This window comes from Lycium ferocissimum, chromosome 5 (assembly GCF_029784015.1).
Source record: "Lycium ferocissimum isolate CSIRO_LF1 chromosome 5, AGI_CSIRO_Lferr_CH_V1, whole genome shotgun sequence".
NCBI classification, from domain to species: Eukaryota; Viridiplantae; Streptophyta; class Magnoliopsida; order Solanales; family Solanaceae; genus Lycium; species Lycium ferocissimum.
The window spans coordinates 22,950,450-23,022,538 of NC_081346.1; the positions used below are offsets into that span (position 1 = coordinate 22,950,450).

Sequence of the window (72,089 nt, forward strand, 5' to 3'; positions counted from 1 at the left end):
ATGATTTTCTTTACTAAAAGTTTGCAAGTGTTTTCCAAAATATACATTTTTCTTTAAAAACTAAGTTTTACAATATTGCCAATTTTTATGACCTAAACAACGACTATAATTCTACGAAAACTATGAATCTATGATGCCTATGATCCTACGACGACTATGATCCTATGATGACTATGATGACTATGAATCTATGATGCCTATGATCCTATGATGACTATGATCCTATGGGGACTATGATTCTATGATGACTATGGTTCTATGATGCCTATGATTCTATGATGACTATGATCCTATGATGACAACTATGATTCTATGACAACTATGATGTCGTATATATACTATGTCTATGACCCGATATGCTATGACATGTTCTATGTTGATAGTCTCGCCTTATGATTATCGTTCCTTCAAGGTGAGACAAAGCGACCATGGTTATTTCATAATGCTATCGGAGGTTTCCGACCTTACGTCACTCCGATAAGTACATGATTTCCTTGGGCTCTCTTGCATGCTAAATATGAACATGGGTTCGGGGGATGGGATACTTGAATACTTGGAAATTGGGAAGGAAACTATGTTTCATTGCCACCGGTTGTCAGCCGGCTTTTATCATCCGGACGCGGGATTTATGGGATTTATGGTCAGGGCCGGAGTATTCCGGCGCTATGTGGGCGAGCCGCCCGTGCGGTACTATGACCGATATGACCAAGTAAGCATGCATGGCATCCGCCCCCAGGGGCACTCATATGCACAGGTTACTCTGCTATCCTATGATATATTCTATGTTTTCCATGCAGTTATTACTCATATGCTCGGGATACAGCTTTACCTGATATATTCCATATGTACAGGATACTCTCTCTCTCACATGATATGCTTTACATCTCTATACTGTTGTTGTACATGATCACATCTCTTCCTATGTTACGTCCCCTATGCCTTACGTACTCGACATTGCTCGTCGACGCCCCCTTCTATGTAGTGCGTTTCATGCGCGCGGTACACCAGATGAGTAGAAGTCATTATAGAAGATGTTCCAGCAATATTGGCAAGCTCCACTCGCCCTGGAGAGTTGCTGAGTCAGCATACACGTGCTATGGTCCATGATTACAGTTAGAGACTTTGCAGACAGAGTCGTGGGTATAAGGTGTCAGCCTTAAAAAGAGTTCCTCTGGTTGATGTGTTTTATTTTATACGGAGCCCTCTTATTTACAAACTGTGGTTACTTTGAGAAACGACGAAAAGATTTTAAGAAAAATTTTTACTATGTACTTTACTTTATCTTGTCTTAAGAATCCAAAGAGATCACATGTGTACTAAGAGTTAGCGGGTTCGCTCGGCTCCGAATATGGAGTCGGGTGCCCATCACACCCTAGTAAAGTCGGGGTGTGACAGCACCGATGTTGAAATTGTGATCTGCCAGCTTTGAGGGTCCGGTTCCCCTTAATATTATTTCTTCAGAACGCGGGAGGCCCCTCCCGATGAGGCTCCGATTGCTTCTATCACCACCCCGGTTCATGCTTTGGCTGGGGAATCCACAAGCTTTGTGCGGATCAAATCGCCGTCTATAGTTCATAGTAGTTACACCGAATCCCGAATCTGCCCTCTTAGCGAGGTGACTACCCCTTTCCATTGGCTTCGTTGTCCGCTGGTCTTCTTCTATTCGCATTTTGGCCGTGTACTTGAGGTTTATTTCACTCCAAGTTTTGGCAAGAAACTCCCTTAAGCTTTCCTTTGACTTTTTAGATGCATCTGAACTGTTTGGGTTCAGACCATCCGTGAAGGCGGCCGCGGCCCAATCCTCCGGGATAGCAGGAAACAACATTCTCTCCCTCTAGAACCTGTCTACGAATCCCCTCAGCAGTTCATCTCCCCTATGCTTTATGGCGAACATGTCTTGCTTATGCGTTTCGACCCTCTAGGCCCTCGCGTGAGCTTTGACAAAAGCATATGTAAGAGAGGCAAACGAATCAATAGAATTTTCGAGTAAATAAGTGTACCAGGAAAGTGCTCCTTTAACAAGCGTGTGCTGGAATATTTTCAGCATGACTGATTCGATTTCTTGTTGTTTGAGGTCATGCCTAGTGATGGCCACTTCAAAAGTCGTTATGTTCTTTTTTGGGTCTGTGGTTCCATCGTATTTGGGCATGTCGGGCATTTTAAACCTCCTCAGAATAGGAGTCGAGGCCGCACTCTCTGGGTATGGTGATATCCCATATTTTCGAGCCCCTACGCCCTTTACAATAGATGGCGCTCCCAGTAACTGGTTCATTCGCTCATGTATTTCTTTTTCAACCTTGACAAGCTCCTCATTAAACGCGTCCAGTCGTTCTCTCGCACTGTCAGTTTCCCCTTTCTTAGTCTATAGCGTCGCGGGGGCTTTTTTCACATTTTGGTTGGATGCCGGAGTCCCAGCCCTATAATGATTGACCACTGTGGCCACGGCCGTCTCCATGCGCTGCATCATCTCATTTTGCGATTTAAGCGTGGCCATGACTACGTCGTTTGTCAGGGAGCCCCCCTTTTGAGGACCTCCCCTTCATGCGGGTTTTTGTTTTCTCGTCTGAGGTCTAGGTCGATCCCTTTCTTCGAACATGCACCTCCGGGGCCCCTCTATACTTGAAACGCCTCTGCTCCGCTCTTCACTAGGTTGTTTTCGTGGTATCCTTCCTCTGTTGTTTATCTGCTCTCGAACAGACTCATTGTTATGTACAGACACCAGCACTTCCACCAGGTTTGTCACACCTCGTGCATTTTCAAGTTCATGAGACTCATGGGAGCTATTGCTTACCTTTGACATGGTTAGGTGTTTTCTTTTGACAGAATAACTCCAGTCCCAAGCGAGTTTTTTAAGATTTTCTATTCTGGGTCAGGACGACACCACAGTTGTCTATCCCACAGATGGCGCCAAACTGTTTTTTGGTGAAATCTGATTCAATCAGAAAACCAGTTAGAGATTTGTTTTTATAGAGTTTGAAGACAAGTGGGTTGTATCCAACCCCGAGAACTCTTTTGTGGGACCGATCCAGAGTAATGGTGATCGTGGTTGGTGCAAAAACAAGCAATAAAGACAATATTAACTCATTTTAGAAGCTAAAAAATAAGAAAGTAACGCTTCCGGGTGTATTGCTTGTTGAGAGAAAAAATGATGATTACAAGGGTTTCAAGATGAAGAAGATGCCTTCCTTCTACCCTAAGCTAAGTTTATATAAGCCGATCCTTAACTGTTCAAACCCTACAGTACAAACGATGTGACGTTACTGTCGCCTCAGCGTTCATACGTACAATGGCACTCTGATCGAGGTTGTTTGATTTGACCCGAGTGGGTGGGAGTGGAAGCCAGCTGGATGACATCTCCGATTCTTCTGACTACCCGGTCATAGATCCTTACCCCGGATGCATCTTTCCACCAATTCAAGTATGCTAGTTGGGTGGTGAGTAGCGGTGATCATGGAAGGATTCTTTCGACTGGTGAATTGTGTCAATCACACAGTTTTCTTGAGGGATCTCTTCATTTAATGATGTTGACTTGCCTTATGTCCATATATTTCAAATGATTGACTTGCCCAATGTTCATATATTTCAAATGATGTTACTTGAGTAGGTTTCAGAATTTAGACGTCACGAATTCTGAGTTAAGGGAGTAAATTCTGAAATATATATATATATATTTAATTTTATGTTGACTGTAGTGTTCAACTTGGAATATAATTTTGTTGAACCTGCAAACTCGTGATTAAATGAAAATTGATGTTTGAATATGCTTGCTTCCTTATCTTGAATTTCCCTCCCTTCAAATCTTGTTATGAGTTATACCATCCATTTTCGAACAGTGATTTCTTCGATTTGGACATCTCATATCTATCTAACCAATGATTTTATATAAATTAAGACATAAGAAACAATTGCACAAACTAAAGAAAAAAGATTAGCAACTCTCATAGGTCTTATTATCTAATACTTCCACCCTCTCAAATTATTTGTTGTGGTTACTAAAAATAGTTGTCTCAAATTATTTGTCGTTTTAGAAGTTCAAAGCATAACTAATTCATTTTTCTCCATTTTACCCTTTGTCATTAATGGAGATGACACATAAATAGAGTAAATATTTAATGGAGAGAGATTATAACTTAAACATAAATAAGGGTAAAGTAGGTCAAATATCCCTCCTAATTAATACTTCCGGATCCGTTCACTTTTATTTGTCCACTATACTAAAAATAAATTTTCACTTTTACTTGTCCACTTTAGTATATCAGGAGAAAGACCAATCTTTTTTTTCTTGTTTTATCCTTAACATTAATTACTAATTTCAAGTCATCTTCCAAGTCTATTGAGACTATACACCAATTAACCATTTAAGATGGGTGTTATGACAAAATAGATACTTCATTTATTAGCTTTTAAGGGGTGTGTAAATATTTCTTAAGCGGCGTGTAAATAAAAAAAAATGACAAATAATTTGAAACGAAGAAAATATTAATTAAGAAGGCTAAGCGTCACATAAATAAAGACTGGAAGAGGACACATACAAGTGGCATTTCTCCGTTATTAGAAAACAGTATAAATTAGAAAGAAAACATGTATAAGCACGGTTGAAATCGACAAATAATTTCTTTGACAAAAAATATTACTATTTATATATATCGTCATGCAATATAATTAATTAAGAGATAAAGAACCGTCAAAAAACAATTTTTTTTTTCCTTATTACAATATCCCATGAAAGAATCCTGGTTATTAGATGCCTCCAGATAATTCTTTTGGTTTTATTGTTCAATATATGACTTATGAGAGTCCGGCATTTTTGTAACCCAAAAAAAAAAAATTTGGAACCAAACTAACCCATTAAAAAAAAAAAAAATCAAACTAGGCTTCACGTACAGAATCTGTGCGTGAAACCCTTGCCTAAAACCCCCGACCCCAACACATGCATTCTCTTCTTCACACTTTTGCACTTCCAATAACATGTCTCAAAGTTTTGAAACTTCAATGTTTGTTATACAACCCGATATTTGTGAATGCAGTTATTACTGTAAACTAAAAACATCAAAGACCCAAGATAATCCGGGTCGCCGTTTTTGGCATTGTAAAGTGCCCGAAGTAAGTGTTTTTACATTTTTTAGTGTTTTTTTTTTTCACGTTATCTATGGATTTTACTTTAAAAAATTGATTTTATTATAATGTTTATAGGATATGGGCGGTTGCAAACACTTTCGGTGGGAAGATAGCATTCACGTGGATAAAACGGTGGCGGCGAAGTTTAAAAATTCACTTTTGGATAGAGATACCGCGACTTCACGTATCTCTAGAGATCTTTGCTAAGTTGGACTCGCAATTTAAGCTTGTGGAAGCTGAAGAAAAAATTGAACGTTTGGAGGTGTTGCTCACTGATCTGAAAAAAACGAATTTTGCTGAAGGCTAAACTTAGAGTGGCTCAACACGAGAAAATAGCTTTGAAAAAAAACTTAAATTGTGGAAGATTATTTGTACTATCTTGTTGTTGTTCATTATTTATATGTATTTTGTTTATTAAGTTTAATATTTCTATGGATTATGTTTTTTACTAGTTGTACCTTTTCCCCTATAATGTAACCCGCACCTTTTATGTACTAATTTATTTGTGTTTCTTTGTGAAATTGTCAATTAATAATAGACTTTAATAATAAACTTTGAAGAATTAAAAACACGCCAAACTAATTCAAATTTATGACTTCATCATAAAACAAAAATACAAATTAACAGCCTTAGTCCGAAACTTAAATGACCAATAATCTAAGACAGTGAGCCTAAATAGACCCTAATCGTTATCAGAATAGAAGTCCTCAATATCGTCCTCAGAACGATATTGGCGGTCTCTTAACACACATTTTTCGGGAGATGTTAGTTCTCTACCCGGTTGATGATGCTTGTTCTTCGGTCAACTTTAGCATGTAAAATCTACAACGTCTTGCCGACGTACATTTGTTTTCTTTTCTAATCCTTTGTATGGCCATCTCGCAAGTTCTTTGGACCTACTCGAGGCATGGTTATTGAGTACCTTGTTGGGGTTGGAGCGTTAAGTTTTTTCAAGTCACGAACAAGACGTTCTGATTTGGCAATCCGATGTGACTATTCTCTGCGTAAACCGCAATAATATTCTCGCAAATCTGAATATTTGACACTGAAGAAATCATCATTACGCTCTATAAGAAAGTGCGGATTTAGCTCGTCTAGTTTGAAATCACTGGTATTCAAGTACCCTCGGGGGGGGGGGGTCTTTATGACCCTACCTACTTACCTTATTATAAGAAAAATATTAATCTTCATCGGACATTTCACAGTCCGAATCTCACTTGGATCTAAATCTTGTGCTACCATGTATACCATATTCTACCCTATGGTAACGTATTTGCATCCGATTGTTCTCTTCGCGAAAACGATTAAGAGCAAAATTAAACTCTCTTGTGGAGTTTCGCGAGGCATTGACATAGCACGTTTTTTGGGTGTTTAAGCCTATTGAAGATAACTTTTGCTCCAGTGCTTCAGCCTCCCTAACACGCCAATTCACTCCTCTCTCATTATTTTATTGTATTCTTGATTGAATCTTTTGTTAGGGTTATTTGAATAATGAAAATCATCATCATCTAGTTCCCATGTCCTACTGATTGCTTCAAATATTTTTGATGGGGTAAAACATGTAATAGAATCAAGATTACCAAATTGGTTGTAGAATGTCATGATAACTCGTTTTAAAGTGAATACTAGTTGTTTGTCAATCATGTTATATATAGTACTGCATTTTTTGACCGTTTATTTGAATTTAATTCATATTACGCAATGTTCTTGTGCACAATAGAACATGATTTGACAACACATCATGCATGCCAATTTCAGCTTTTTTATGACACCTAAAGGATCGATTTGACAATACAATGATGCATTTTTTACTATTTATTTGAATTTAATTCATATTACGTAATGTTCTTGTGCGCAATAGAATATGATTTGACAACACATCATGCATGCCAATTTCAGCTTTTTTATGACACGTAAAGGACCGATTTGACAACACAATGGTGCATTTTTGACTGTTTATTTGAATTTAATTCATATTACGCAATGTTCTTGTGCGCAATAGAACATGTATGAATCTATTTAAGAAGAATATTGGACGAGGTAAAAACTCATCCATTTCATAAGTTTAAGTCTCTTAAGTCATTCAAAAAAACCTATCTTAAGTCATACAAAAAATGGCTCAAGATATTCCACCAGTTAAGGTTTCAATACATTGGGATAGTATTATCCTTGATGACAATAGTGCAATTCGTTACAATAAAAGACCAAACATTCATGTTAAATGTCCACTTGAAATGTCTTATGAATCACTAGTCACTTACATATATGAAAAAATGAAGGTTAGTACATATGAGTATGAAATCTCTATAACAGGCAGATATCCACAATCAATTTTCAATGGTATAGTGCTTTATGGTAGGCATTATATCAATGATGACGATGATTCTTTGAGGGATTATTTGAATACGCCAGAAGAATTAAAACATTTAATTGCCCTTAATGTTCTTGAGATGTATGTTGAAAAGATACCCCGAGAGGTCCTGCAAGAACAGCCCAGTCAAGCTAACACGTATGGAGATTTTAGTTCTTACGGGGGTATTTTGAGTGGCTAGGTACCGCTGGAAAATCTAACCCAACAATTAAATCAAACTTGGTAAATATGCATTCTTATATTATTATTTTGTGCAGTAGCACGTGTTTATTGTATGTATTGGTAAATAACCATTTTTAAATCTTTGTAGGGGCTATAGACCTGATACGAGTAATATTGGACAATCATCTCAATTTAGTAGAGCAACTCATTATTATCAGAACTCTCAATTCAGTGGAGCTGCTTATTATAATAATTCTCAGTTCAGTGGAGCTGATTATTATAATAATTCTCAGTTCGGTGCAGCTGGTTATTATCAAAACTCGCCAGTGGTACCAACTGTGGATGAAAGGCAGTCCTCTCAGTTTGGTGGAGTTGATCATTCTCCACGCCATGCTCATTATCAGTATGTGTAGGTTCATCACCTTGATGTTTATATATATATATATATATATATATATATATATTTGAATTTGAATTTGAAATTTAACATATGCTTTTTATCGTGTAGGAGGAGGCCTTTCTTAGATGGCGCTGATTGTCCAAGTTATGTGGATACATCAGAGAGTGATGGCGATGAACCGACTAATAATGCGAGAGGTAACCGATGATGAAGATAGTGAAGGGGATGAAGAAGATACGCATTGTAGTCCCCAGAAGCAACCAGAACCAACTCACCATCACGTACCACCTTCAATGGTGGAAAACTCAATTCCTGACAGCCCAATGCAGTGGCATTCTGACTATATTCCATATCTTGACAATCTCCAAGGTCGTGAGGATGCATTTGTCTTCACAAGAGATGATTATCAAAGTCGCCAAAAAACGTGGATTGAACCAAAAAATCCCATGACTGATGAATGCGTCCTTGCAAAGGGATTGCAGTTCACATAAAAAAAGATGGTGCAACGGGTTGTCAGAATGTATTGTATAAAGGATATGAGGGAGTTTAAGGTTGATGACTCAAACAAATCGGTATGGAGGCAAAAACCCTATAAAATATGGCACTTAAACCTAAATATAACAAGTTTTCAAACGTATTTCGGAACACTTTACAACCCCTAAAACGACAATCCAAATGTATATGTATACTTAATGTAATGAGCCGATATTATTATACACTAAAAAAAATATTTAGTTCTATATAAAATATTTATATTCCGCTATTTTGAAACGTGACTAATCTTCTATCAAAGTACGAAAAAAACCTTAATTTTGAGTTTGATTTCCAAAGAATAAGGTTGGTTGGGGGGGGGGGGGTTAGGCAAGGGTTTCAAGCACGGATTGTGCGTGAAAAACCGTAAAACTACACTTTGCCCTTTCACGCACGGAGAATCTGTGCGTGAAGCTTAGTTTTTTTTTTTTTTAATGGGTTAATTTGATTCCAAATTTTTTTTTTGGGGTTACAAAAGTGCCGGGTCCGACTTATGATAGCGACTTTCTGCATTTTCTTTTGAAGACTAGATTCTAATTCTTGACAGGTGTCTCATTTTTTAGGCTTAAATTGATAGGTAGTTGTTTTCACTAATTTTTAAAAGTAATAATTACTTTCATTATTCAAATTTTAAATTTAACAGGTATGCTATTACAATGATAAACCTTGATATGACGTTCACAATGTTGGGAGTTGGGACCATAAAAATCTGTTAGTTTATTGACATACTACATCATTTTTCTATATAATTGTACCAACAGCTTCATGAATTGTACCCGCATTAAATTTTTGTATCATGAGCTATATAATTTATACACTTTATCCAACTATTTTTATATCCCATGTAGACATGTGTCATAGTACTTAATATTTATTCTCTTCTCATGTATAGACGTATGCACTTTAAATTTAATTCTCCGTGCACTTTTACTTGTTCACTTTTGACTTTTCGTGTTCTAGCTGAATATTTATTCTATTCTCATGTATAAGCGGCTTGTGGGGGACGAACATGGCTCCCCAAGCATGTACCAACAGCTTCACGAATTGTACCCGCATTAGATTCTTGTATCATGAGCTATATAATTTGTACACTTTATCCAACTATTTTTATATCCCATGTGACATGTGTCATAGTACTTAATATTTATTCTCTTCTCATGTATAGACATATGCACTTTAAATTTAATTCTCCGACACATTTATTTTCTCCGTGCACTTTTACTTGTTCACTTTTGACTTTTCACATTCTTTGAGAATTAATAAATCTCATGTAGATATATGTCACAGTACTGAATATTTTTATCTTCTCATGTATACACGTATGCATTTCTATTTTAATTCTTCGACACATATTTATTTCCTCCGTGCACTTTTACTTGTTCACTTTTGACTTTCCACGTTATTTAAGAATTAATAAATGAAGTACTCCATCTGTCCCATATTACTTTGCCACATTACTATACTTGACTTTTCACGTTCTTTAAGAATTAATAAAAATGAAGTACTCCCTTCGTCCATATTACTTGGCCACATTACTAAAAATATATGTCTATTTTTCTATTCGATATTTATCTTCTTTTCTATTTCTATTATTCCCGTTTTCCTTCTTTGTCAATACTTTAAACATGAAGAGAGGACGAACAATAGCAATGCAAATTTGTACCAAAAGTTATTTTAATACTCCTACACATAACTTGTTCACTTTTGACTTTCACGTTCTTTGAAAATTAATAAATAAAGTATATATTTTATCATAATATCCATATTTAGTGGTATATAGTCTCAATAGCCTTAGAAAATGATTTGAAAATGAATAATTAATGTGAAGGGTAAAATAAGAAGAAGATTTTTTTCCCCTTGATATGTTAACGTCGACAAGTAAAAGTAAAGGGAGGGAGTGACATTTATCCCCGTTTTCCTTCATCGTCAATACTTTACTTATTTACTCTCATTTGCAGTCTCTGATTATTATTTCTTTACATTTATAAAATGTATTACTTTATATTTTTATTTCAGAATTAAAATTTGGTGATTAATGATATAACATATATCTTTCTAATTTGGATTTCTTTGTAACAATTAATATAAAAAATTATAATATATTTTTTAATTAATTTAATAAAATATTTTAATCCAATATATACAACAAAATGGTTCTTATGTTTGGATCTAAACAGTTACTTAATTGAAATCGATATCAACCTGTCGGTATACACATAAAATATTTAAAAGAAATTTTTTAGAATCAAAATATTAATTTTCCCTTATATTCTTATTAATTTTCTTTTACATCAATGAACAACTTTTATTGTCATGATAATGATAAAAAAAAGTTTGACTCTTTCCATCTCAAAAACTTTTAATTACAACTAAAGTGATGGTATATAAAATACATTTTGTATATATAATAATAATTAGAATATTTTTAAAAGTTATTTTCAAAATACAAACCTTGAATATTGGCTAATTAAAGTGAATAGGCATGCTCAGCCCGTGCATCGCACGTGCATGTATTGCTAGTTTAACTTATATAGAAGCATGGGTTTATAAGGATCGTCGTCCATCATGGCATTTTCGCAAATAAAATGAAATGTGAGGGTAACTAATGAATCATTCTTCAACTCTTATTTTGACTCTCAACACGTGTCCATTGTGGCAGGCCCTATGTCCCCTTCTTCACATTTTAGGTGTCCTTATTTTCAATAGAAGCTCATATTGCTGAATTCTTGCTTGCACTGTAGGCTGAGCTTATATCATTTCACGGACCCCACTTTTCCCAAACCCCCAAATACATAATTATAATTCAAACATGGATTTGTTGGGCTAAAACGGTCCAAAGATACTCTTAACATGATGTGATATTGTCCGCTTTGGGCCAAGCCCGCACGGTTTTCCCCAAAAACCGCGTCACATTAAGAGAATCCAACTCCTTATAAATAGCTCCTTTTTATTTTTCAGCTACCAATGTGGTACTTTGTTCGCACACCCAACAATCTCCCCCCTCGAACTAAGTTCCACATAGCTCATTATCATACCACGGATCGAGATTCACACATGTACGTGCCACCCACACTTGTCGAGTATTACGATCACCGAAGCCCTGTGTGTATGCGTCTTCAAAGCTACGGGTAAGGTTGTAAACCGGCCCATAGACAGCAAAGGCACTAAGCCGGGCCTCACGCCACACTCCGCCATCTTCATACTCGTCCCGCCAAACCATTGGCTCGATACCGCTTGTTGGACTAAAACTACCAAAGATACTCTTAACATGATGTGATATTGTCCGCTTTGGGCCAAGCCCGCATGGTTTTCCCCAAAATGCCTCACATCATTAAGAGTATCCAACTCCTTATAAATAGCTCCTTTTTCTTTCCAGCTACCAATGTGGTACTTTGTTCGCACACCCAACAAGATTGTTACTTTAATTAAAGAAAAAATCAGTTCTGCGGCTTCTATTTGTCTGCTTTATAATTAGGTGAACAAGTAATTGTTCTATTTTTAAATAAATTATTTAGAAATTGAATTTAAAATCTTTTCTACTTTAACTATAAATTTGGATATAAAATCTTTACGTTTTTTGAATTAAGTTTACATATTTAAAAATTAAATAAAAAATATTATAAATCACAATAATGGACAATAAAGTGATATGAGAAACATTGCAACTTATAATACCTTTCTTATAGTTTTCAAAGATCTAAACTTTAATTAATCTGATTTAGTTCCGATTTCTTGAGAACTGAAACATGACAAGATAGAGAGAAAGAGAGAGAGTAGTAAATCACCACCATATTTAAATTATGTGACTATTTTTTGAAAATTGTGCAAATTAATTAAAAAAAAAATCTGTTGGACTTAACCATAATAATTTATAGTTAACTTGCTTACTCTTAATTTGTGATAGACAAATTCCTTAACCATATAAAAGACAAGAGACAATTACAGATAGTTTCGGACATTAATTTATGATAGTAAGTTCATAATTTTTTCATTTCAACTATATATGAGAGGGTTGTACTTGGAATTTAGGACTATAAGAATGCTATTTGAATTATAATTGTTTTCATTACTCACTCCATCTCAATTTATATGACATCATTTGACTAGGCACAGAATTTTGAAATGTAAAGTCCAAAGCAAATCTTAAATATTTGTGTGGACTGTAAATCATTTAATAAAGTTAAGTTGCTTCTGCAAATAAAATTAAAGATTATATTTTTTTTTGTCGCGACAGACTAAAAAAGAAAGTGTGTCACGTAAATTATGACACATGAAATACTAAATTGTCTTATTTTTCATGTTGGGCCCGTGCTTGCACGGGCTCGCCATTATCTAGTATTATATATAGTAAAACTTACATAAATACCTATCTTTTAGTAGCTTGTAACAAGAAATAGCTATAAAATTGTTATTTACTAAGCGTAACTGATTTTTGTCATAAAATGCGTGTATTTCATTTTGATGAAATATAGTGAAATACATGAAACGGGCGACACTTGTGAGTAAAATTAGGCCCTATTTATGGAAAAGATATTTTTTAAAAAAAATTCAGGGATTCAGTTTAAATCTTCCCCATTAATCACGCGTAACAAATGTTCTTCCATAACAGCTTACGTATCTCTCTCCACTTTTATCACAATCAAAACTTTTTGAATTCAAAAAATACTAAAGATCTAAAAATCTTTTTGAGCTCTGTTTCTGCATTCGAATTATTCAAAAGCAAGTTGAAATACACTCAATATGATACGAACGAGTTTTTATATGGAATTTTAGTGAAGATCAGATTTGTATTTCAGATTCTTCAAAAGGTATGTTTCAAATTTTCAATGATTTGTGTGAGATTGTTTTTTATTCAATTTTCTGTGATTGGAACGATGAATTTTTTTTCCAATGCAGTCACTGTTCTTCTAGTTTTGTTGAATTATCAAAACGAAACAGGTCAAGTATAACAACACTGATCAGACACTCCGATTTTTGGAATGAACAGAATTGCTTTGTTAATTACAAACTAGACGCAGTTGTCTTCAAAGATTATTGTTCATACGGTGATTTGGTTGAAACTATAGCAATTCAGTTAGGTGTTGATATTAGCAGGAAAGCGATATCAATAAAGTATCTTTGTTGAAGGAGACAATATGCCAATGGAAATACGCAACGATATGGGAGTAAGGGTGTATGTTGAGCTTAAGAGAGAAAACAGGGGATTTGAAGCATATCCGTTGTGCGTTAGCATAACTGATAATGATCTTGAGAATTTTGTGTCTAGCGAATCTGCAGTTGGAGACGATATATTTCAACTTGAATTTAATGATTATATGCATGCTATGGACATAGTTGATTCAAATAATTTGGATGCGTCGGATTGTGCTAAGGCTGTTGTTTTATTTGAAAACAACGATAACTTGATAATTTCGAACAAGGAACATAAGGATGTTTTTGTTGATCAAATCTACAAAGATAAGGACACTCCGAAGAATGTTATGGCGAATTATGCAATTTAATAGATTCAATTTCAGGACAGAGAGGTCGAATGCCATAAGGTATGTTAGTCCGGAAAACTATGAAATACATTGAAATATACTATGAAATACATTGAAATATAGTGACATAAACTGTTGTAGTGACATTATATTTCGGTTGGATTTAATTAAATACATTGAAATATGAGCTGTTTGTATGATTTAATTCCATTATGTAACCATTTCGGTATATAAAAAGGAATGTATTTAGGAATGTGTATGTGTTTGAAACTTCAATCTGACTTTTTTTTTTTTTTCGTTCCCTTTTTGTATTGGTTTATGTAGTTACACTCTGGTATGCTGTTCAACTGATTGTCATTGGAAATTTAGAGCTTCAAGTATTGCGAACTCTGAATTGTTCAGAGTGAGATCTTTTAATGACGAACATACGTGTCCATTGAAGGACAAAGTGTATTGCCAAAGGCAAGCAACAAGTTGGTTGATTGGGGCGTCAGTTGTTAACACAAAAATAGCAAATCACAAGAGGAAATATACACCTGGTGATATAGTAGACGACGTAAAAAATGAGTATGGCGTTGATGTTTCTTATATGACGGCCTGGAGGGCTAGAGAAAAGGCAATGAATGAATTAAGAGGGGAACCAACAGAGTCATACAAGAAGTTACCGGGATATGTGTGTACATATTGGATAAAACATACCCGGATCACATGTGATAATGCACAAATCACAACAAAATGAGTTCTTGTATTTGTTTATAGCACTTAAAGCGTTCATAAAAGGCTTCGAGTGTTGTAGACCAATAGTTGTAGTAGACGGTTCCCACCTTAAAACTACATATAACGGTACTTTTGTATCAGCCAGCACGTTGGATGGTGCAGGTAGGTGCCAACATGTTTAAATACATTTTTTCTACTTTTTGATATATTTCGGTATATTTCATTCTAGTTCCAGTGTATTTCCAATGTGATTTATGCTATATTTCACTGTAAATACACAAAACATGTTCGTGCGAGTAATATTCTACCATTGGCATATGGTGTGATAGATTGAGTAGAACGATAAGTCTTGGACACGGTTCTTTGAGCAATTCAAACAAGCTTATGGGAATAGGGATAACATGTGTGTTGTATCGAACAGACATGAGAGCATCATTAAGGCGGTGTCTAGAGTATATCCAACTGTGCCACATTTGGCGTGCATATGGCATTTATGGAAAAATATGACCGCGAAATACAAGTCGAATGGTGAAGTATTGAGTCCTGTATTCTATGCACTTGCAAAAGCATACACACAGCCGAGTTTGATAAGTGATGGAGAAGATTGAGAAGGTTGATTTTCGGGTAAAAGAGTACTTGGAGGATCTTTGGAAGGGAAAAGTGGGCTCGACTGTATTCACCCGTTAACAAAGGATGGACAATGACCTCAAATATAGCCGAATGTATTAATGGAAAATTGGTAGCAGCAAGGGAGTTGCCTGTTTTCGATTTTCTTGAAGAAGTGAGGAAGATGTTTGGGAGATGGAATTGCACTAATAGGAGGAACGGTACATACACATTCACAACACTTGGAAAAGCATTCCAACAATTATTATCAATGAACGAATGTAAATCTCTACGTATGACAGTATGTTATTTCAATATATTTCGTATATTCAACATTTTTTTTTATTTTGTTGAATTCTCGCCTAAATATATTTCAATATATTTCAGTATATTTTAGAAGGCATTTAAGTATTCTGTTTGGATTGTATATTTCCATGTATTTCATATTACTTATCGTTGTTAATATTCAATGTATTCTGGTCTGACACATTTCTTCTTGATTAGGTTGAACCATCAACTGAATATGTGTATACCGTAAATGATGAGGCAAGGCGTTTCATAATTGATCTTAAAAAGAAAACATGCAGTTGCCGGATGTTCCAAATGGACGAGATACCATGTCCACGTACGGGGTCGTATTGAAGAGTAAAAGTCTTATGCACGATGAATATTGCTCGGACCTATTCAAACCAAAGACGTGTGATTAAGACGTATGATGTGCCGGTGGATCCTCTCGCCTCGACGAGCGTGATTGGAATATTCCCAAACACATATGCGATGAAGTTGTTTTGCCACCAAGATACAAGAGACCCTGGAAGGCCAAAGAAGAAGCGAGATAAACCATTAATGGAGACGATGATTGGTAAACGTAGGAATGCTTGTAGTACTTGTGGACGTCTTGGTCACAATAGGCGTTCTTGTTGTAATGAGCCGCGTAAGAAGTAGATGTTTAGTTTGTAATTGTTTTTAAAAAAAAAAAAAAAACACTTATCCCCAAAATATATTAAATAAAGAAATTTTTGGTTCATCTTGTATTCTGCATTTTTTGACCTTTATTTTCATAATAATGTTGCATACAATTCGGTGTTAACGGATGTTAAAATGAATAAATACGTATTAACTTAGTACAATACAATGAGTGAAATGTTTAAGAAATATTAAGTTGCATTAGGCCTATATACACAGGAATACAATGAAATATATCAGAAAACTGTGTCATAAAAAATGCAGAGTGGGTATATACATTGGAATACGTTGAAAATACACCATAAAGCTGTTTTCATTAAACAATAAATATAAAAATGGGAGGCTTAATCAAAAAATAGTCGTGATAGGAATTAGTTAAGTCATTGATGAAAAAACACTGCAATTTGTGAACTAGAATACATTGAAATACACTTAAGTATTAAAAGTTCACCTGACGTAATTTGTCAAATTGTAGAGTGGGTATATACATTGGAATATATTGAGATACAGCAGAATCTGTTTTCATTAAACGATAAATATAAAATATGGGAGGCTTAAGCAAAAAATAGTCATGCAAGAAATTAGTTAAGTCATTGATGAAAAAACACTGCAATTTGTCAATTCTTAACAAAACAACACAACAAAATGTACAAAATTGGTCAGCAAAACAATACTGTGAAAACGATTCAACATTAAACCCTAGTGGACTAATTAACAACTACTGTGTCGACCGCGTTGTAATCTATTGCAGGCCTAACTGGTCTTGGCGGCAGTTCATTGTCACTGAAGGCATTCAAATCAGCCTTTTGCCATCCGTATTCCCATAGTAATGCCCCGTATCTATTACGTAGTAATTCTGCCTCAATTTCAGATGGAACGCCTCGTCCAGAACAAAAGTATTCAGCAAATGTGGCAACATACACACCACAATCCCACGAAAATGAAAAAAAAATGATTATTGGTTGAGAATTCTGGAAAAAAAAAATGGAACTATGATGTTGAAATACATACATGCTGCCAGAGGCTTGTTGTGGCAAGTCGTTCACATACATGACATCAAAGTCATCAGTCTGTTGTTTGCCCTTGTATGATGGGTGGTTAATCCAATCGATGCCTTTTTTTTTTTCTCGTAAAACCCAGAAAAATGTAGATGATGTGGCAATAGGGTAGCTATCTTGCGTATTTCTCTTCTAACAACATCATGACCAGCAGCTCGGTATGAGTTGTAGATGTACAGACGCCTGCACGTAAAAGAATAGTACATCAGCTCGGTTAACTGGTTGTTTAATGAATTTAAAAAAAAAAAGTAGGAATACCTGTCTGTGAATGGCACTACAATCAAGATCCAATGATTTTCCTCTTTGATGTTGACAGGGATGAGTACACAATCAACTGTATGCCATGGCACATTAGCCAGCATCCTATACCCATTAATGTACTCGCATATTTCGTTCTCCGAACTGGCAACACTACTGGTCCCCTCCGGATTAGCATATGCACGATGAATTTCGTCAATTTTGGAGAAGAACATACAGTTAACGGTTGTGAATTTGAAACTGTTATCCTTGTCGTACTTGCCTTTCTTCCGCAAGTAGTAAAAAATGACATCAATATGCTGGTAAAAAAAATGAAATAAGTTTAATGCATATTGGTAAAATTAAATTTCATACGGACCTTGTGTGTTAGAAAAACTAAAAACTGTTACTGAGAAATATGCTGGTTGAATGAAGAAATACATAGAAATACGGGGAAATACAGAGAAATACATAGAAGGAATATAGAGAAATATGCTTTAAAAAATAGATAGATAGACAACTGTAAAATTAAGGAATAAAAAGGAAATGGGAAATATAGCACCTCATCATTCCAAGACTGGCCATTCATCGATAAGAGATAGAACCAGTTTTTGTCATCAACATGTAACACACCAAAATTGAAGCGAAAGTTGATGTCATCTGGATCCAAAGCGTGCTTATTCTTTTTGTAACGGCTTTCCTTGCCCTTTCTAAATATCAACAATCAGTTATTTTCAACATAAACAGTTCACTTTCTTTGGATGAATATATATATTAAAAAGGTAAATACGTTCAAACTTACTTTTTATCATGCCTTAGAAGCAGATCTTGTTCAAGCCAAATCCGGTATTGTTGAATAAGCGAAGTATTTCGCGGGCCATTAATTGGATCTTCAACAAATGGATGCTTCTTTTTAAAAATGGAAGGTGTGTGGTCTTGAACAGAAGCTTCTGCAGAGCCGTAATTGGTCATGTAAGGTGAACTGAAGTATTTACTAGGTTTGACTATCCTAGTTGGAATAACATCTGGTTGAGCAATTACAACTTCAGCATTAATCACTGCCTCTTGTATTCCTTTGTCAGCGGACATTACTGGCATAACAAATCCTTTGTTACCCGTTTGATGAAACACAGAGAATCCTGACGAACCTATTTGGCTTGGTAACATTTCGTCAGGGATCAACCATTGTGACTTAGTAATGTTGTCATCGAACCTGGGTGGGGTCTCTAAAATTGAATGATCAGTGATGTCCCCAGCTTGTAATCCCGCACCTGTTTCTGGTACACGAGTTTCTAGAGGCAACTCAACGAGCATCTCTGCGACCATTCCCTAAAAAAAAAAAAAAAGAGATTTAATATATGTTAAATATAGCAGTATCTTGAAAGATCTATAAGATTGAATGTAAAATTTACCTCTGTTGAGTTGAAAGATCCTTCATCCGCCCGATTAATCTCTTCAGTTGAAGCTTTACCTGTATATGCTCTTAAATTTCCACCGGTCACTACAATATCCTGAACTTCCTCATGTAACATTGGTGCAACACCCTTTGGAATAAGGAATAATCAAAATTTAAACACAAAATCATAACATAAAAATATAAGGGTGAAAAATTACTAAATACACAGAAATACAGTCAGGAGTAGACTGAGTTTGTGGGGGTTGAAATACAAAGAAATACAGTGAAATACAAAAAAACAGAGAAGTTATCAGTGAAATACAAACGAAACGCCATAAAATAAAAAAGTTTGTAAAATATAAAATACCGAGGAAAACATAACTTTAAAATTATAGACTGGAACATGGCAACCATTTGTGCATGCAATGCACAACAACATAACTTTAAAAGATGGGTTTCACGTCACAAACTCATTTTACCTTATTTGAGTCATCGTCATGTTTCGGCGGAGATGTTTGAATGGTAGAATCATGACGTAAGTTTTCTTCAGGCGTTAATTGTGGCCCAGCATCAGTTTGATGTATCGGCGTCTCACTATCGCCCGCCTTCGCATGAAAAAAATGAATTAATATTAATTGTATTTCGCAATAAGGGTCTAAAATGTTTGTTCAATTCCTATTTCACACATTTACCTTGTCCACAGAATTGTTCCCCTTGATTACTTCAAATAGCTTCTTGAAGTTGTCATCCATGAAAGTACGAAGATTGGACAACTCAGTGCCAATACTTGTGAACTCACCAACGACCTAATATTTTAACAAAAACAGTATTTCAATTTGTTAACAAGCATTAAATTAAATACACCAAAAAGATTTTTGTTTCGTAACTAAAATCACTTACTGATTCCTTGAAAGCTTGAAAATCTTTCCTTAGCAATTGCATTTCATCTTTCATAGAGGCAGTAGGGACATCACGTAGGACTGGGGTGTTTTGGGGTCGATTCATTTGTTCATTCAACTTTGGTGAAGCAGACTTCTGTAAAATAGGCTTTTGAGCAACCTTTTGATCCTTGTGACTCTTCTTCAAAGTTGTCTGTGGTTCGGTGTGGATTTGTTGTTTCTTTGATGTGGAAGCTGTTGCAGGAAGTTGTCTGCGTCTCTTTGAAGGTGGAGAATCTGTCTGATTCGTCCGTTGTTGCTGTTTACCCTTAGAAAGGTGGGGGGGAGTAGTACTGAAATCATCATACTCATCCACTGGCATATCTGTGACTTGGGTACCTTCATGGACATCAACTGAGACATTTTTGTCTATTGTATCTCGACAGACAACAACATCGGGCAATTGGAGGCTCTCTAACTCACTGCTAGTGGGGATTGTATTTGCAAATGTACAGCTCTGAGGAAGAAACAAATAAATAACAGCTTAGTGTGTTATAAAAATAGTCACACTTACATTATGAATAATGAAATACAGGGAAAATACACAGAAATATAATGAAATGCAAAAAATCAGGAAAAAAACCACCAGAAAGCAAAAAATACGACAAGTAGATCAGCGGAGTACAAATAAAATTAGTAAGGCATAATTGCAAAAATAAAATGCTATGAAAAACATAAAAATAAGTTAGAGTGTTCGAATATTACCGATTGTTTGCCGTCTCTAAAAATGCCTTCCATCAAAATATTGTATTTTGGCTGACTGTCAATGGACCTCCAATTCAACATTCGTGGAATGGAATTTCCGGATTTAAGAGCGAGATACGATGGAACTCTTGAACAACACTCATAAAGCCAAACTTGCATAGCCAGTGGCATCCCATGGATCCTATAATACTGTGTTGTGGCAGAATACTTCTTGCTGATGCTTCTAATCAACTCGGTAAAGGCTTCTTTGCCCCATGGATAATCTACATACCTTCCATCCTCAACCACTTCAAAATGAACCCTTGGTATATTCGTTTTCCTAGGCTCACCGCAAAAGATATATGTATTTATAAAAAACAGAATTGCAAACTTAACAGCGTCCTCATCATTATCTCCCCAACACTTATTCTTAAAGCAATCAATCAACTCCAATCTTTTTACTTTACTCCGAGTTCCACCAAAATAATCAACCATAATCCTATTCGGTTTTTCCTCATCGTATGTAAATTGACCTTCATCGGCTACACAATTTAGCCCGCTCATAAGGGCAAATTCTCTCATGGTAAATCGCAATACGGTACCATTTATATCAATTGTAAAGCAATCAGAAGTGCTCTCCTTGAGCTCTCTTACCATGAAGCACCTAAAAATTTGTGCTTGAACCTCCAGGTGCTGCATTCCGAGGAATTTCCCAAATATTGTCTTGGAAAAGATCTCTAACTGTGGAACAGTTAGCTTACTCTTGAGATCTTTGAACACCTCAATATTCGTGTACCGTTGCATCGATGGAGCCTCTTCAGGATGACTCTTAACATAGAATTTAGTTTCCTAAAATAAAAATGCAACACTAAGTTAAGACAGAAACAATTGTATAAAACATAGACACAGAAAACAAAATTAACACATATATATACAACAAAAAATATACACACAAAAAAAAAAAATTGCATAAGACAACTAACACATCTTTTGAAATAAATAAGTACAGAATAGTAAACATACGTACTTGTGAAAAATATATAGAAATATAATGAAATACAGTTAATTACGAACACAGCTACCACAGTTATGTTGTATATGATATAAACTACAGTTGATGCACATATACTCTGTATTATATACACAGAAATATACTGAATTGCATATCCAATTATGTTAAAAAAATGTACAGAAATATAGTGAAATACAGTGGAAATATACTGAATTGCATATCCAATTATGTTGAAATACAGAGATATAGTGAAATACAAAACAACAAAATCGAAAAAAAACATCAATACCTGAATTGCATATCGAATTATTTTGAAATATAAAGAAATATAGTGAATTACAGTGGAAATATACTGAATTGCATATCCAATTATGTTGAAATATACAGAGATATAGTGAAATACAAAACAACAAAATCGAAAAAATTCATCAATACCTGAATTGCATATCGAATTATTTTGAAATATAAAGAAATATAGTGAAATACAACTCAATAAAATCGAAAAATTTCATCAATACCTGTTCATCCTCTTCCAGATCTACATCTTTAACAACCTTTTTACCCTTAACGTCGGAAAAAGGCTTGGTTACTTTTCTCTTATTTTGTTGAGCAACTTTAGAACCTTTTTTGACTGGTACATCATCTTTTCGCTTGCTCGGTTTTGCAACTTCAGTTGGTTGAAGTTGACGCATCCTTGATGGGTCATGAATCTTCTTGCTTCTTCTCTCAGCAGCAATTTTAGCAGATTCTCCTGCAATTGCAAGTTGTTGTTGTGAAAATCCCAAAGAGAAACTAGGACCATCATAAACATCAGGACTACCTCGAGTATTCCTGCTTGGAGTATCTCTTTCCGCCATTAAAATGGAGAAGTAGATCTTGTTTTAAAAACTCTAACAATGACTGAAAACAGAAAAAAAAAAAAAAAAGGAATGAAAAGAAACAAAGAAAACGATGAAAATATAAGAATAAATATAGAGAAATACAACAAAGAAAGTAAAAATATTCTAATAAATTATCAAAATTGTTACCTATACTGTGTGGGTAACGATTAAGGAAGATGGAATCGTGCTAATAATGATGATAGATAATGGGCGTATAATACGGTTGAACATATTGAAGATGGGAGAGAAAGTAATTTGAAAAGAGAAGAGATTGGGAGTTATTGGGAAACATGGGGCGTAAGTTTAGGGGAAATACATATGGCTTGTAGAACGGTTACAACTGGTAGTTTTGAAATTAATTTAAGCTACTAAAAATAAATAAATAAAAAGTAACTATTATTAATAAATAAGTTTTAGAAGTAGTTATGTCCAGTAAATTTTCCTTATATATAAGTGAGGAAGCATGGATGAACACAACTATAAAATTAGTACCACGTGCTCTATTGGTAAGACCAACAAATTTTTTATTACTTTCTATACCCTCATTCTTTTAACAAATTTCATTTGTACCTCTCTTCTTGGTGACATGTATTTTCTTGTTGATGACACGTATTTGTATGGAACAATTGGCATTCCTACATTTTTTTTCATCTGTTCCCCACTCTTTAATTTTCTTCCGTATTTTCCCATCTAATTTTGGGTAAATTTCTCCCGTAGTCATACAACTTTAAGTGTATCATGCAATTTTTTATTACATAAAAGTTATTTAATTTTAAATTTTATAACACAAATTACTTTTATATTTTATCACATAAAAGTCATCCAATTTTAAAATTTATTACACAAAGGCCATTCTTATATTTTTTTTATCACATAAAAATCATCACAATCTTCTATAATAAACATGTGAAATTTATCTTTTAGTTAACTTGGCTAACGCTGGATGACTTTTATATCACAAAAAATAAAATAAAATAAATTTGTGTGATAAAGGTGGATAACTTTTATGTGATAAAAATAGAAAATAATTTTTATGTGATAAACTTTAAAGTTGAATGACTTTATGTAATTAAAAAAAAAATGTTTTTTTGTGTGATAAACTTTAGATGATTTTTATATAACAAAAATAGAAAAATAGTTTTTGCGTTTACAAACTCAAAGTTGGATGAGACTACCCATAAAACTTACCTCACTTGTATTCTGCTACCCGTACAGAATCTCAATCTTCTTCTCCTCCCATCATAGAAGCTCATAATTCAATCAACTTGCAATATGTAGAAACTTTTTATCCTCTCGATTCATTTCTAATTTACACAAGTGTAATCTATAAGCTTAAGGTTAAGTAGTCAAGCTTGCAGTTTGTAGAAATTCCTCTTCTGTACAAATTCAGCCTGCATTGCTTAAAAGTGACAGAGTTTTCTGGGAGAACATTTGGAGATTTGAGAGGGGCATAGTCCTATGCATGTTGTTTTAGGGATTTAGTTCTATCTATTCATCTTTCATTGGTGTTCGCCGCTTTATGAGTGACTAATACAGAAGTTTCCAAATTTTCTTATGTCTATTCTATAATTTCTGTGTCTTTGGCTTTTGTGTTAACCAATTACAAGAAAAAAAGTAAGTCTCCAACTTGAACAATTATTTTCTCTTTCTCTTATCCGTCATATGCGTTTGTTTTGTTACTTTTGGTCTTGAAATTCATTTCAAAATTTCTATATTTTGGTTCCGATCGTACGTGGATATTTAAATTTAGTTTTCCTCACTTAGTGTAAGTATAATTAAACTGAGGGTATATCAAAAAATCAAATTAGCCATGTGTTGGGCCCGTGCATCACAAGGGTATCTTTTATTATAAAAGCATGAATATAAATGTTGGTTGACCAAAATATCCTTCAAATATTGAACGACTTTTATATCCTTAGTAAGTTTTAATCCTAATTCTTATTGAACATGCTTCTTAAACATAATCTAATTAACTTGCTCAACATAAAGTAGGAAAAGTAGGAATAATATCTACTATTAGTTACACACGTTAGGAGTACATTCCTATTACTGTTGAACTTTAATCATGTCATACAAACTACTTTTTTGAAGTTTGAAACCAAAAAAATTTCTTCATTAACCAGATAGATATCACAAACCCTTCAAAATACTCAATATAGAGACGAAAAATATTTTTCGACTTATTTTTTGAACTTCACGTACTCTTCATCTTCAAAAATATGGTATTTTATCTTCACATCATAAAATCTTGATTTTCTATTTGGAATCTCGATCAAAGTTCACTCCTCTAATGTTCTCTTTAACATGTTTCGGATTTTTAAGAAATAAAGTAATGCAACACATCTTCAGTTTCTTCTTCCTCTTCTTCTTCTTTCTCGGTGTAGGCATGGGCGGAGCTAGGGTATCAGAAGAAGGTTCATCCGCAACCCCTTTGTCAAAAGATCACATTGTATATGTAAGGTCAAAATTATTTTTTATTGACATAAAGTAATGGGGCTAATTCACATTTTGCTGGTATTTTATATCAAATTGTATTTGTTAAATCCCAAAGCATAGAGATATTATTTTTTTGAAATATTTTTCGTGAAAATAACTCTTAATTCTTTAACGAAATAACGTAATGTGTATATATACTTTACTTTCTTTTCTCTTTTCCATATATACATGATATGTCCTTAATGCACGTTTGTTTGTATTTTTGTATCCTGATCATATTGTGATATTCCAAATCATAGGGATATTAATTAAATATATGATGTCAATTTAAACAGTTTTGTTCTCCCAACTTTTAGATGTTGATAGGTCATTTGAGAGTGTAGGATTCGAGGTACTTTGGAATGAAATGTATGGTTTCTCGACTTCTATAATAATATTTAAGTTGTAAAATTGAAGTACACTACGTGTAGAATTAATTTGCAAAGTGTATTTGATGCAACGGCTACATCTAGCATTAAACTCAACAGGATTGAAATGACTGCATAACAATGATTTTAAGGACCAAAACTTTCTGTAATTAAGTTGTTAGTTAATATGCAAATTCCCTTTAGATTAATATCTAATTATAATTCTGATATTTTATGAAGAGTCTTTTGATTAAAAACACTTGCTAATAATTGACTTGGTATTAACGTGCGAGGCACGTTCGTAGAAACTAGTAATCATACAAAACATCGAAGCATTCTTCTTTTGTCTTTTCCAAGATACTGAATCTAATGTCCATATACGTAGTATTAGGTATTGTGATTAATGAATATACCTCAGGGAGCTTGCATGTCATCATTATTCTATGTATTACTCCCTTCGGATCAAAAACAGAGTTCACTTAGCTTTTTTTTCTTGAGTCAAAAAGCGTGTTCATTTATTAAATCAAGAAAGAATTAACCTTGTTTTTCAGATTTGCCCCTATTAAGTGCTATGTGATCAAATCTCAATACCTATTTAATAGGGGTAGTTTTGTCAAATCACCTATTTTTTTCTACGAGTTAGTATTTTCTTAAGGGGTATGCAAATGGCTAAGTGGATACTTAGTATTTTCTTAAGGGGTGTGCAAATGGCTAAGTGAACACTCTTTTTAATCCGGAGAAAGTATTAATTAGCTAAACATAATAAAGTTATAAATAAATTTCGTTATTAGATATATATATATATATATATATATATATATATATATATATATATATATATATATATATATATATATATATAGAGGGCATCTATCCATTTTCTTTTAATTTGATGTTCTTGCAACAGACTAGATTTGCATTTTGTAGATATACTTCATGAAGTTTAATTGAAGCAAAAGTATCTGCAGAAAGAATCAAAAAACACATACATGCAGAGCTATATACAATAGCTTCTCATCCTAAGGTAGGAGAAAAAAAAAAAGTGTTTCCCAGAAAACAAGTGAAGAGTGTTTGGTAGCGAGGAAATCCAATTTTTCAAAAAATCAAGAGTAACTTTGCGAATTCATTATTTTTCATGTTTGGTTAGTCAAAAATTTTGAAACCGATACCTTATAGACTTATTAAAAATATAATCTCATTTCTTTAAAAAAACAAGTGAAGAAATGGAATTTTATTGATGTGCTCCACGTAACTTTACATAAGTACATCAGATTACCACGTTGTTTCCCATCCTCACCCTCCAACACACCTCACCCAACCCACCCTAGTAGTATCCTCCCCCCACCACCTCCACGCATATATGCCTAGATCTGATATATATATATATATATATATATATATATTACCAAACACAAGAAAATAAGTTAGAAAACCACATGTCTTTTAAAAATATTTTTTAAAGAAAATATCTTTTATAAAAAGTATTCCCTCCGTTCACTTTTACTTGTCCATTTTTAACTTCGCATGCCCCTTAAAATTATAAATTAAATATGTATTTTACTATAATACTCATATTAATTAGTGTATAGTCTCATTAAACTTGGAGAATGATTTGAAAATAATTAATTAATGTTAAGGATAAAATAAGAAAAAAAGTTTGTCTTTCCTTGATATGCTAAAGTGGACAAGTATAAAAGTGAAAATTTATTTTTAGTATAATGAATAAGTAAAAGTGAATGGAGGGATCATTTTCCTTCACCACCTAACACACCTATAATGGAACTAGCAAACTACATCAATAGCTTCACGCAGGTGATGCATCATGGGAAGATCTTGCTTCAGCCCAACATGATTAATTTGGTTACTCACTTTATCTTGTTTAGTCTTTTTTTGAAATATATTCTCGAAAAGTTAGCATGTAAGGATTCAATATTGTGTGAGAACTTGAAGTGATTCTCCTTATGAGTCTCCATATTTGGTTTCTTTTCCTCTTATTTTTTTCTCTTAATTTCTCAATTATTCTTAAAATTTGTCTTATTTTGGTTATGTCCGGTTTTTTTTTTTTTTTTTTTTAATTTATATTTAGTAAGTTGACAATTCAAATATCCTATATGTCAAGTTTATAATCACAAAATTCAAAAGATATTTTATTATATTATACACTTTTTTAACTTAGAACCACAAGATTCAAAAGTTTATCTTTATTTCTTAAACTCCATGTCTAGTCAAACTTAGACACTTAAATTGAGACAAAGGAAGTATATGCCAAATGAAGAAAATGAAAAGACAATTGAGACAACGGTTCCTTTTCCCACAACGTTAGATCTAATTAACAAAGAAATTTGTAGAATAAACTCACCAAAATTAATAGCAAAACTTTAATTTAAACAAGAAAAATTAAAAGAAAATCTCAGATTCATAGTACCAACTATATGAACGACCAAGCAGCTCAGAGAAAAATCAGATCGAGCGAGTGAAGACCGGAGAAGTAGAAGAAAGGTTGAGAGGCCACCGAAATAGTGAAGAAGAAAGCGCATTACTCAAGAATATAACTTTAGTTAGTCTTTTGTGGCAATTTGTTCTTTTGTATTTTGTAAAGGATACGCGCGATTCTCCTTAGTGAGTCTTTGCCATATATTTTGTTTCTTTTCCTTTTATTTTTCCCTTAATTTCTTAATTGTTGTTAAAATTTATCTTATTTTGGTTATGTCCGCCTCTTTTTATATTTAGTAAGTTGACAATTCAAATATCGTACATGTCAAGTTTATAATCACAAGATTCAAAGGATATTTTATTATACTATACACATTTTTAATTTAGAACCCCAAGATTTAAAAGTTTATCTTTATTTCTTAAACTCCGTGTCTAGTCAAACTTAGACACTTAAATTGAGACATTAAACTTGGAGAATGATTTGAAAATAATTAATTAATGTTAAGGGAGATATATATGCCAAATGAAGGAAATGAAAGGGACAATCGAAGACTAATAACGCGAGTGTGATGACACTTGATTAATTTAGCTTTGGGACTTAAAAAGTAAACGCACAAAAAGTAGAATTAATGTTAAACTTTTGAAATGTACACATGTTAGTCCCTGTTTAGATTATAATATCATGTGCTTTCTATAATAGAGTAAAATGAAGGGTAGAAGTAAAGAAATATGATAACGTAAAAGTGGAATACACGTGTACAGAGAATAGGTGACAAATCAAGTAGTAGTACTTGTTAAATGAAGTGGACCCACAATTGAAAAAATTGAGACTTTTTATATTTAGTAAGAGTATATGCAAGTTTAAATGAAGGAAATGAAATGACAGATTGAGACATTAATCGCGACACGTGGGGACTTAAAAAGTAAACGCACAAAAAGTAGAATTAATGTTAAACTTTTGAAATGTACACATGTTAGTCCCTGTTTAGATTATAATATCATGTGCTTTCTATAATAGAGTAATAAAGGGTAGAAGTAAAGAAATATGATAACGTAAAAGTAGAATACACGAAAAAATTGTACAAATGAAGGAGAATGGGACAAACCAACGTGGGGTAGTAGTTAAACTTGTTAAAAACGGATGATCCAAAAAGGGGAAGGGGGGGGGGAAAAGGAATCAAATACAATTGAAATAAGTAGAAATTTAGTGTACAATTCAGATAATCTTTTGTACAATTTACCAAGGTTGTGTTCGGCCTCCTTTGCCCCTTACGTATAATAGAAAAATGAAAAACGAAATAAAGTTAAACACACTAGTTTTCTATACTGAAGCATGTCTCAAAGTAACTATTACACTGCATAACTTTATCTTGTAATACGAGAACAACGGATTAATTAGAGCTTCTTGATGCATAGGAAAAAGTGACCAAGATATCTATGTGGTCCACAGAGATATCAATTTCAATGGGAAACAAGTAAAACTAAAGTCATATTTTGACAAATTCAGCCAATTGAGTCATGTATGTGTGTGTGTACACACAGACACAAGTTGATATCTAAGTGGATCATTAGTTTATAACTTACCCCTGCCCCATGTTGTCTTTTAAAAATAACAATTCTTATTAACTTACGCATTAAATTTTCTATGTATTCCCAAGTTGGAAATCATGAATGCTCCCTCCGTTCACTTTTATTTGTCCACTATATTAAAAATAAATTTTCACTTTTACTTGTTCACTTTAGCATATCAAGGATAGATAAACTTTTTTTTCTTGTATTACTCTTAACGTTAATTACTCATTTCTAAATCATTCTCCAAGTTCAATGAGACTATGCACTAGTTAATATGGATATTATTAGGGGTGTACAAAGTAAACCGACAAATCGCACCAAATCGATAAACTGAGTCAAACCGAGAAAAAAAAACCCGACTAATGGTTTGGTTTGATTTGGTTTGGTGTTGAAAAAAAAACCCGACCATAATTGGTTTGGTTTGGTTTTAGCTAAAAAAAGTCAAACTGAACCAAAACAACCCGACATTATATGTATTTAATTTTTAAAATATTTTATAGATAAAAATATTTATTTGTAATGTAATTTATAAATATTTCTTAAATTTTTTCATAGTTTTTTATCTATTATCATATTATTCAAGCTTAAAATTAGGATTTTGAATGTGAATAAGTTTTATATCCTATGGATGTTAGTAACTCATATAAAGTCCAAACCAAAACCAACTCAACACTAATACTAACAAAAGAAATTCAATTTATCACTAGGAATGAGAATAATGTTGGATATCTATTCTTTAGCTTTGCATAATTAGTTTAGAGAGTGAAAATACATAACTTAAGTTTTTTTTTTCTTGTCATGTAATTAATACTCATTAGCCGTACTTATTTTAGCATGACCTAATATTTTTAGATTGTGGTCCTTTTCTTTATGGCTTATTAATTAACAATATTTATTTTAACCAATTTTATTATCTTTTGTTGAATATTTTAATACAATGTCTTCACTCTTCTCACATTTGTGTTATTCTTATGAAACACCTTAATTACATAGTTGTATCTTACTAGGACTAAAGAAATATTTGAAGTAAAAGTTATATGTTTTGTATCAAGACTATTCTGGAAAAAAACCCAAATAATCCGAGAAAACCCGAGGTTGAAAAACCCGGATTTTATTGATTTGGTTTGGTGTATAAATTTAAAAACCGGATGCAATTGGTTTGGTATAGTGTTTAAAAAATCCGAACAAACCCAGTCCATGTACACCCCTAGATATTATAGTAAAATACATACTTCATTTATTAATTCTTAAGAGACGTGTAAAGTCAAAAGTGGACAAGTAACAGTCAAGTTTTTTGTTTTAAAAAAAAAAAAAAAAAGACAAGAAGTAGACTGCCCAAAAAATAAAAATCAAACCTTCCTGGCCGGTTAACCTAACTATTTGTATGGTATTAGGGTTGGTAAAATGGCTAAAAACAAATAAGTGACCATTCAATCTGAATTAGACATGGGTTGGATAACCCACTTTTTTTAAAATGGATCAAATATGGATATTATTCACTAAATATGGATATCCATATTATCAACCAATTTATCTACTTGATATTTTAATTTTCATGAGTTCTTGTTTTCTGGGAGATCTAAACTTGTTTTGACTTTTAGTTTATGTTCTCACTTGACTATTCCTGAAATCACGAATGATATGAATATCCATGTCATCCATCACTTAACCCCTTCTTTATCCATGGTAAATATGGACGAGTAGAATATTTTATCTGTTTTTGTTCCCGTTTTCGATCGACACATATTCAATCCGATCGACTCGTTTGCCACTCCTACGTTTGGATCAACAGTTTATTTATTACTATTTATTAATAACCACACTAATAAGCATGTGATTCACTAGCATATATCTAGTCTAATAAAAAAAGTCACTCAGCCAACACTAGAAAGTATATACTGCAAGTGTTAAAGTATTATAAGCGCTAAAATAATGAAATTAGGAGCCTGTTTGGATGGGCTTAAAATAAGCGAAACATAAGTTTGAAAACGATTTTATAAGCAAAAAAAAAAAAAAAGTTGGGGTAAAGGCTAACTTATTTTTTTGGCTTATGCCTATTTTCGGCTTATAAAAGTTTGCTTTAGATAAGTTAAGCCAAATGGGTCCAATTATTTTTTTGGGCTTATTTTATGCACAAAATGACTTTAAGCTGACCAGCCAAACACTCAAAAAAGCTAAAAACAGCTTATAAGCAACTTATAAGCCAATCCAAATGGGCTCTAGGTATAAATCAGAACAAGTGGTGAGTCAAAGGAAGATCATATTTGTATATTCCCTCCTTTCACTTTTACTTGTCCACTTTTGACTTTGCACGTCGGTTAAGAATTAATAAATGAAGTATGTATTTTACTATAATACCCATGTTAATTGGTGTATAGTCTCATTGAACTTGGAGAATGATTTGAAAATGAATAATTAATATTAAAGGTAAAATAAGAAAAAAAAAATTGTCTTTTCTTGATATGCTAAAGTGAATAAGCAAAAGTGAAAATTTATTTTTAATACAGTGAACAAGTAAAAATAAACGGAGGGAGTATATTTCAATCTTCATTTTGCATCTAGTTTGTCCTATTTGGTTTCCTTTTCAAGAGGTTGCTATCTAAGCTCCAATATTCAAACCAGCAACCCAAGTGAATAAATGCATTTACATGCCAATTGCCACCCGCTGATAAGTCTTTAAGTTTCAGCGCTAAGCAACATCTTTTTTTCTGGTCCAGGTGACTCTTCCACTCTTTCCTATAGATGTTCATTTTCTTCACTTATAGTATGCTCCATTAATTTGCATTGAAATATCACTTGCTAGCTACTTACCTATAACTTTTATCTATCCACTTACTCATTTTCTCATCACGTTGCACAAGATTTTGTCTCTCGTATGCCATCTAACGTTTGTTAGCATCTTTTTCATTTCAGGGATATTCAGTTACTAACGTTCTGTGTATTAGTAACATTTTGAGCATACAAAAAGATTAAAGAATGGCTATGGCGTCGATCGAGAGAGTGATTCTTGGTTCAATTGCCTTTGCTATTTTTTGGGTATTGGCAGTTTTTCCGGCTGTCCCATTTATGCCTATTGGAAGGACTGCAGGGTCACTACTTGGTGCTAATCTTATGGTAATATTTCGAGTATTGACTCCCGATGAGGCATATGCTGCTATCGATCTTCCAATTTTAGGCCTTCTCTTTGGAACAATGGTTGTCAGCATCTATCTGGAAAGAGCAGACATGTTTAAGTACTTGGGAAAATTGTTAGCATGGAAAAGCATGGGGACCAAGGATTTACTTTGTAGAATCTGTTTGATATCTGCAATTTCGAGTGCCTTTTTCACCAATGATACTTCTTGTGTTGTGTTAACTGAGTTTGTACTAAAAATTGCTAGGCAACAAAATCTACCACCCCATCCGTTCCTTTTAGCTCTTGCATCAAGTGCAAATATTGGATCTTCAGCAACACCTATTGGGAATCCTCAGAATTTAGTAATAGCAGTACTGAGCAAGATTACTTTTGGGAGTTTTTTATTTGGTATATTTCCTGCAATGCTTGTTGGAGTTTTTGTTAATGCTCTATTGTTGCTTGGCATGTATTGGAAGGTGTTGTCTGTTCAGAAAGATGTCGAAAATGTTGAAATAGAATTAGTTTCGGATGAAGAAGTAGTCTCTCATCGGTTTTCACCAGCAACAATGTCATATGTCGTTAATTCGTTAAATTCTCCGGAACAGTTTTCGGTAGATCCAGTTAATACAAATGGTCAAATAAATCATGCTGACACATTTAAGAATCATGGAAATTTTAGTGAAAATGAAATCAAGAAGGATCCAAACAGGGAATTTTATTCTTCCAGGAATTCCAATGCCTCTACAGAAGCACCTGTTGATGGGTGTGAAGATCACAATTTCACATCTTATGAGGAAAAGCAGAATTTTGCTGATAAATGGAAAAGATTGTTATGGAAAATATGTGTTTATCTTGTTACAATTGGGATGTTGATATCTTTGTTGATGGGTCTGAATATGTCATGGACTGCTATTACAGCAGCACTTGCTCTTGTGGTTCTTGATTTCAAAGATGCTAGAGAATGCTTAGAAAAGGTATTTTGGGCCTGTATTTTTGTTTCTTCGTGTCGTGATGTCAAGTTCAACAATAGCATTTTTCACCTAGTATTTATCTTGAGTTCCAACTTCTATACGGTAAGGCCATCTAAAAGATAACTACAGGTAACATATGGAATTAGTAACTTGGATAAAAGACATGTTACCGGTTAGGACAAGTTAAAATACACTGATAGCATAAATAAAGTTAAAATTAATTTACATGACTCCTATTGACTTTTGAGGCAAAAGTAAATCTTGTTCATTCTGCTGTTTCAACTTGTACAGGTGTCCTATTCACTGTTGATATTCTTCTGTGGTATGTTTATCACAGTTGATGGCTTTAACAGAACAGGGATTCCAAGTGCTTTCTGGGATTTTATGGAACCTTATGCCAAGATAGACCATGCTGGTGGGATAGCAGTTCTTGCTGTTGTCATACTTGTCCTCTCAAATTTGGCTTCTAATGTGCCTACTGGTTTGTCACTCTGAACCCCAATATTACTAATTTACTAGTATATATCTTCTTTCTTGTCATTCTCTCTTACTCTCATGTCATCTACTATCTGCTTGATAAGATAAAATTGTTAGCGGCTTAGCATCTACAATAGACAGTAATGGTGCTCTGAGAGAGCCAATAGGGAACAAAAATACGAAGAGAGATTCAGTACTGCCTATGCCTTCACAAAATATTTTGAACAGAATGATGCACATATCAAATTTGCCAACCTAGAAATTTGCTGTACATTGGACTAGTTGACTTTGAGCTGAAATCTCACACTCTATGAATTGTTTTTTGAAAAAGGTAATTCTATGGGATCAACCAGCTCTCTTCTTCTCTGGTATTAGTAGTTTTCGCTGATTTTAGTTTAGTCGAGAACCATGGCACTAAATTAACCAATTAACCCCCTTTTTATAAGCAGTGTTTTAAAATGCAGTTTCAAGACTCGCCCCGGGGCGAGGAGAGGCACTGGCAAAATGCCTCGGGGCTTACGTGCGGGGCTTAGTTCTTGTGAGGTTTATGCCTTAAGCGCCCGATTGTACGCCCTAAACACATCTAACGCCCAACGCTTGGGGCTCGACTAACAGTTCTTACATAAATTATATGTTAAATTCCTTAATTATAATCGTTGACTCTCATAATTCTTTAACAAATGAATGATACATAATAGTTTTTCATCCATATAAATAAGAAGATTGAATGTAACTCAAATAACAAATAGTAGTATTGCATATTTATTATTTGAGAATATCGTGCGGGTGAATATCACTTAATATTTCTTTTAAAAGTACAGAGCCTGATTTGTACATTTCCACTTGTCATTAGTTTTTTGTCCTATATATCAAAAATATCATATTTAATATTTCGCTAAAGTAATTTTAATTTTATTCATGAAGGAGTTATGTTTTAATTATAATACTGATAAAGTTTATTGATATAAAATGAACAGTATGATAGTGTAGGAAATCAATCCGTAATCTGTATTGATGTATGAAAGTCCTTATATACAAAGTAGGTATAATGATACTAGGCTAAATTATAGGACCTAATTACAATACATAGGAAGGAATATTTACATAAGGAAGGGAATATTTACAATATTTACATAGTCTATCACACCCCCGCGGTCGAAGCGGGAGGTTGTCGTACGCTTAGGCTGGCTCCCGAAATCATCAAATAGCACGCGCGGAAGACCTTTAGTGAAGATATGCGATGCGGTAACGGGACGGGACGTGAAGAACACGAAGCTTCTCCACGGGCAACTTTCTCGCGTACGAAATGTATGTCCATCTCAATATGTTTAGTGCGTTGGTGCTGAACCGGATTACACGATAGGTATATGGCACTAACGTTATCACAATAAACCAATGTGCTGTCCCAGGATGGGACGGCGGAGCTCGAAGAAGGTTGCGAAGCCAACGGGACTCGAGACGACATTGGCGACGCCACGATATTCGGCTTCGGCCTCGACTTGGACAAGGTAGGTTGCCGTTTGGTCGACCATGAGAGGAGGTTATCTCCGAGGAAGACACGATAACCGAAGTTGATCGGCGAGTGTACGGACAACCGCCCCAAATCCGCATACGTATAAGAGACGAGAGGCGATGGAGGATTTGTACGGATGGAGACCAAACTCGATAGTACCTTGAACGTGTCGGATTACGCGTTTAAGAGCATGCATATGGGCAACCTTAGGATCGTGCATGTGAAGGCATACTTGTTGAACGCGTAGGAGATGTCTGGTCTTGTGAATGTAAGTGCGTAAAGCGGCGCCAACTTACGATATTGGGTGGGATCGTAAGGAGGCCGGCGCGGCAAAGTTTGGAGTTGGTGTCGATAGGTGTACGGCGGGCTTACAGGCGATCCCGCCGCGCGCTCTATAATATCTGTTGCATAATTCTTCCGAGAGAGAAACATGCCATGTGAAGTCGGTAACGGCGATACCTATAAAATAGGCGAGGGCCCCAAATCCTTCATAGCAAATTCGGCACTAAGGAGAGACATGATGGATTTCCGGAAGGAGAGCATGCGAGGAAAATTTGTGAGAATAATATCGTCAACATATAGCGAGAATGTAAGCAATGTCGAACCTCGACAATAAATAAAGAGAGAGTGATCGGATCGGCTATGTGAAAAACCAATGGTGGAGACATACCGCAAGCGTTGGAACCGTGCACGGGGTGCTTGCTTAAGTCCGTACGACGACTTCCTCGAGACGGATTACATGATGGGGATGCTTGGGATCCTTAAACCCAATAGGCTGATGCATATAAACCGTCTCGTTAAGATTACCAGGTGTAGGAAAGCATTCTTGACGTCCAAGTGATGAATGGGCCAAGAGTGTGCAAGTGCAAATGCTCAAGATAGTGCGAATAGTAGGCGGTTTGACAACGGACTGAAAGTCTCGTCGCAATCAACTCCAACCGTTGAGACACTTTGCCATCACGGACAAGACGGGCTTTGTGCCGCTCGAAAAGAACCGTCGAGATTTCTTTTTATGACGAAAAATCCACATAGAGCAATAAGATTCACATCGGGGGGACGTGGAACCAACTCCCACGTCTTATTATTAATTAGGCATTATATTCGTCAACCATGGCACTTTCCAATTGTGGTCATTTAGAGCAACGCGCGACGAGATTTCGCGGGATAGGCGAGATGGAGAGAAGGTGGAAGTATTTAAGTTGAACGGTTGTTTGGGTTTGAAGATCCGCGTTGGCTTCTAGTAATCATGCGGGAGGGCTGGCACGGGCGATGACGGGTGGGGCGGTGGGGGTTGGGGCTGGCGGGCAACGACGGGTGGGGCGGTGGGGTTGAGGGGCTGGCACCGGGCGATCACGGGCGGGCGACGGTGGGAGGGGGGCTGGCCGGTCCGTGGCCTTTGGAGCGGCCGGCGGGTGAGGGTGGACCGAAGGAACGACGGGAGAGTAGGTGGAGACGAGAAAATGCAAGGTATACGGGGAAATTCCATGGTCAAAAATTCATAGGAAGATGGGGTGGGGGAGTGCAATTTGGAGAAGGGAAATTGAGTTTCGTCAAAGAGGACATCGTGAGATGATGATTTTGTTGGTAGACAAATCATAACACTTATATCCTATGATTCAACGGATAGCCCAAAAAAACACACGGGGTGGATCTCTTGTAACTTATGAATAGTCGTAGACGGGAAAAGAGGATAGCATAGACACTGAAAACCGGAGATGGGAATAAGAGGGGGTTCGTTGATAAAGAACTTGCGTCGGTGATTTTTGCCTAAGGACTTTGGTAGGAAGTATATTGAGGAGGTATGTGGCCATTTGGAGAGCATGATGCCAAAAAGAGGGGGGGACGGAGGAGTGGACAAGAAGAGTCACTATGTTGTTAATGGATTTAATTTTTCGTTCACTTTGCCATTTTGAGAGATGTATGGGGGCAAGAAAACCGAAAATTTATACCATTTGAGGCGCAAAAAGATTGAAAATGCCCATTTGCGAATTCCCGCCCATTGTCACATTGAATGTTTTTAATGTCTCTTTCGAATTGAGTCTGTATTAACGCCTTAAAAGATAGAAAAGTGGAATACACTTGAGACTTGTTAGAGATAGGAAAAGTCAATGAAAATTACTATAATCATCGAAAGAAAACGTAATAGCGGTGCCCATTAGAACTTAAAATAGGAGATGTCCATAAATCACTATGAATGATGTCAAACGGCATAGTAGTAAACGACAACGAATCATAAAATGGCAATTTAACATGTTTCCCAAAGGACAAGAGGTGCAAAAAGAAGTACGGGCCCTATTACATTCAATTAAGGCATTACTACGAAGAGAACTAAGGATAGCTTTTCCCGGATGGCCGAGGCGGGAATGCCACAAGCTAGGTGATGCGGCGAGGAAGGTGGATGGTGGAGTGGACCATTCTTGGCATTGAGAGGATACGATTCCCCGGTTTTCTCACGTCTCGTTAGGCGGCTCCCGGAAGTCGGTAAATCCTTCGAAGAAAACCCAAGAGGATCAAACTCATATTAGAAACATTATTATCCTTAGTGAATTTACGTACGGAAACAAGGTTTTTGATGAGTTTTGGAGCATGCAAGACATTTCGGAGACGTAATTGAGCATTAGGTGGGGGAAGGAAAGTATGACCATAACCTCGAATTGGAATAGTGCTACCGTCACCAACAATAATTCCGGAAATTATTGCTCAAATTAAAATAAGACGTGAAAGTACCTGAGTTGGCGGTCATGTGTGAAGTCGCCCGGTGTCCATGTACCCGATTGTCGTACGGTTGATGCATGGATAAGTGTGCATGGGCACTCGCGTCTGTCGGAGTGTATCCGGTAGGAGGAACGTGCATGGCATGGGCTGAGGGGCGGGGACCCGCGCCAAGAATGCCGTGCTGGCTGGCCGCCGCGACGTGGCGGAGTCGGCGCTGCCTTGTCTCGTCGGATACGGGCGGGCGGTGGGCGATGGCTTCTTTGGGGGCGGCCGAGGCGAGCCCGGTGGGTAGCCCGGCCCCGGTGGGCATCCCCGTCGGCCCGCGCGTGCGGGCGATCCCCGCTCGCGCCGCGGCCTTGCCTCCCGCGGTTGGTTGTTGTTGTTATTTTTGCCCTTGTCCGGTTAGAATTCCTGCCACGATTATTATCACGACGGTTGGCGGAATTATTGTTACCGCCAGGTGGTGGAGAGGGAGCATCATTATCAACAAGTAGAGCCGCGGGGTTGGAATCACGGGCACGTTCCTTGGCTGCCGCATCTTCGAGCTTGAGTCTGGAGCACACTTCAGAGAAAGAAGGCAAAACATCTTTCTGTTGAATGGTGGTGACAAAGTGTGCATACGTCTCCGGTAAGCCGGCGAGAAGTCGCAAGACAAACGTTGATCGGACACGGGCGACCCGACGTTGGCAGGCGGCCGTCCGTGAGAGACTTGAGCCTATTGTAATAGGCCATAACTGGCCGAAGTCGGCCATTTTTGTGGTGGTGAATTCGGTTTCAAGGTACGCGCCCGTGAGTGTTTATTATCTTGGAAAAGTTGAGCAACGCGATTCCAAGCCTTCTCGGCAACATCGTCCGCCACGAGAATAAAGGTGAGAATATCATGGGAGACGGTGGCGTATATCCATTGAAGGACCACCGCATCAAGGCATTTCCGGAGGCGGAAGGTTAGCCGCCTTTGTTGCGTCATACGTGGTGAGTTCGGCGGTGTCGGTGGGTGGTATGATGTGCTCGAGGACGAGTGAACGCGGGCTAGGACTTTGAAAAGGGTCGCCCGTTCGTGATAGTGGCGGTTTCCATGTCTAGAGTGATTGGGATTAAGGATTTCACATTCGTAACGGTTAAAGCGAGAATGGAAATTTTTGTTGTCAGCCATGGAAGGAGAAGAGAAGGAGGAAAGGGGACGGCTAGGGTTAGGGTTAGAAGAGAGAGAGAGAGAGGTGGACGGCTAGGGTTTGGAAGGAAACCTAGTACGTACCGTAGGAAATCAATCCGTAATGTTTGTATTGATGTATGAAATTCCTTATATACAAAGTAGGTATAATGATACTAGGCTAAATTATAGGACCTAATTACAATACATAAGAAAGGGAATATTTACATAAGGAAGGGAATATTTACAATATTTACATAGTCTATCAGATAGTAATATTGTTTTAAGAAATTGTGATTTTTTCATTGTTTGAAAGTTAAGATGTTAGAATTGATTTGTATTCCATAATAGCTTTTCTTTCATTTATGTTTATACTTGTAAAATTATTTTATATATAATTACAAGTTGTAAGCAGGGTGACTAGAGGGTGAGGCTAGTAAAACTTTTGCTTTAGGCCCCAAAAACTTTTACCGATGAATTTTATGATTTAAGTTTCTCTTAAATGTAAAAAGAAATACAAAATATATATCAGAAAAGAAAGAAAAAAAACTATCCATGTTTTAAGAGCAATATTTTAAAACTTTGAGCTAAACTACTCAAATCTTCATATTATTAAATAAAGTTTTTACAATAACATATTAGGTAATGTCTTTAAAACACATGTCTAATATCTTATTGACTTGAATTGATCATCACTAATATAAATACTAATGTTACTATATGAAGTCAAAGACAACAAGTATAAAAAATAAAAAAGGCAACGCTAAATTTTTCTTTTATTTTTTTAATGTAATTTTACCTATTTAAAAATATTTATTGTAATTATATTATTTTATTAAATACTAAAAATTAAATACCCATAGGGCTTACGCCTCGCTGAGGCAAATGTAAAACACCCCGCGTAACGCCTCCGCCTTTTCAAACACTGTTTATAAGTCATGGATAATTCTAGGTGATTTATTGAAACCTTCTGCTGCTTACTTTAGTATTTATCCAATAGGTGGAAAATTGATAGACCTAATAGTATTATATGATGTATGTTCTAGGAAAATAGTTTGACTTAAAAACTTTTCACCAACAAGTATTTTGGCCTCTTCTTAAAAAATTTAATAAACTCTTCATTTTCCGAATTTCATAACTTTCTTGACTTATTTTTGACACGCTTTCAACCTGTAAAATAGGTTGGCCTATACTAACCAATATTTTAAACGGACGAGTTGATCATGGAGAATTGGTCATCAGGTCAAACAACTTTAGTTGAATTTGTCACCGCTAATCACATCCATATATCATCATCCAATATATGCATGAGTTTCTGATCGATTTAATTGAGATATTAATTTGTTAATTTGGTCTTAGTTCTATTGTTGGGAGTGCGGGTAGGTGCATCAGCAGCTGCAATATCTGCAGGAAGTGAGAAGAAAGCATGGCTCATATTAGCCTGGGTCAGCACCGTAGCTGGCAACCTTTCACTATTGGGCTCAGCAGCAAACTTAATAGTATGCGAACAGGCTCGTAGAGCTCAACCATTAGGCTACAATCTCTCATTTTGGACTCATCTCAAATTCGGAGTTCCCTCTACTCTAATTGTTACAGCTATTGGCTTGACACTCATCAGAGGTTGAAATTAAATCTGTACTTAGTTGAAAATTTTCAAAAATATTATTAATGAAGTTATTAGTATCCCTTATGTATTCAGTTATTCAACAAAATGTTGTCATACTGAAATTTTGTCATCCACTCTTATGTATCCCTGAACCTGATTAGGAAATCTCCTTTTTTTTTTCTTTTTCTTTTCTTTCTTTCAGACGAAAAACAAGTGTTTGTATCTACTAACATAAGAATTTGGAACTAAGTTAACAGGGAATTCTTAATATATCTTGTATAATTTTTCCATTCAACATTGTGTTTAGTTGATTGATGGAGTGAATCCATTTTGACATGAGATAACTGGCGTTAACTAGTAAAATGAAATGTGAGTGACAAACATTTGATGCTGCAAGCTCTACTCAAATTTAGTAGGACTACGAGACAATCAATTGAGCTGATAAGATTGCTGAAATCATTTGATTAGCTAGTAACTGTGAGACGAAAAATACTTATCTATCTGGTGTTTACATCAAATAAAGCAATTTAACGCCTCCAAACTTTTGGACACATTATATGCACTAAAAAGAGACATTTCTTTGAATGAACAATTAATCTTACTAAAGAAATAGCATCCAGCTCTTGCCCCTGTTCTTCCTTCAAAAGATGTTTATTCACCCTGTGGGAATATTGTTTGGGTCACCAATGTGGGTCAGATCAGAACCTGTATATATTCCAATATATTTTTATGTAAGGCAATTGTAGAAAGGACACAATTATTAGGGAACTTTCTGAATAGTTGTTACTTCAAGAAAAATAAAAGAAGCCTCCTGACCAGGGGTATACAAAGAAAACCGACAAACAACACCAAACCGAAAAAAAAACCTGACTAGTGATTTGGTTTGGTATTGAAAAAAAAAAACCCGATCATAATTGGTTTGGTTTAACTAAAAAAAGTCAAACCAAACCAAACCAACCCAACGTTACATGTACAAATTTTAAAAAAATTATAAATAAAAACATTTATTTATAATGTAATTTATAACCATTTCTTATTTTTTTTTCATAGTTTTTGTCTTTTAACATATTATTTCAAGCTTGGACTTAGAATTTTGAATGCTCCAATAAGTTTTATAATCATTAGATGTTAGTAACTCAAATAAAGCTCAAACCAAAATCAATAAATATTAAAATAACAAAATAAATTCAATTCTAACACTAGGAATAATAATAATGTTGAATATCAATTCTTAGTTTTGCATTGGTTTAGATAGTGAATACGTAACTTAATTTAATTTTTCTTTAATATTTAGTAATGTGATTAGTACTTATTCGCCGTACTTATTTTAGCATGACTTGGTGCTTTTAAATTATGATAATTTTCATTGGCTTAGTGATTTTATTATCTTTTTTGTTGAATATTTTAGTACAATGTCATCACCCATCTCACATTTTGTATTATTTTCATAAGAAACACCTTAATTCGATAATATACTAGGACTAAAGAAATATGAAGTGCAAGTTATATATTTTGTATGAAAACTGTTGTCAATCTGTATTCAGAAAATAATCTAAAACAGAATTTGGAAAAGAGGAAACAATCTAACCCAGAATCTGAAAAGAAAGGAAAATAAATTCGAGCCCATTGAATTTACAGTGTTTCCTTAAGGAAATTATTTCTCTCAAGTACCTGAGGTTATGGAGTATATCCTCCCAGAATAGAATGAATTAACTCACCAGTGTAGCGGTACCTCAAACTCCGGTGAACGGTGAACGCAAAAGACGACAGAAATCACACAGAAAATTATTTGAAGTGTAGAAAAGAAAGAAGAAGATGATCAGAATTTTTCATCAGGAAAATCTGATGGAAATGAAGTATTTATAGCCAACAAAGTAAAAGAATGAAAATGTGTGAAGCCTTTTCCATGAAAAAGTGAAAAGGACCATTTCCCATTCACACCTATTCATAAAATCCTAACAATCCCCCACATGAATGGAGAATGGATCTATGATAAAGAAATGCACGGACAAGTGTGTGCTTTGGAAGTAAAGATTAATTGCATGTGGATACGTAGGTTTTCCTTTGAACTTTTCGTAGTGAACATATGTCGGATATACTCAGCCAATCGGTAGATTTGATATCTTTGAACCGTTGAGCTTTGGTGTATACCTAGACAACCATATGTCACACAATTAACCCTTAACCATCTTTGGTTCTCACTGTTGTGTTCGTTTCAGCCATGAACATCGCCTAGTTTCATGAGTGCGTAGAGCATGGGCTTTACCTAACATACTGGTTGAAGCGGCTTACACTTCACACTCACATAGGTGATTCCTAAATGTATCATCCTGTAGATACACTATTTGGTCATACTTGCCAAACTTAGAAACTATTAAAAAGCTTAAGCTTTATTAACTCGTTAAAAAGCCTTAATGCTTTATCCTTGTTTCTGAACATTGTCTTCATCATGAGAATAAGTTGAGTTATTTGACAATGTTGAACCGTCATTCATAACTTTGTTTGATCTCTTTGAACCTAGCTCTTGGGATCTCTAGTCTGCTAGGTAGACTTACCGTCATGATGACATGTCTTAGGCCTTAAACTCATTTCCCTCGATGATCTTTCAATCGCCTCTCGGAATAGACTGAATTTCGAAAAGGGTCCGTTTACCCAAAAGTCAACTTTGGGTCAACCATTTTTCACTTTAAGCCTATATTTCACAAAAGTTGCCCGAATCCGGTCTAGACACCTTATATATTAGTATTTCAGATTGTATTATTTCCCTATTAGATGCTCTTGTGTTATTCAGAATAGACCCTGGGGTGCTGTTATTATTCCGCACTATTCTACTACTTCTATATCTATATCGTGAGACTTACGTATTTGTACTATTCTGTTGCTTCATTTCATTCTTTTATGTATTTATACGTTGTTGGGTTGAGGGTTGGCTTACCAAGGTGGGAAGGTAAGTGCCGGCACGGCTTAGGCAAAAATAGGTCGTGACAAGTTGGTATCAGAGCGCTAGGTTACCCAGTCTTAACACAAGAGCGTGTCTAGTAGAGTCTAATGGATCGGTACGATGAGTTCTGTACTTATCTGTGGGAGGCTATAGGACATTTAGAAAATCTCACTTTCTTTTCATTCTTCGTGCTACTTTGTTCAAGTTGGGATCTGGAAGGATCAAATTGGTATCTGACTCTATTCTCTTCTTTCACAAATGGTGAGGACTCGAGCTACGATGGCCCGAGGTCAGGTGCCAGGGCCCACAGCTACGGATCCCAACTGAGGGAGCTCTCTGACCGGGGACGCGTGCAGTGAGAGGTCGCGAGGTCGCCCGGCCAGCGTAGAGCAGCCGGTATCGCCCGGGTAGGGACCGACCACGCGGACCATGGTGTGGCCCCAGCACAGACACAACCTGAGGTTACTTCTGACCAGGTCGTGCATGACACTATGCCGCCAGATTCTACTTCACCTAGACGCCCGGCGAGGGCGCGCTCACCCTCGGTGAGGTTCGTCGCACTAGGGTTGGGCGCGAGCCCCCGAGCGGGGACCTACGCGGGCAAAGCACATCCCATTCGGCTATGGCACCTCGCGTGACGCGATACCCGCTCCCCGGTGATGAGATTAGGCCTATGGAGGGCTTCGTTATACCGCCTTCCTCGAGGACTTTGTCGAGAGATTCGAAAGCGTAGCCACCGAGGTTCTGCCGGCACTTCGTCCGAGAGATGCCTATGAGTTTATTCTTGATATGCATGAGTTTGTCGCACCGTATGGGGATAGCAGAGACCCACGGTTTTGATTATGTGTCCTACTAGTTCCTCAGCCGACGCAAAGACGTGGTGGAGGTTTCGTGGCGTGCGGACTCGAGGGTTCCCCACCTTGACTCGGGACTCAGTTCTACTGGGCCTTCCTTGAGAAGTATGTGCCCCGGTCTTTGAGAGAGGTGCATAGGGAGCAGTTTTTACACCTTGAGTAGAGGGGCATGTCTTTGGAGTCCTATGTGACCCGTTTTCTTTATCTGGCCCGTTATTCTACTCCGTTGATCCCTACTGAGGCCGATAGGATCAGGCGCTTTGTTAGAGGACTAGTGGGCTCTCTACTGATTGCTTATCTTCATATGGTGTCTATAGGGGCTTCCTTCCAGTCCATTATCGAGCATGCTTCTAGGGTTGAGGGCGCTAAGGCCCGTGCTTTTGGTGGTAGTGACAAGAGGCCACGACAGACTGGAAGTTTTGGAGGTCATGGTTCGAGGGGCGCCAGACAGTTTTCGAGGCCACCTCAGCCATATTCCGGCCGTCCTATGCATTCAGCGTTACAGGCTTTCCCTAGTGAGCTACCCAGGCAGAGAGCTCCAAGAGTTCGTTCTCCAGACCAGCAGACAGGGCTGCTTTATCTGGGTTTTCAGCTTCCGTGTTTCAGCACTCGACTCCTCTTACCTGTTTTTGCTGTGGAGAGGTTGGGCATGTTGCTAGGAGATTTCCCCAACCCAGGCGAGATTTTCAGCCGCCGAGAAATCCTGTATCATCTAGTGGTTGAGGTGGGACTTCTCAGAGAGGCGGTGCTCAGTCAGGTGCGGTACTTCCCATGATTCTAGATGTGGTTCCCAGCCAGCTAGAGGTGGTACCCAGGGTACGAGAGGGGGATCTCATCCTGGGCATGGTGGAGCCCATTGTTACTCATTTCCTGGTAGGCACGAGGCAGAGGCCTCAGATGCTGTGATTTCGGGTACTATTTCTGTTTATCATAGAGCAACATCTGTGTTATTTGATCCTGGATCCACCTATTCGTATATATCTGCATTTCATCCCATTAGTTGGGATTTGCCTTGTAATAGCATAGATATTCCTGTTCATGTGTCTACCCCGGTTGGAGATTCTGTGATTGTTGATCGAGTCTATCGGTCTTGTTTGGTTACTTTTATGGGGTATGACACTTGGGTAGATTTAATGATTCTTGATATGGTCGACTTTGATATTATATTAGGGATGTCCTGACTTTCTCCTTGCTCACGTGATCTTGAGCGCCAAGAGCAGCTTACCTTAACCATGTCGGGCATTCCTAGACTTGAGTGGAGAGGTACTCCTAGTCCCGCCTCGAAGAAGATCATTTCCTTTCTTCGGGCGAAAAAGTTAGTAAGTAAGGGGTGTTTAGCGTATTTGGCGCATGTTCGTGATATGACTGTTGCATCTCCACCCCTTGAGTCTATTCCTATTGTGAGTGAGTTCGCGGAGGTATTCCCGTCGAATCTGCCGGTATGGCACCCGTCGCGATATTGGTTTTTGTGTCGATGTGGATCCGAGCACTCATCCTATTTCTATTCCACCTTATTGAATGGCACCGCTGAGTTGAGGGAGCTTAAGGAGCAGTTACGAGATTCGCTGAGCAAGGGGTTCATTAGACTGAGTGTCTCCCCTTTGGGTGCCCTGGTGTTATTTGTGAAGAAGAAAGATGAAACTATGAGGATGTGTATTGATTAACGCCAGTTGAACAAGGTCACTATTTGGAACAATTGCCCTATGCCTCGTATTGATGATCTATTTGACCAGCTTCAGGGTGCTTCGGTGTTTTCGAAGATTGATTTGTGTTCCGGCTATCACCAGTTGAAGATCAGGGCGGAGGATATTCCGAAGACAGCATTTCGGATGAGATATGACCACTATGAGTTTCTAGTGATGTCTTTTGGGCTTACCAATGCTCCGACTGCATTTATGACCTTGATGAATGGCATCTTTAGACCATTTCTTGATTCCTTTGTGATTGTATTCATTGATTACATCTTGGTGTATTCCAAGAGTAGAGAGGACTATGAGAGCCGTCTTTGTTACGTTTCTTGGATTGTTGAAGAAACATAGTACCGTTTGCTAAGTTTTCTAAGTGTGAGTTCGGTTGGAATCGGTAGCATTCTTAGGCTAATGTGGTGTCCAAGGACGGGATTATGGTTGATCCACAAGATTGAGGCCGGTGAGAGGTTGGGCAAGGCCCACTACGGTTGCGAGATTCGTAGTTTTGTGGGTTTGGCCGGTTATTACCGCATGCGGGGCGGCTTTTCGTCCTTCGTTTCGTCCTTGACCAGATTGACCCAGAAGGATGTTCCCTTCCAGTGGACGGATGATTGTGAGGAGAGCTTTCAGAAGCTCAAGCTTCTTTTCACTACAGCCCGATCCTAGCATTACCCGTGGAGGGTAAGGATTCCACTATCTATTATGATGCTTCCCGTATGGGTTTGGGTGCAGTGTTGATGCAGGAGGGTAGAGTGATAGCTTATGCTTCCCGTCAGTTAAAGGTTCACGAGAAGAATTACCCTACCCATGATTTGGAATTGTTGGCCGTAGTCTTTGCTTTGAAGCTTTGGAGGCATTATTTGTACGGTGTTCATTGTGAGGATTTCATCGATCACCGTAGTCTTCAGCATGTGTTTACTCAGAGAAATCTTAATTCTAGGCAGCCCCGATGGATGGAGCTCCTAAAGGACTATGACATCTCTATTCTGTATCATCCGGGAAAGCCAATGCGGTGGCTGATTTAATAGGTCTACGAGTAACAACTTTGGATTTACCAAAATTAGTTTCTATCAAAATAGTTTCATTTTTGAAATCCATAATTTCTCACATAGGATTCATAGTATGTAATGGTTTAAAATAGATCCTATAACAGATACATATTACCTCTGTACCAGGCATATAATCATAGCCATGTAATTTAACAGTTAATATTAAAGCTTTTAAAGAATTATCATCCTGCAAAGATACCTGTAAATTAGGATAAGCATTAAAATATACAGGGCCATAAGCCAAACTGGTTTGAACCGTCCCTATGAGGGATTTTTTTCCAATTTGGGTCCCTACCATCTCTTAAATCTGCTATAAAGCTTTCCGGCAAACCTCTTAATGTAAGTGGCTTGAATGCAACCTGTACTAACCTAATATGCATAAATCTATGGGTTTCCCTATAATGGGCTAAATCACTTTCGGATAATAATCTAAAAGTGGCATGGTCACTATCAATTGTAATTGTTTCTTCAGTGGTTTTAACCATTGTTTGAGACCTAATTTCTCAAAAGTACCCATTTGATAAATTAATCTGGGTTGGATTTTAGGGATAGTCCACTTATTAAGCAGATCTAATTGCCGAGGCATATCATATTCCTCTTTTTTACTATTTTTAATAGTACTTTTACTTCTAATGATATTCATTAGAAGATGTGTGTTGAACGTATATCACCTATTACTACTCCTGTACCATGACCCCTGATACCATCAATCGGCACGGATCACACTAAGGGATGACGCTACAGAGGGACTTTTACTAGGTTAATAACCCTGGCGATGGGGTTGTCCAACTCAGAACAAGTCCAAACACAGCCCTAGACGCCACCTCGGCTAAGCGGGCAAAACAACAGGACCACCGCCTGAGTCTGAACAGTCCGCCTGGGTTATTCTCTGCCTGACCTCAGTACCATCTTTGGTGAATCCTAGCTAATTAAAGCATTTTCACCATAATACCTAGTAGTCTAGTGTGATATAGTTCAACACAAGATTTTTAGCCTGTCATTTAGGCTAAATATGAACAAGTAATTTTAAATATAAAACAAAATAAAATAAAGTAAAAATTACCTAGAAATGAAAGTTGTGCTCAGCAGAGATGGAGATAATAAATAGCAAACTTTTTATTTAAAGAGAGTTTTTTACAAGTAGAGAGAGAAGAGGGTCTGTGAAAACCTGCCTTCTATTGTAACTAAATGATCCTTATATAATGGATCAGTACAAGAGACAACAAAATTAAAAAGATAAAAATGGCTGACAAATGGCCAACATGATAAAAAGCAAAAGAGATTCCTTTTTTTGAAATCTCAGCGGAAGACTACAAATTTGAAAAAGAAAAGTTGAAAAAGTAAAGTCTAATAATTACTAAAAAACAAACTACTTTACTTTATCTTTTATGAAAAGGTATGCTTTATAAAAGCAGATTCTTGTGGCAGGGTCCACCTTATCACTTCATTATTGATTTTTCCTTCTCTTTAGCTGAGTTGGAAGATTCTTCCTGCTGGCTTGTGAATTGTGCCAGGAATTGGGAAAAGTCTTCAGTATTATCTGGACTCTGTGATTCTCCTGCTAAAATATGATCTGCATTTGCATCATCATCTTCATTATCTGTAGTATGACCAGCTGATGCCATGGATGCATCTGAGGGAATTTTCATGTTAAGATTTTTCATTAAACCTTTTTTAAATTCTTCCATGTATGCAGCTATTATTTCGTCTGGAGGCATTAACTCCTTTTTTCATTTGAATTCTTCTAGCAATATGCTGGAAGGGACTGGGAATTTCCCTTTGTCTAGAATGAATTGAGTCTCTATAACTGGCTATTGTAGTCTCAATTTGGTCTATTAACTCTTGTCCAGGAATAGTTCCATCAGCAGATTTTTGTATTAACTTCTTCCAGAATTTCGTATAAAAAATCCTGTGTAGGCAAGGAATATTTTATGGGGTATTACCCACTCCTACGGACCATTTCATGATCCATGAGATAGAGAATTCAATGAAGAAATACATATTAACCTTTCCTTCAAAGAACGTAGTATTAGTCTCCAAATTTATAATTTTTGCAGAAACTTCAACCCATTCAGTATATAAACTTTTAAAGGGTTCTGGTAAAATCTTTACAGTTGGACCATAATTGATCCACCATTGACAAAACCAATTTGGAATGCCCTGTTTATAAACATTCACGCATATTATTATAAACCATGAATGTTTCCTATTAGGATTTTCATATAAAAAGACTTTATGAAAGCCTTCAACATAATCCCAATAATTAAATTTAACTGAGATTTTTTGTTCAGGATGGATATAATCCTTTTCCTTCAAAGTACTTATTCCCCATTCATTTGGAGAGAAAGTCTTTTTTATAATGATTTTGAAAAGTTATAAACTCTTTTGCTATTAGCACAGAAAAATGTTGAAATTCTGCGTCGATCCTAAAAATGAAAAAACCGGCTCATAATTCATGCGATATTTATAAGTAATTGTAGCGTATGACGCTTGATCAAAATACCTTTGCATGATTTGCTAAGGCTCATTTCTCCATTGAATATCAATTGACTAATGGAGAAATTGTTAATACAGTATTTCCTCCACAACAATCTTTTCAAATTAGTAAGGATGATAAAATCCTTCATTTTGCAGCTTTTCAAAATTATTTGAAAATGATATTTTACAAGCTACTGCTAGACATATTAATACTATGCTAAAGCAACAAAATTATGCTAATATTTACATGAATATTTTGGGTGAACAAATTCTTTCACTTCATGATAGAATTGATAAACTATTTTCTCAAATAGAAAAGTTACATGATTTGACCCTTAATAAAGGGAAAAACACAGGAAGTTGTTGCTGCTCCAAGCATACAGCCTTCACTTGAAATCAAAGATTTTAAATTAAAACCTTTCTCTGAATTAGAGCAATTAATTGAAGAAAATTTAAAGGTTTACAACTTCGCCCTTTAATAGCAGAGGATGATAATTTTCCGAATATGGATTATAAGGCCAAGGTGGCGGCAGATATTAATAAAATCGATGAGTATTATGTTGTTAAACCTAATCAAAGAATGTACTACTATCCTAGGCCTACTCCTCAAGATGTTTTACTTGAGGAACATGAGCATATTATTACCAATAGTTATAGCGGTAAAGAGATCAATGAATGGAACATAGATGGTTATCGTGAAAGACAAATATATTGTACCATACATAGAATGTTGATGTATAGTACGATAAGCAAGGTTAATAAAAATAATGAGCGCACTATTGCAGATATGATTATTGCTGATTTTACTGTTCAATTAAAAGGCTGGTGGGATAATTATTTAACCCAGGAACAGCATAGTAATATATTGAATGCTGTAAAAAGGGAGCAAGGAGCCCCAGGAACTCAAGAAACAGTTGTAGTTCAAAATGTTGTTTATTCATTGGTTATTAATATTGTAGAACATTTTTCAGGAAGATGGTCAGATAATAATGAAACTATTCGAACCATGCTTCAAAATTTACGATGCAAAACCCTTACCTCATTTAGGTGGTATAAGGATGTATTCCTTTGTAGGGTTATGGAATTACCAGAAAGCAATGATGTGCATTGGAAATCCAAATTTATAGATGGATTACCTCCTCTTTTTGCAGAAAGAGTGCGAAAAGCTCTTAGAAAAGGGGAAGCAAGTATCAATTATAAGGATTATACTTACGGGAAGTTGATAGGTACATGTATGCAGGAAGGTTTAGCCTTATCCAATGAAATTAAGCTGAATCAGCAAATTAAGAGACATGGTCTGAATGAGAGACAACAATTAGGAGAATTTTGTGGACAATTTGGTATAGATGTTCCACAGACTAAAGCGCCTCATAGGCACAAAAAAAAAGATTTCCAAGCACGGAAAGAAAGATGCTTGCAAAAGAAAGTAAGGCGGAAAAAAGAATTTAAGAAGAGAAAGGATTATGTTAAATCCAAGAATCCAAAAGCCTGTTATAAGTGTAGCAGAGTTGGTCATTTTTACAAAAATTGTAAAGTCAAGGAGAAAATTAAGAACCTTGATATTGGTGATGACCTAAAAGAATCTTTATACAAGATTTTATTAAATTCAGAGCCAGAAGATTCTGGTATTGAGATGGATTACTCAGAGGACTCTTTATCAGATGAAGATCTTAGAGTTCTTGAAAATGAGAGTTATACTTCTACTAGTTCAGATGAAGAATGTGTACTATGTCAAATAGGACAGCCATGTACTAGTAAGGGTAATAGAGAAGACGGTGAGTTTTATAATCTCTTTTCTCAATTTCAAGAAACCAATATCAATGTTTTAGATGATAATAACCTTGTAGATCTATTAAAAATCATTAAGGATCCAGAGCTTTAGTCTCAAATCATAGATAAGGTGAATGAAGCACCTAAGAAACCAGAAATGCAAACTGGTATTCAGATACAAGAATCTACATGTCCATACACCATGGCAGAAGTTAAAAGACTTCTTCAAGAAAGGAGGAATATTATAAGTACTCCAGCTACTACCCAAGATTTGGAAAAAGAGATTGATAATCTCAAACAGGAAATTTCTAGCCTCAAAAGGCATAATATAATTCCAGATGAAAGAATCTCTAGAATTGAGGGAAAAGGAAAACAAGTTATAAAAACCCCAGTTGATAACACCATAGAAGATCCAACTATGGGTGAAGGAGAAGGTACTCGCCAAGAAGGAGATTTTCTTAAAACTCTAGAGATAATTACTTCTCAAAAGTTTTTTTTTTTTTTTTTTTTTTTTAATAAAAATTACTCCTTTGATAGATTACAATTTCAAAAAAGAATTTACTGCTCTAGTTGATAGCGAAACTGATTTAAGTTGTATTCAAGAAAGATTAATTCCTTCAAATATTTTCATAAAACTACCCATAGTCTTAGATTTGCTAATGGGCAGAAAATGAATATTACTTATAAATTACTAAAAGCTTATATTTGCCACAACAAAGTCTGCATACCAAAAAGTTTTGTGTTGGTAAAAGATATTTCTAATCAAATTATTCTGGGAACCCCATTTTCTCAAAAAATATTTCCTATCCAAAAAATGGATACTAAATTATAGGAACCTTTAAGGGGAAACCAGTTGAATTTCAGTTTATAACTGAACCATTTTCAAGAATTATAAATGAAATCAAAGACAGGTTGATGAATAAACATCAACAAGTCAATTTTCTAAAATAGGAAATTTATACTTTTAATATTGAGGAAATTTTGCAAAATCCTAAATTGCAGCAAAAAATAGATTTTAAAAAAAAAAATAGTTTTCATTACAAATTTGAAGTGATCATCCTAATGCTCTTTGGGATAGGAAAAAACATATTGTTACTCTCCCATATGAAGAATCTTTTTCTGAAAATAATATACCTACAAAATCAAGACCATGTCAAATGAATTTTGAATATTTGGAATTATGTAAAAATGAGATTGCTTCTCTTTTACAAAAGGGTCTCATAAGATCTTCAAAATCTCCATGGTCATGCACAGCTTTTTATGTTAATAAATATGTTAAACAGGAACATGGAGTTCCTATATTAGTTATTAATTATAAACCTCTTAATAAGGTTTTGAAATGGATTCGATATCCTATTCCTAATAAAAAGGATTTATTGGATCGTCTCCATAATGCTATTATATTTTCTAAATTTGATTCAAAATCAAGATATTGGCAAATTAAATTGCTAAAGCAGATAAATATAAGACTGCTTTTAATGTCCCTATTGGGCAATTCGAATGGAATGTTATGCCATTTGGATTAAAAAATGCCCATTCAATTTCAAAAAAATTATGAATGATATTTTTATGCCTTATAGCAATTTTATCATTGTTTATATAGATGATATTTTAGTATTTTCAAATACTATAGAAATCATTTTAAACATCTTGATATATTCAAGAAAATTATTATTCAAAACGGTCTGGTTATATCTAAACCAAAAATGTCTCGTTTTTCAAACAAAAAGTCAGTGTACAGGTGCTAACATTGAAAAAGGGAAGATTATTCCCATTAATAGAAGTATTGAATTTGCTTCTAAATTTTTTGATATTATAACTGATCAAACTCAGCTTCAAAGATTTCTTGGAAGCTTAAATTATATTTCACCATTTTATAAAGATTTGGCAAAAGATACATCTATTTTATATGATAGATTAAAAAAGATTCCAAAACCATGGACTGATGGTCATACCCAAGCAGTTCACAAAATTAAGGAAAAGGTTAATAATCTTCCTTGTCTTACACTAGCCAATCCTAGTTGGCAAAAAATGATCGAAATTGATGCCTCTGATATTGGGTATGGAGGAATTTTAAAACAATATTCTCCAGATGATAAACAGGAATACTTGATACAATTTTATTATGGTAAATGAAATAACACCCAGAAAAATTATGCTACTGTGGCTAAAGAAATTCTTGCTATAGTAAATTGTGTTCTTAAATTTCAAGGTGACATGTATAATCAAAAGTTTTTAATAAAAAATGATTGCCAAGCAGCTAAATTTATGTTTAATAAAGATTGTAAGCATGATGTTTCTAAACAGATGTTTGCAAGATGGCAGGCATTATTAGCCCCATTTGATTTTGAAATTCATTATAAAAAGGGAACATATAATAGTCTCCCTGATTGTAACGACCTATTTGGTCATTATAGTCTTTTCGGTATTTTTACCCATTCTCGAGCATTGATTAGCTCACTTTTGACCCGAGGGGACCGTTGACTCGCTTCCCGAGGTGCCTGGATCGGATTCAGGCAACTTTTGAGAAATAAAGGCTTAAAGTGAAAAACGTTTGACCCGAAGTTGACTTTAGGGTAAACAGACCCTTTTTGGAATTCCGTTGATTCCGAGAGGTCCGTTTGGTCGTATTTTGTACTTGGGTGTTTATTTGGTTCGCTTCCCAATGCACATGGATACATTTCGGGACTTGGGTTGAGAAATGGAAATTAAGGCATCGGGGGTTGAATCGGTCAACGAGACTTCCGTTGGGAATTTTGAGGCCACGGGTGCGTTCGTAGCTCGTTTTTATGTGTGTCTATGTCTATGGTATGTGAGCAGATGGCCTCGGAAACTAGTCGAAAAATCGGATCGAATTGTGAAACTTGAAAAGTTTTCTGGTGTCTGGTGCCCGCTTTGGCGGCAACGGTACCGCTGGGGCGGTAACTCTGCCGCTGAAGCGGTCCAAGCGTTTTGGAAACGATCGGCCGGGGCGGCGCCGGCTCGGGTGGTCCCGCACGCTAAGGCATGTGTGACCAGGCGGTTAGTAACATTAATAAAGTGTTAAAAGCCCTTAGACCCTCATTATGTCCCATTTTGATATTTGAGCTTGAGGGAGCTATTCTTAAGGATATTTGGAGGAGAATCTCAGAGGTAAATCTTGCTTATTTCTTCACTCTTCCTTTAACCGTAATCATGATAGATTCCCATTTTCCTTAATAAACCCATGGTGATAGGAGTTGAAGAGGGTTTGGAAGAACATTGTCCTAGGCTTATTAATGATAAATTGGTGATGTTTATGTTAGATATTGAATAATCTAAGCTTATTAATCATGTATCTTGCACTTTTAGCGTTGAATTCCCAAATCAAAGACTTAGGGTTTATACCCAATTTGGGAGTTTTGCTTGAAATAAGAAATTAGGCTAATCCTTGAGTTAAACCAATAATTAGTGGTTGGGTTATGATCACCTAGTACTTAATTTGGTATTTTGCTTTCGAATTTCTCGTTTTGCCCTTGTGGGCCCATTTTCCCAATTTCTAGGGTTAGAATTGACCTGATTTGAATTATGGAAATATTAGTATCATTCTTCATGATTTCTAATATAGAATTTGATTATGCTTAGACAATTTTGGTTCTGGGGTTCAGCGAAAAGGCAAGGCAAAGGAATGAGTTGTTAGTGTTACGGTTCGACCATCCAGGTAGGTTATGGCTAACCCTTGGTAGGACTTCGTATAGCGAAGCACATATTTTAGTTATATTGTCGGAGACGGACATGTGAACATCGGGTATAAAGTTTGGGTTCGATATTGCCTTAGGTTGGGCCTTGTTGTGTCTTGGGACTAGCCCTTACAGATTGTGGCTTGAGCATTACTATTGTATTGGCTTGAAGCCATGAGTTGTTGGTAGATATTAGATCCTGTTATTCATCTTGATTTGGATATATTGTTGGCATACCCACTACTGGTATTGTGATATTGATATATTGTTGGCATACCCACTATTGGTATTGTGATATTGATATATTGTTGGCCTACCCACTACTGGTATTGTGATATGATACATTGTTGGCATACCCCATTGTTGGTACTTGTGATATTGAACTTGATTGTTGATGTTGATACACGCATTGCATACATTCTCACTCATTCATGATGCATGGCCGATACCCGGTGATGATCCAGTGTCGTTGATTGTGTGAAATTATATTTGACAAACTCTTTTACTGGAGTGATTGTGAGAAGGCCGATGTCCGAGGTTCAATTCCAAAATCGTTGATTGTACAAAATTGATATTTGATAGACTCTTTTACTTGACTGATTGTGAGATGGCCGATGTCCGATGATCTATTCCGGCATGTCGCACTTAGATCCGGCAAGTGGCCGATGTTCGAGGTCCTGTCTGTCTATTGGGCAAAGATTTGAGATTTGTGGCATTTAGACTTACTGATTCACGCTGGGTTGTGCTACCGATACATCGATATTTCCGTCCGGAGTACATGTGTACACCTCATTAGAGCATTGCATTGCATTCATACCATTATGGCATTGCATCGCATTATGATTTGATTGAGATGCTTGATGATTAGATTGTGATGTTGGATTGGATCGGATATAGTCAAACTTGTAGTATTTAGTTAGTGCTCTTGTATGGTCAGACCAGATACTGGGGTGGTTTATGATTACTTCCGCATTTATTATATATCCAAATGACAGGCTTCGTTGCTTTATTTTCTTCCGCTATATATATACTGGGTTTGTGAATGTTGAATTCAGGGTTCGCCTACCGAGGTGGGATAGGTAGGTGCCCGCGCGACTTTGTGAAATTGGGTCGTGACAAGTTGGTATCAAAGCCCTAGGGTAACCACTCTTTAATACAAAAGCGTGTCTAGTAGAGTCTCACGGATCGGTACGATGAGCTCCGTACTTATCTGCGGGAGGCTATAGGACATTTAGGAAATCTCGATTTCTTTCTTTAAGTCGTGCTACTTTATTCAAATTGGGTAGCCAGAAAAAAAGATCAAATTGGTATTTGACTTTTTATCTCTTCTCTCGCCAGATGGTGAGGATTCGAGCTACTATGGCCGAGGTCGAGTACGGAGCTCGCGGCTACGGGCCGGCACCCAGGGCGCGCTACGGCCGGAGGGACGCGGTAAGGCGGGCGGCGGGGGCGCCCTTATCTAGGGGCGAGCTCTCGTTGGACCCGGACCGAAGAGGTCTCCGTCTCCCGGAGCTTGAGTATCGGCGGGGGTAGAGACCCGGCCCGCCGAGTATGGCATAGCATGGCCGCGCGGACACGGCCGGGGTTACTTCGACCGGGCCATGCGCACCACTATAGCCGGGATTACTTGCACCGATGCCCCGACGGGCGGCCCGGCGGTGAGCGCCCCCCGCTCCCGGAGGGGGTTCCTGAGACTAGGGGTGGGGCACGGACCCGAAGCGAGGGGCCTACACGGGCGGCACATCTGCCGCGGCTATGGCTCCGGCATTGATGCGATACCCACCGGTGAGGAGGATTAGGCCCATGGAGGGGGGCGGCGCGAAGCTGGCGGTCAGGACCTGGTGGGAAGATTCAAGAAGTTAGAGCCACCGAGGTTCTCTGGTACTTCGTTTGAGGATGCGTATGAGTTTATTCTTGATATGCATGAGTTGCTGCACCATATAGGGATAATGGAGACCCACGGCATTAATTATGTGTCCTACCAGTTTTGCGGCAATACGACGACATGGTGGAGGTATATCGTGGCGTGCAGACCTGAGGGTTTTCCTCCTTTGACTTGGACTCAGTTCTACCGGGCCTTCCTTGAAAAGTATGTGCCCCGATCTTTGAGAGAGGTGCGTAGGGAGCAGTTTTTAAACCTTGAGTAGAGGAATGTCCTTGAGTCTGTGTGACTGTTTTCTCTCTTTGGCCGTTATTCTCCCGTAGTCCTACGAGCCCCGATAGGATGAGGCACTTTGTTGGAGGACTAGTGGGCTCTCTACAGGTTCCTTGTCTTCAGATGGAGTCTATGGGGGATTCTTTCCAGTCCATTATTAAGCATGCTTCTATGGTTGAGGGCGTTAAGGCCCGTGCTTTTGGTGGTGGTGACAAAATGCCACGTCGGGTGGTAGTTTTGGGGTTACGTTCGAGGCGCGGTCGGTTTCGAGCCCACCTCGGCTATTACGAGTCGTCCGTGCATTCAACATTACCGATTTTCTCTAGTGAGCCACCAAACGAAGAGCTCTGAGAGTTCATTCTCCCGGATCGGTGGACGGGCACTTCGCCAAGGTCTTCACCTTCCATGTTTTAGCACTCGACTCCTTTTACCTGTTACTCTTATGGAGAGGTTGGGCATGTTGCCAGGAGATGTCCCCGACCTAGAGGCTCTTGTATCATCTGGTGGTCGAGGTGGGACTTCTTAGAGAGGTGGTGCTCAGTCAGGCCGCGGTACTCCCCATGGTTCTAGAGGTGGATCCAAGCCAGCTAGAGGTGGTGCTCAGAGTGCCAGAGGGGGGATCTCATACTAGGTGTGGTGAAGCCCATTGTTACTCATTCCCTAATAGCCGGAAGGCGGAGGCCTCGGATGCGTGATCTCGAAGTACCGTTTATGTCCGTGTCATAGGCGACATGTCTGTGTTATTTGATTCTAGATCCACTTATTCGTATGTATCTGCATTTCATGCCGTTAGTTGGTATTTGCCTTGTGATAGCATAGTTATACCTGTTCTTGTGTCTACTCCGGTCGAAAATTCTGTGGTTGTTGATCGAGTCTACTGGTCTTGTTTGGTTACTTTTATGGGGTACGACATTAGGTAGATTTGATGATTCTTGATATGGTGGACTTTGATATTATATTGGGTATGTCCTGGCTTTCTCCCTATCATGCGTGTAACGATCCGTTTCGTCGTTACTGTGAATTTCGAAGGAAGACGATGACTATGGTCCCTTAATAGTGTCTCCACCTAGTCATATCCTAGAGACCTTTCAAGCCAAACCAAGATCGTTGTACGCATCGCGTAAGGAATAGAAACGTGGGCTAACAGACCGAACTTGGTCGCCATAGCGGTTGTATTTGATGCTACAGCGGAGACGCAGTAGCGGTATACTAACAGCCATAACGGTAAGCGCATATGATCGCGCAGCCGCCGTAGCGGCATATTAACCGCCCTAGCGGTACCGCTGTAGTGGTAAACTTACCGTTGGGGCAGTATCGCACAGTGAATTTCCCTATTTAAGGGATCATTTCGAAAATTGTCCTATTTTTCCAAAACCCTAAATCCCAGCCACCCAGTTCAGTGGGAAAGCAAAGAAATGAAATTTTTAGTCCTAATAAATCCTTCTAACACCCTCCAACCCCCCTTCCACCTAAGAAATTACTCCTAAACATATTCACCTTGAGAATCATCAAGTGGGTATTTCAAGTAACCTAGAGTTGGAAGAGTGATGAGGTAGCAACATTTTCCCCTAAAATTCTGTCTAAGCCACCTCCCATGTTCTTCACCAAAAATGAACTAATAACATAGATCTCTACACTCCTTTTCCTTTGAAAATAGATTCTTGTATGGATCTTTTGAAATGGGTTCTTCCCAAATATAAGCTTGAAAATGGGAAAATCTCTTAGCTTTGGTATAGAAGAAAATTAGAGGTGGGTTAAGACCCCTAAACCTCTCTATTAATCCAAATCTCTTATGAAGGATTCAAGTAGAAAGCTAAATCTTGGGTAACATGGTTGTCTCCAAACTATTCATGTGGTTTACGATGTGGCGATCCATTGAAAGAATCAATGGATGTTCGTGGCACCCGCTCGGCCATGAGGTAGGTTATGGTTTTCCCTTGGTAGACTCCGGTTAGTTTCCCGTATCGTCGTGATAGAAGGAACGGAGAATGCATGTGTAGGAGATCGGAGATTTGGGATGAAATTCTAGGTTGAAATTGTTGTGTGACTTGTTTGTTCGGGCTTGTGGCCTGTAGATTCTTTAGGTCTTGATGTAGTTTTCTTAATTATCGATGGATTTATGTGACTTGAGAGTAGCGAAAGGAACCTATCTTGTGTCTAATAACGAAACTTCCTATAATACGTGATTACTTGAGTTATGTTATTTGTGGTGAATCTAACTGAGTTATGTTATTTGTGGTGAATCTAACTGTTAAACGAGAGGAAAAAATGCACCCACAGTTGCGATTTGGTTCTCAATCAGATGTGACAGATAACTTCGAATGTGGGTGAGATTCTTGTTCTGAACTAATAAGCTGAGGTAAGGAAGTGGTATGGCGTGTATCAACTGACTGATTTGATGTGTGTGTCGGGACTAGCCATCCCGTTATGTGTGCTTGATTGTTCTATTATGCTGGCTTGATGCCATGTGTAGTTGGTAGATATCATATTCTGTTTTGTCGTCTTGACTTGGATAGAATTGACATATCCATTGTTGGTATTTGTACTTGGATATATTGTCGGCGTACCCGTTGATTGGTACTGGTGTTGACTGCGCTTGATTGATTTACGTATGCGTTGTACGCGTTCTCTCGTATTCATGATCATGTGGAACTTCTTAGAGTGATGATCCAGTATCGTTGATTGAGCGAAACTGATATTTTGATAAACTTTTTACTTAAGTGATTGTGAAAAAGCCGATGTCCGAAGATCAGTTAGAATCATTGATTATATGAAACTAATAATTGATAAACTTTTTTACTTGAGTGATTGTGAGAAGGCCGATGTCCGAGGTTCAATTTCGGAATCGTTGATTGTGTGAATCTAATATTTGACAGACTCTTTTACTTGAGTGACTTTTTGAGATGGTGTCGATGATGCATTCGGCGTCATTGTTACATGGCCGATTAGATGATATCCGGAATGCGTTATTAGTGCATGGACTCAGATGGGTCCCCCCCGGTGGTGCGGTGAGACTTTCCCTCGTGGGTAAAAATCAAGGTCGTGTCATGCGATTTGGGCAAAGATTCGGGATGGGTGAGCTCTTAGACTTCGCGAGTCACTTTATTTGGGTGTGCTGCGAGACATCGATATTTTCGTCAGGAGTACATCCTACCCTCGTTGCATGGCATGGCATTTCATTCATGCCATTATTTGCCTTTCGTGCATTATGACTTGATTGAGATGTTGATGATTGGATTGTGATGGTTGGATTGATTCGGAAATACTCAGACTTGACATATTCAGGTTAGTTGCCTTACTTAGTTAATGATGGGTATTTGGGTCTGGATTCATTGTTGTACTTGATAAAGTAGCTATAGATTGTCTAGAATCTAATCTGTGCGTTCATAAGTGCTGTAGAGTAATGGGTGTCCTAGTGATGAGTTGGCCACTAGGTTAAAACGAATGATTAAATGGTATGGAAGTGGCGAGATTGTTATGAGTCTGATTGGTGAGTATTGCAGTGAAATTAATGATAAAAATGGTATTGTTATATATTGTGTGGTAGATAGATGTATGAATTAGTAGAGTTGTTATCATGTTTGTCTGTTAATTCTTCTGGATATGTGTTACTAACCATTGTCGGCCTATGATACTTACTCAGTACGCGTGTCTTGTACTGATATTACACTTGCTACACCCTTTTTGGGCGTATATTGTTTCAGGTATTTGATTTGATATGAAGCGGAAATGTGCGGTGCCTATCTGGAAGGCCTCTCCCCCTCCCCCCACTTCATTCGGGACGGAGGTTGAGTCTTAGAGTGTAGTGGTAATTCTGAAATCATTAGTCGCTCTTGTACTAGTCTAGACCAGGTCATGGGAATTTGTATCGAGTCTATAATCATGTAAACATTTGAGTTAATGAATATATTATGAAGTTCCGCTGCTATTCCTAATTATTTGTCAGTTAAATGAATTGTTATTTATTGATGTGAATATAATAAATGAGAGGGTTTGCCTATCGAGGTGGGAAAGGTAGGTGCCCGCATGGTCCCAAATTGGGTCGTGACAAGTTGGTATTAGAGCCTAGGTTACCGGTCTACTAGGTACAGGAGAAATGTCTAGTAAAGTCTCGTGGAATGGTACGTAGACGTCTATACCCGTCCACGGGAGGCTATAGGGCATCTAGGAAAATTTCCCTTCTTTATGTCAAATCGTACTACTTCGAACAAATTGGTATCTTGGTGAGCCCAATTGGTACCTAGACGATTCCAATCAGTATCTACGTGCGAAAAGTAGGTCATATTTCGGGATTAGATCTAGTTGCGTTAAAAGAGGTGAGTTAGACTTCAGATGCGAGAGAAATTCGGGCATAGTGTGATGCCTTTGCCCGAGCCGACGCCATGGCGGTCGGTGCACAGCTGCGGCAATGCCGGCCTTCTGTTGAAGGGCAAGCTTGCTACAGCGGTGAAGCCAATTCTTCCTTGGACCGCCTGTGGTCCCACCACTTACGAGCGGGACCGACGCAAGCGGTACGAGACCTTGGCACGGTACAGCCTGTGGGTTCGAGAGACTTGAACCTTTCCCTGTTTTTCCAGTCCATTTCCCCTATTTTAGTCTTCAACAGATCAGATAAAAACAACGGTTCCGACGACCGACGGTAGTATAAAAACAAGCCGGGCAAGGGCAAGGAACCCTTTCAGTCATTTCTGCTACGAAACCAACTACCGTTACGAAAAACAAAGGAAGCTAAATAGTTCAACATCCAAACAAATTATCCAAACATTAGCCATAAACTAGGCCAACCAAAAAACTAAAAATAAAATTATCCAAAAGAAAGAGGCAAACCAACAAAAAGATTGTCCCGAAATAAACGGCCCGCGGCACGGTAACAAGCGGGGGGGAGGAAGCGAGAGGGGGGGGGTAGGGGAGGGGAAGCGGAGAGGAGGAAATCTACAAGGCACGTCGCATGCTAGTCGCGCCATCATCATCGGAGTCATCACCTACAACACAATCTAAACCGCCCTGATCGCCATCCTCACGGGGACCACTCTCGAAGGAGTACTGCTCGGAGTCATCGTCGTCTTCATTTTTGACGACGACAAGTTGGGGTACATTTTACCGTCCGGCAGTCCGATGCGAAACCCTCTTTTCTGTCGAAAATCGAGTGCGAAGCTCACCATGGTTCTTTGCCGGGGTGGTGTGGGATCGAGTAGGTGAGTGACTCGCTCATGCTGCGTGCGGGTATCAAAAATACCCCTTCATCTCCCGTTGGGTGGGGTTGCGGCATGACACACGATGGAAGCTAAAACCGCGTAAGGCATTGGGCGTCGGAACATGGCCTCTATATCACCAAAGAGTGTATCTATGCGCTCTAAGGGACCCTGGACATGAGAACCCGGTCTCGGACATCATCCCTCGCGACGTCGGCCCAGCTCCGGCTTCCCCCTTCGCTTGCATCGTCAGCCGCCTTCCCATTTCGAGGGCGCGATCGCGGTCCCGTGACCACTCGCCTTGACGGATGGAAAGAGGCATCAAGCTAGACCCAATCATCATCGTCCTCCTCTGGAATCTTAGCTTTCTGGCACAAGAATGTGATCAAAGAGGGGAACATCAAGCTTCCCCCACCTTTATCCGCAAACCTCTTCCACTCTGTGATGACTTGCGCCCCGTTACGGGTATGTGTCGGCGAGACGCGACGACTGCAAGGTCGGGGCATAGGAAACATCATGGGTGTTTGAGGAAGGGCGAGCCGGCGGTAAACAATGCGTAACCATCTCTTGGCCTCGGCGAGTCGCGGTCACTATGTCGCTCCCCTACACGGGAAGCCCGGGGAAACCTTCGGTATATCACTCGCCTGCACCAACTAGGTGGCAAACCACATGAAATCCTTCTCCGCCGCTTTCTCCTCGTAAGGCTCCTCGGGATGATTATCCAGTCGGTAAATTCGGTTGATAGCCCTTGACCCTACTTTCACGGGAGTGCCCTTTATTATGATCACCAGGCTAGGGACATCCCAGAGTCCAAGGTAGAAGGCGGCATAGCATAGAACTCGCACGGGAGCTCGTTACGGTCTCGGGTTTCGGACCAAGCAAGTCCACTTGGTCGACACCAACCTGTTCCAGAAATTCGGGGCCCGCCTTTCCACATTTGTCATGTCAAATACCCACTCCAATAATAAAGGAATAGACCTCTGGTTCATATGTAGCCATTTACTCTGGCGAGTAGGGAGTTTGTCGTAAACGGGCATTTCTTCGTTCTGGGGCTCCGCCCCTTGGATTTGAGGTGCTTGTTCCTCATTTTCAGCCATTGTTCCTGCAAGGAAATTAGAAGCATGTAAATTCTTAAGCCTTATCAATTACATGTCATTCTAGCAAGAATCAAAGCGAAAAATTGAGTAAAGAGTGTACGGCGACGAAATCACGACTCCCGTCTGCGGCTTAACCGCCGCGGTGTCTGCCCGAGACCGCCGTAAGCCGGTACGCAATAATTTGGACAACAACGTAAACGGACACCAAATTTCTATGATGCACCGCCACGGTGACCAACGAGCACTCATGACGGCCCTGTTGTAAGCGGTCGGTGAGCAGATTGTAGCGAGTATCGCATCTGACAATGACAAAATTTCTAAATTTTGAACCCCACTTTTTGGATCAAAAACTTATTTTAAAGCACGGATTGGGGAGAAAACCAGTATGCATGAAGTTTAAAACCCATTGGGGTGCTATTCTAACAACAAACTAGCTCAAATTTTGAGAAAAACCCCAGAATCTATTTCAAGAATTTTTCTTTACTATGATTAAGTTTTGCAGCTCAAATCTATGTTATGATCAGGCTAAGTGTGAAAAGAATGCTATCCTAACGATTAACTAGTTCAGATTACTTCATAAATTCATCCAAATTGTGTGTTTACCTAAATTTCAAAAAAACCCAACTTGTGGTAACAAAAATCTGACCACCAGAGTTGTTTATTTAGAAGTGCGATGTTGTTGATTAACTATGGAGCAAGGAGGAAACGAAATGTTACCTGATCTTGTAGTAAAGTAGTGAATGGAGATGGACTCTTTGCTTTGGCTCTTCTTCTTCTCCTCCTTCTTCTTTCCTTCTGGGTAAGAGAAAGTGGGTGTTTGGGGAGGATGACTTGTGTTAAGTAGTGAGAATGGGTGGTTGGTAGAGTTTTAATGTGATTAGGAGTAAAGTGGGAGTACGAGTTTTGAGGAATATAGAGAGGTTTTTCGAATTGGTGGGAATGGGTAATGAAGAAAAAGGGACTGTTGTCCCTTAATATTCTGCCAGCGAGACCGCCATGGTGGCAATGAGCCAACTAGTGACGGCCATGATGGCGGTAGAGGGACCGTTGTGGCGGTGCCACGGAGTTTCTCGACGGCCAGCGCGCCGGCGGCATCGGGTTACAGCGGCTGGCGGTGCGAGTCACAGGCGGTAAGGTAACCGCTATAGTGGTTTACAATTCCGTCCGTGAAGTTAACGTACGTTGGGGTATGCTCGAGCCTCGCGTCTCGTAGCCGGGCCTGCCTGGTCCTGCATTGGAGGTGGATTCTCCTTGCGCGATGCCTTGTGAAGCTTTGGGATTCAGGCGGCTCCAGACACCGCTCGGATTTCTACACTAGTTATGGAAAATGGTAACGATCACCGGTACAAGGGGGGATACGTGAAATTGGAACACCATGATAAATAGGCGATTCCATTGAGTTATGTCTAAGAAGCGCTAAGTCACAAAGGGTTCCCGACTACGTTATTCGCCCTATTCCTTCCTGTTAGATTTGAAATATGAGAGTAAGATAGTACTAGCAAGTCTTGGCCACGGGACGCCTCACCCGTCAGCATTGGTTCATTCCCTTACTATTCGGGGATGAACGGTTGTTCAATTGGTATTTGATGTAACAACCCGTTTTGTCGTTACTGTGAATTTCGAAGGAAGACGACGACTATAGCCCCTTAACAGTGTCTCCATCTAGTCACATCCTGGAGACCTTTCAAGCCAAACCAAGATAGTTGTACGCATCCTGTAAGGAATAGAAACGTGGGCGAATAGACCAAACTTGACCGCCATAGCGATTGTATTGACGCTATAGCGGTGACGCTGTAGCGGTGTACTAAACGCCATAGCGGTAAGCGCATATGATCGCACAGTTGCCGTAGCGACATACTAGCCGCCCTAGCGGTATCGCAGTAGCGATAAACTTACCGCTGGGGCAGTATCGCACAGTGAATTTCCCTATTTAAGGGGTCATTTCGAAAATTGTCCTATTTTTCCAAAACCCTAAATCCCAGCCGCCCAGTTCGGTGGGAAAGCAAAGAAATGAGATTTTTAGTCCTAATAAATCCTTCTAACACCCTCCAACCCTCCTTCCACCTAAGAAATTACTCCTAAACATATTCACCTAGAGAATCATCAAGTGGGTATTTCAAGTAACCTAGAGTTGGAAGAGTGATGAAGTAGCAACATTTTCCCTTAAAATTCTCTTGCCACCTCCCATGTTCTTCACCAAAAATGAACTAATAACCCAGATCTCTACACTCATTTTCCTTTGAAAATAGATTCTTGTATGGATCTTTGGAAATGGGTTCTTTCCAAATATAAGCTTGAAAATCAGAAAATCTCTTAGCTTTGGTATAGAAGAAAACTAGAGGTGGGTTAAAACCCCCAAACCTCTCTATTAATCCAAATCTCTTATGAAGGATTCAAGTGGAAAGCATTAATCTTGGGTAACATGGTTGTCTCCAAACTATTTCATGAGGATTACGATGTGGCGATCGATTAAAAGAATCAATGGATGTTCGTGGCACCTGCTCAGCTATGAGGTAGGTTATGGTTTCCCCTTGGTAGACTCAGGTTAGTTTCCCGTATCGTTGTGGTAGAAGGAACAGAGAATGCATGTGTAGGAGATCGAAAATTTGGGATGAAATTCTAGGTTGGTACTTGTGGCCTGTAGATTCTGTAACGACCTTTCCGGTTGTTACGGAAATTTAGGACTCCATTGGGAATTACGAGGCTACGCATGGATTTGTAGGGCATCTTTTTGTATATATGCATGTTTTGTGTTGTGTTTTTGAGACCTTGGATGAAATGTGGGGCGATAGGGGGAAAACTAGATAGAAAATCAAACTTACTGCCCAAAATGGTGCCGGTGGTTGAGTACAGCTAACGACGGAATACTGCCCAGAGCGGTGGGGACCGCTTCTGACCGACCATTTTCTCTTGGGGTCGTTGTGGCGGGCCATTGGTCGCTATGGCGATGCCGCTATAGCGGGGTGGTGACCGTTATAGCGGTGAGTGAATTTATCTTGGGTCCGCTATAGCGGTGGCTTGGCCGCTATAGCGGGACCGCTGCAGTGGCGTAGTGACCGCCGCAGCGGTCGACAGGAAGGCAGAATCGGGTTTTAATGCCTTATTTTTATATTTTCATTCATAGCACACCAACACACTTTCCCACAAGCACCTAGAGAGGATTTTCAAGAGAGGGCAAGTTAACCTTAAAAGGTAAGTCTCTTTGCTTTCCATTCTACCATTCCATTCCCTCCGTTATTATAATCATCTTCATGGGTCTTTAATGGTGAAAGTGAAGTAGGAACCCTAGGTATCAATAAACCTTCTAAACTTGATGGGTTGGGATTATTAATGCATATTTATCATTTAAATGGATTGATTAGTTGTTATTTGTCATAAATTGAACATTTAAAATAGTAAACTAAGTGATTGAGACCTAGGGTTCTATAAAAATAGTGTCTTTTCCATAGAAAACTGTTTGTAATGGGAATGTTTGATAGAATGTGGTATAAATTGATGGTTTATGAATATTAGGGGCTTCGTAGGTTGTTGATCACCTAGGAAATCATCCACCCTTAGAATGGGGAGAGGGAAGGGTATTTTTTGCCTTGGTATTTTCAAATTGAGCAATGTGACTCATTGAGCCTTCTATTTTTAGACCGCGAACGTATTGAGGCTTTGAGAAAATGAAAGGTTGTAGCAGAGTGATAGGCATTGTTCCAGCTCTACTTTAAGGTAGGTTACGGTTTACTTAAGTTAGACTTTGGTTAGTTGATTGTATGTTTGGTGATCTCCTTAGGAGAAAGCATGCAAGCAAGTTTCAATAATACCATTGTCACTGTTACAGATGTACGGGGTCGAGTAGTTTCTTGGTCCTCTGCTGGTACTTCTGGATTCAAAGGTACGAGAAGATGAACACCATTTGCTGCTTAAATCGCAGCAGCAAACGCTATCCGTACAGTAGTGGATCAAGGTATGCAACAAGCAGAAGTCATGATAAAAGGTCCCGGTCTCAGAAGAGATGCAGCATTACGAGCTATTCGTCGAAGTGGTATACTATTAACTTTCATACGGGATTTTATGCATGGTATTGTGTGGTCAATTCCTATGTGAATGTGATTGATTGATTGTGTAGGTTTCGTACCATTATTTCTGTGTGATTAAATCTATTGTGGATGTGTTGTGATGAGAAGCTAATATAATCTTCTCAAGGGTATTGTGATATGGAATGATGAGTTGAATTCTTGATATTGGAAAGGTAAGAAATATTTTTCTATAAAAGGCATGGAAAGACACTTATATGACCTAGATTAATGGGCTCGTGGTCCGAGGTTAGTTCCAAAAATGAGAGGTATATTGATATGTCCCGCGTCCGAGGTTCGTGTTGACACCCAATTTTGTCCCTCCTTTATTCAAATTTACTTCCTTGGGCTTTAAATTATTTAAATCTAAATATTTTATTTTCACTATTATTTCTACTACTATTAATATCATATAGTATTATTTTATCACAAATTTCAAAAGGGATCATCGTCACTTTATTTTCATTAAATTAATTATCCTTTATCAAGTCCTTTATTAATCATAATTTATCATAGTATATGTTATACTAGTGGTTAAATTAAAAACCCGGGAATAATTTAAATAAAGAAGGAAGAACCCGTATTTTCGGACCAACATTTGATCCCAAACAACCAGCCTATATATTAAATTAACTTTCAGCCAAATTATTAGCCCACACTTTAATTAACAAGACCAGCCCATTTTCGGACCAAAAACAATCCAGCCCACAATCCATATTACCCACTTAACAGATCATTACCACTCCTACCCGACTAGCCCAACAATACGTCACCCGACCCGGCCCAACACAACACATTTCAGCCCCATTCCCTCTAAACCTAACACATACGCCGCCCCTCCCTCTCTCTCTCGTCTTTCTCCTACTCTCTCTCGCTCTCCCCCATCCATTTCAGGCGAAAACTCAGGCCCCTTTCACCCCCACAGATTTTGCCACCCCCATTTTCGGATTAAAGCAGCCACGCCTCTCCTCTTTCCTCTTCCAAACAAGAAACCAATTTTGTTTTCAACCATGGCAGATTTGCCTTGCATTTTATACACGATCTGGTCAAACACAAATGGCCAAAACAACTTTCAAAATCTCTGAAAAGAAGATCAACTTTAAAGATTTGATTCAGATTTCAAACGGATCGCTAGAAATCCCGCCCAAAAACGGGTGAAAACCCTAATTCATCTACTATAAATAGGGTCTTAAGCCTTCAGCCGAAGGGGGACCGACGATACAGATCCTTGCCCTCTATTTTTGCATTTTTCTCAATCAATCTACCCTACAAAAAATACGAAACTTTAGCTAGCTAGGATTTTCAATATTTTTGTTCGGACCTATTCGGCCTGAGATTCGGATCCATCATTACGAGAGAGTGGATTCGAGACCTCGTCGCCTTAGTTCATTGCACCTACAAAAGGTCGGTAAATCTTCATCTCGTTATTGTTATTCTTTTTTTCTTTCTGCTAGTTCGCCTTTTGGCGCTATTGTTAGGCTAGTTTACAGTTTGTTCTGGTATTTGGCGTTGTTATTGATGTTTGGTTAATTGAAGTCCCTGTCAGTTGACAAAGTCATAGCGGCTTGTTTGAATTAGCATATGATGCTGGCTGATTAGTTCTGAGATTTATGTCGCTCCATAAGGTCATGGCTATCTGTTTAAGTTGGAAGGATTAATATCGAAATGGCTGTTTGCACCATGGTCTTCCTTATTCCCTTTCCTCTCAAAGTATTTTGTTATTTGTGCTTGATACATAAGAATAGATCATTCTTCCACCTGTCAAGTTCCTCTTTGCCATCGAAAACGCATGATCATGTTAGTATCCTGTTTTAGGCTATTCCGTACTTGACAGTGTCTCTATTGAGCCTTAGTTAGCCTCTGTCGTGCACTAAATAGCTTAACGTGATCATGTAGAAGATCTCAGTTGAAGTTTAACTAGCTACATGTGTACTTGAATCTTAACCTTTAATTGGTTTCGAATTTCCTGTTAAATGCGTACTGTCAATACAAGCATGTCACCCCTATGCTCACACTGCCATGAATTCTGCGTCACCATGTGTCGAGATTTGGCTTTCTGTTGGTTCATCCATTAATCATAGTCCTAATGGAAATTAAACATCAACCTCATCTAGTCTCCAACCCCTCTATTGTTGACACTCAGTTGGGACAAGATTGTCACTTGCATAGTTTTTGCCTTGCTGCTACTGTTGTGAATTGTTGAATCTGAAGATTCTGGCTGCACTTTAATTACCACTTTAGCATAATAATTTGTGCATTTTTGAAAGAATCAGCTAATCTACTTTGAACTATGGCTGTTTATTGTTTGCTATGAATGTAGTACTACTTTGATAAAACAAAGACTACATTATGAGGGGAATTAGCTGCCTATTGTTTTGTCCTATAAAAGAGTAGATACTGCCTTCACAAACCTGCGCCTGTCTGCTAACTTGAGCATGCTATATCCATGATAAGTGTCTCATAACCTGTAATTGTGCGTAATTGTTTGCTTCTGCTCATATGCATTAGCTATAAGTTTAGGGGTTTAAGTATAGGGATCCAAGTATAGCCTAAAAGGGATAAAATCTGGTCCAGTCTTAATCAGTCCTGAATGTTTAAGTAATAAAGTTGCTGATTAATAGCTCACCTTTTTAGTATAATCATATCTTTGGGTTCAATAATCTTTTTTTATTTTTTTATTTTGTCGAGCATTCTCTGTTCTGTTTATGACTTTAGTCAGGACACTCTAGACCACTAGTATGCTCCAAGATTGCATGTTTGGACTCTTGTAATAGGTTGGCAGGAATAGTAAACAGCTGGTTGTTTATTGAGCCAAACTTTTTCTAGTCCTATTTCTTCAATACTTTAAGTTCAAGTTAGAGGACCAAATGTTTCAACCGCACTCAAATCCTTCTCCCTGTCTGGGTATATGTTGCTGTCTCTGTTTCTTTACGTCTGGTCGCTATTTCAACTTCATCTTTTTTTTTCTCTGTTAATTTGAGTCCGCATATCTGGTAGGAATATTTAGTGTCACTGTTTTCTAGTTAAAATTCCTCATGATTAGGTAGTATTTAATCTCTTTCATTTCGGATATGCCATCAGAGATATAGCAATCATTGGGCTTGCTTAATTTGTGTTAATTGATTCGGACAGTCCTATAAAACATGTACCTAATCTACTGATTTGTTTTGAACTTATATTTTACTTGTTAAATCTTATTCGTCGAGCAGGTACTAATCCTTTTATTTTTATTTTTTGCATGACATCTCACATACGGGTCCAAGCGACTCGTCGTCTTCTCCCATATTCGGTGTTGGGCCAAGGCCCAACGAAACATCGCTCCTCCCCTGTCCAGATATGTCCGCAGCAGTCCAAAATGACTGGGCCCAAGCCCAACAGTAGCCTAGTCACAGCAGTCCTGAAATGGGCTGAGCCCATTTGAATCAATTTCTACTCCTCTATTTCATTTTTATTTATGTATTTGATTCGCAATTACGTGACTAACATTTCACTTGTGTTATTTGCTTAGATTAAGATGAACCTTAGCGAAATAGGTAGTTTGATCAAAGGGTGGTTAATAAAAAAGGGACCGATTAATACCATAAGTTTCCCTTTCTTCCTTTCACATATTAGAGTTATTTATAATGTCTTAATATTTATTTACAAAATGATTGATCTTTAAAAAAGCATATTTTGTGTTAAAGGAGTTATGTCTTACTTATTACTACCTTAGAAATTTCGAAACATCAACAATCACGCAAACATAAAATCAAATATATTTTATTAATAACTCTCTAAGTTTTGAACCAATTATGCATATCTTTAGCCAAACATAATTAAATAAAAAGAAAGAAATTCACATCTTTATAAAAGTAAAGCTAGATTTAGTTGGCATCTATATTATTAATACTATTTTTTAGTCAAAGTTCAGATTTGTTAAAATCTACTACTTATATGCCAATCATTACATTTTTAATTTACTTTAAATAGTATTTAAAGTTCCCTTTTATGCAAATTGCTATATCTACTACAAATCTTATTTCGAATAACATATTTCGAATAACATTATTATGTTTTTATTTGAGCATTAATAATATTTATAAGCATTTTTTTAATAACATCATTATGTTCCTTTCTTCAAAACCTTAACAACCTTTACAAGTTATATTGTAAAA

The 72,089-nt window shown here is 37.4% G+C and overlaps 3 protein-coding genes across 4 annotated transcripts; 1 reads left to right on the forward strand and 2 right to left on the reverse strand.

Annotated features, from left to right (window-relative positions):
- Positions 1-17,058: 17,058 nt before the first annotated feature.
- On the reverse strand, positions 17,059-19,206 carry LOC132057658 (uncharacterized). Its single transcript, XM_059450278.1, has 6 exons — positions 19,059-19,206; positions 18,449-18,975; positions 18,209-18,356; positions 17,668-17,966; positions 17,547-17,592; positions 17,059-17,322 (listed from the first exon to the last, which is right to left on the reverse strand). The coding sequence occupies exons 1-6, from the start codon at positions 19,176-19,178 to the stop codon at positions 17,059-17,061; spliced, it is 1,404 nt and encodes a 467-aa protein (XP_059306261.1). The 5' UTR covers positions 19,179-19,206.
- Positions 19,207-19,512: 306 nt separating this feature from the next.
- On the reverse strand, positions 19,513-22,853 carry LOC132057659 (uncharacterized). The gene is made up of 7 exons (XM_059450280.1): positions 22,705-22,853; positions 22,497-22,566; positions 22,195-22,427; positions 20,686-21,513; positions 19,943-20,437; positions 19,735-19,848; positions 19,513-19,647 (listed from the first exon to the last, which is right to left on the reverse strand). Exons 2-7 carry the CDS (start codon positions 22,531-22,533, stop codon positions 19,513-19,515), a joined length of 1,842 nt encoding a protein of 613 aa, XP_059306263.1. The 5' UTR covers positions 22,534-22,566; positions 22,705-22,853.
- Positions 22,854-32,004: 9,151 nt separating this feature from the next.
- LOC132056531 (silicon efflux transporter LSI2-like) lies at positions 32,005-41,220 on the forward strand. Of its 2 annotated transcripts, XM_059448773.1 has the most exons (4): positions 32,005-32,122; positions 32,319-33,494; positions 33,783-33,972; positions 40,706-41,220. In XM_059448773.1, the coding sequence occupies exons 2-4, from the start codon at positions 32,382-32,384 to the stop codon at positions 40,969-40,971; spliced, it is 1,569 nt and encodes a 522-aa protein (XP_059304756.1). In that variant the 5' UTR covers positions 32,005-32,122; positions 32,319-32,381; the 3' UTR covers positions 40,972-41,220. The 2 variants fall into 2 exon arrangements, with proteins under 2 accessions (XP_059304756.1, XP_059304757.1); XM_059448774.1 differs by lacking the exons at positions 32,005-32,122; positions 40,706-41,220 and adding an exon at positions 40,528-40,688 and having other exon boundaries at positions 32,129-33,494.
- The last annotated feature ends 30,869 nt before the right edge of the window (positions 41,221-72,089 follow it).

Excerpts from the sequence above, each read along its gene's own strand:
- LOC132057659 (XM_059450280.1), bottom strand. The coding sequence starts at position 22,533 with ATGGCGGAAAGAGATACTCCAAGCAGGAATACTCGAG. Across the intron at positions 20,438-20,685 it reads TTAGAGACGGCAAACAATCG|AGCTGTACATTTGCAAATAC; the intron begins GTAATATTCGAA and ends TTTCTTCCTCAG. Across the intron at positions 19,849-19,942 it reads TTCAAGCTTTCAAGGAATCA|GTCGTTGGTGAGTTCACAAG; the intron begins GTAAGTGATTTT and ends TTAAAATATTAG.
- LOC132057658 (XM_059450278.1), bottom strand. The coding sequence starts at position 19,178 with ATGTTACATGAGGAAGTTCAGGATATTGTAGTGACCGGTGGAAATTTA. Across the intron at positions 18,976-19,058 it reads GATCTTTCAACTCAACAGAG|GGAATGGTCGCAGAGATGCT; the intron begins GTAAATTTTACA and ends TTTTTTTTTTAG. Across the intron at positions 17,593-17,667 it reads GTAGTGCCATTCACAGACAG|GCGTCTGTACATCTACAACT; the intron begins GTATTCCTACTT and ends TTTTACGTGCAG.
- LOC132056531 (XM_059448773.1), top strand. The coding sequence starts at position 32,382 with ATGGCTATGGCGTCGATCGAGAGAGTGATTCTTGGTTCAATTGCCTTT. Across the intron at positions 33,495-33,782 it reads CTAGAGAATGCTTAGAAAAG|GTGTCCTATTCACTGTTGAT; the intron begins GTATTTTGGGCC and ends CAACTTGTACAG. Across the intron at positions 33,973-40,705 it reads GGCTTCTAATGTGCCTACTG|TTCTATTGTTGGGAGTGCGG; the intron begins GTTTGTCACTCT and ends ATTTGGTCTTAG.